We start from the raw sequence: 65,148 nt of genomic DNA on the forward strand, positions 1-65,148 counted from the left end.
ACAGGGCATCACACAATAGGGCCTGCCACTGTCAGAGTATGCCAGTGTGTTGTGTGTGCATCTCTCTCTCTCTCTCTCTCTCTCTCTCTCTCTCTCTCTCTCTCTCTCTCTCTCTCTCTCTCTCTCTCTCTCTCTCTCTCTCAGTCCTTTGTCTATTTCATTTAACCCCATATTGGTCCTATGGTTTGTCTTTAACCCCTTATGTGTAAATATGTAAAATAAAGCAGGCTTATTCATCATGTCTTGCATGACTCGTCATGATATGATATATATTTTTTGAATAGTTACCTATAGATAATATATTTATGTAGAATAATCGTTAAAAATTAAAAATATTATAAATAATTAGGGATGTCCGATATTATCGGCCGATATTGGCATTCAAATGTAATATCGGAAAATATCGGTATCGGTTTTAAAAGAAATTATTTTTATTTTTACATTTATTTAACCTTTATTTACACAGGCAAGCAAGTAAGAACAAATTCTTATTTAATTTATTGTCAAAAATATGCATAATGTTGTGTTAATTCCACAACAAGAGATATGTAATGTTAATTACCTGAAATTATTCAGTTTTTTTTGGGGTGGGGACCCTGCATATATCGGTATCGGTTGATATAGGTATCGGAAATTAAGAGTTGGACAATATCGGTATATCGGTTATCGGTAAAAAAGCCAATATCGAACATCCCTATATGAATAATACATTCACAGAGCTTTTAGAAAGGTGTGGAAAAAAAGTTATGCTTTCTCCTCTCCTTTCCTCCCTCAGATATCCATGTCTCTAAGCGGATCTCCGCCTGGATGACGACCAACCACCTCAAACGGAACCTAAGAAAAACAGAATTGCTCCACCTGCCGGACAAATCCTCCCCGCTGACCGACCTTTCCATCACAGTGGAGAATGTAGCCATGGCCGCATCCCCGACCGCCAAGAACCTTGGTGTAGTCCTTGACGACCGGCTGAACTTCTACACTCACATTGCCACAACAACTAGAACCGTAAGGTTATGTATATAACCAAGTTCTATGAATTCTGGTGACGCTCAGCGTCAGTCTGCACGCACTTCACTTCGTGCACGAGCACTGAATAAAAAATTCCACAATGTACCTTTACATCCCAACATTCGTCTGGCCACACCCCTATCCGCTTACCTTCATAAGCAGGTGTGTGGTCACCTACTCGCCTCCTTCCCAAACTTTCACCACAAGGTGAGATCAAGGGCCGCAGTGGCGTCCTGACGCTGAGCGTCACCAGAATTCATAGAACTTGGTTATATACATAAGTTCATAACCTTACGTTCTATTTCATTCTGGCTCCGCTCAGCGTCAGTCTGCACAAGAGGAGCTGAGTGGAAGCCAGAAGCTCGACAAATGTACCCCGCTGAGGCCCCCCACAACCATCAGACCGGGGAGGACCGAGCCCCCCGACCCTCCCTAATGGAGGATACCCTCCCTATTGGAGGACGGGAGGGAGACGGATCCGACCGTGCGAAGAGGAACTCAAGCAATTCAACGCACAGGGTGAGCAGATCGTGGCTTGACCCCAGGACTACGCACACGCACAACCCGCATGCCACCAGGGAACGAACGGAAGGAACAACCCTCGTTACTGCCCCCAAAATCACGGGGTCAAGAGCAAACTCAACCCCGTGGCAAGGCCGTAGCAGCGGAGCGCGAAGGAAGACCCAGACCCACTGAAGGGACTGGATCCCCTGGAAAAAGGGGGGCCCGGAGAGGTCAATGACGCCAGGCATCAAGACCCCACCAGGCGGTCACTTAGTGACACCGCCCCCCACATCGCCAGTGTATTCGGACAGGGCCCCTCCAAGAGCGGGCCCTTTCCCCCCATTAGTACACCGCCTGGCACACTGACCCTGCAACACAGGCAGTCAACATGGCCGTAAAGCTTTCAAAAGATTTACCAACGGAAGCAGGCAGCGCACCGGGGAAACCAGGCAGCAGGCTGTAGACCCGAGCCTGGAGCACTGCGGACGAGACAGGCGCCAAAGGGGTCAACTGAAAACAGCCCCCCCGGCGGAAGGGGCGTATGCTGGCGTTGTTGCGCACCATGACAAAGCCTCCATCAAAAACCCCCACCCAGAGGGGTCGAGGCAAAGAAGGCTGACACGATTGGCAGACGTCATGAACGTGCAGGGGCACACTCAACCGGGTAACCCGGGAGTTGACTCTGCTCCAACACACCAGAGAATCAACCACCCTCTTGGTACCACATACAGTGGTTGTTCCTATAACCCCTCAAGAAAAAAGGGTTATCCCAGGCCTACGGTTTCAACTAAACATTACTTCGGACCGGGCCCGGCGGCTCGGGAAGCACACAGGGTTACCAGAGGAGGTCCAGAAACCACCCCAACAGCCCCCTCTTCGCCATGCGTGAGAGAGGAGCGAAAGAAAGGAGAACCAGCCCCTTATAATAGTGCCAGGTACAATGTGTACCCAACAAGGGTCTCCATAACGCCTAACCCCGTGACACCCGGGCCGACCCGGCATTTTTTTCAAGAAGGTTGTCGTGCTTCATATTCTCCACTCTTTTTTATTAAAAAAGAAAGAAACACCGACTGACATGAATCCCACGTGACGCAGCCGAGGGTAAAAATTGTTTACATCTTTACATCCCGCCACCCTCACCACAGAGGAGAGACGGAACTCCTCAGAGAGACTTCCCACGTGAGTCGTAGATTGAAAAGTCACGGTAACATTGAGTCATGTGACCAACCGACTCAAGTTACACGTATATCGAGCGTAGTAGAACAGTAAGTTCCTACGCTCTGCCCCGACAACTTGACAACAACAGACCCTACATACGGGTCTAAACTCACGGAAGCCGTCGTCCAATAGAAACGTGCCTAGTGACGTTTGCTATGACGGGGGGAAACCCAAGACTCAATCGCCTGTGATAGGTGCGGAGTCTGGGAAACCCCCCCCCCCCCCCCGTGCCAAGCTGCCTAACAGCTTGACCCTGACCGAATGAAAAGAGAGTCCCAGAAACCCCCTGACCAATCAGAAGAGGGAAGGAGGGGTTTATCCGGTACCCCCTCGCAAGCCCAACCCTCGCATATGACAACAACAACAGCCATATGATACCTTCAGTAGCAATGCCAATGAATAGCGCAAGCTAATCCAATGCACGCTAGCCACAGACATATCTGTGAACAGGGTTTATAGCAAGGCCAAGTTGTGTGTGTGTGAACCCGACACCCGTATCTATGTTGTAAGACACAGAAAAATCTGATAGAGAGAGAGAGCGACTAAGCCGCGGTACGTTTTCATACGAGCATTACTGCAAACCAACACAATAGTGTTGCAGCTCAATATCACTGTTTAAGCAACAGAGCACACAACTAACCTCTACCTTTATGTGGAGATTCAGGTCGAGGCAGAAAAAACCCTTTTTCAACCGAGTGTAGGCTGCAGGCCTTGCTTAAGCTCTAACATGAAAGTAACGTCTAGCCCTCCTATCAAACCCATACTAGCGAAAGATTCACACGTTGCATCCCTATCATATGTTTGGTGAATAAACACACAGTTTGTTAACAAAAAATACAGTCCCCCTTTAGGAGGGACTCTTTATTTTCCAACAAAAATCATAGAGGGGCCGGAAAGGGAACAGGGGGGGGACCACAGAGGGAAAAAGTCAATGAAATTAGCGACGCCTGCCACAAGCCGCTCGGGGCTTTCCACCCCGTGGAGCCCCGGAGGGACGGTAAACGATCGGCGGGCTGGTCTCGACGATCCCTACGTCACCTCCGGGCGTAGATGGGCCGGCTGCAGTGGCGGAGGCGCCCTCTCTCCTCCTGGCCTTCTTCGCCAAAGGTCCAGCAGTGGCGGTGGTAGCAGCGGCGGCCACGGCGGAGGAACCTCGACAACGCGGCGGCCGTCTGACTCCACCGGCAACATCGGGCGGGGGGAAATGAGGTTGGAGCACGGAGCGCTCCTCCTGCATCTCCCTGCAGGTTGAGGTCATCAGCTGCAGTGCCGACCCGAATAGTCCAGCCTTGGAGAGGGGTGCCGTCAGAAGGGGAGTCCTCTTCTTCTCCGGCACACGCGCCTGCTCCAGCCAAAGGTGGCGCTGGATCAGAGTGGCCAGGGCGCGCACTTCTATAGCCTGCGGCTGAATCAGATGCAGGATGGCTCCTGCCGACTGGGCGAGCTGACCATGCTGTAAATCAGTCAGCTCCGTGCCCCCCGTCAATATCCCGGACATGAATCTCGCCAGCTGCGCGATGTTAGAAGTGGCAGCTAGAGATTGTGTTCCGGTGATAAATGACTGGTCGCTCCAAAATGCCAACCGCCTCGCAGATTTCCCTTGGGGAACCGGCTTCCGTAACGGCTCCCACACCACCTCAGGACAAAGGAGCGCCGCCATCGGCCTATCAAGCTGTGGCATGCCCTCCTTCATGCCGTCTACCAAACCCGCCACCCGCGTGACTTGCACGTAGGCGGGAGTAAGGCCATTTATAAGTGTCCAGTGATGCATTTTTCTATTATAAGTGAAGAAGTGCAGCCTATACTCAAAACATCACAAGAAGATCTAGAAGATCTTGATATCGTGACAACACTAATACCACACATTTTGGATTTGATACAATACCAAGTAATACCAGGGCCAATACCAATATCGATAACAATATGGACACATTTAATGATTAAAACGTACTAATGTAGTGTCATATAGGACAGGTGTTTTTCACAATTTATTAAAGGAGCAAAAAATAAAAAATAAAAGACAATGCTGATTTATTTTGCACATAATCTCACACACATCCAAAAACTCAGTTTTTCACATATTTATGAGTTTGAATGTGGCCACCAGTGATGTCATTCAGGACATGTAATCCTTGTGTTGTTATGGTTTGTAACCGACCTCAAATGCAACGGCACAGAGAGGAAGTTCAGAGTTAGCCAAAGCAAGGGCGTATTTATTTACAGAGTCACAAGATGGAATGAAGTACAGCAATCGAACAAACGGGGAATCTGGCATGTGAAGATGTTGCGGCTCTGCAGATACTCCCAGTAGGTAGTGGTGAGGAATTGGCTAGTGACGTTGAAGCGGCTCTGCAGATACTCCCAGCTTTCACTCCCGGTGGAAACGGAGAGAGAGAGAAATCAGAGTTAGCCCAACGAACACACAGAGGCAGGGAGGTGACTGATCCAGTATAAATCCAAGTGACTTGATCTTCGGTGTACCACACACAAGTTTAGCTGAGTCCAGAGAAAAAACAATACGGTATCTTCAGTGTTAATCTAACACAAAATTAGGTGAGTCCTGGTACAAACAAAAACGGGATCTCTTCGGTGTTCACCAAACACACAAAAAACTGATAATCCAAAAGACAGTTTCCAAAAACTCACCAGAGCGCAACGCGAGAAGCGGGCAGATAACGAGGCGTAGCTCCGAACGGGGAACCAGGTTCTCCACAGCAGTTCTCCACAAAAGATCCTGGAGAGCAAAAAGACAGGAACAGCGACGGGGAAGGCAGGTATATGCAGGTGTAATTCAGAACGACCCAACATCGATAGTAAGGGGGTCTGAGCATATAAAGCCTTCAGGGGCGCTAATTACAAGCTGTGACAGCTGCGGGATGAGATTGATACTTGCTCCAAAAGCGTGTGGCGGGGAAAGCACCAATCAAACACGGCACCTTAAGGGGAGACACTGCAGGTGAATAGGGTAAAAGAATTAACTAATAGATATCACAATGAAACTTCCCCAGTTGATTACTTATATTAAGACAATACTTTTTTGTATTACAAGTTTTCTGAAATTGTATGTTTAAATATGCAAATGAGGCATGATCTACTTAAATATGCACTAATTTGCATATAATTCCAGGACAGAAATCTGAACATTGGATAAAGCCATTTTCAAAATTATAGTTTCATTTTGTTGACATATTAGAGCCAAAGGTTATTACAGAGGGGATTTTGGATATCTCTTTTTATCACTCCATAAATCAGAAAATACTCCATTCAGTCCATTTTTATGGTAAAATTCCATATTTCGCCATGTTTTTAGGAATAAAATGTGATATAAATCAGGGTATGAATGCGATATCAACAAACCCTTCTGTAAATACCTTCAGAACATAGATATGAATAGAACTGGAAGGTTTGGTGTATGTGAGTGCTACCGAAGTGGAGATTTCTGGCTCAGAGTATGAGGAAAAACTCTTAAAACTCATTTTTGGGAAAACGCCTTCAAAGTTCTGTATTGTAAAATGCCATACTTTTTTTTTAAACAGATATTTACAAACACAATACCTAATCAAACCATTAGTAATAGACAACCTAAACACATGCCTGATAACTGAATAATAATAATAATGATGTTATTGAACTGAACAGAACTACACACAGGCTACAAACAGTGTAGTACCCCCTAATAGGCAAAAAATATTTGAATAGATATCACTATGAAACTTTCCCAATTTGTTATGTACATATAAACTAAGAAAAAATATATTGCAAGTTTTCTGAAATTTATGTTTATATATGCAAATGAGGCACTTCCCCATTAAATATGTGCACATTTATGGATGCAATAAGGCAAAATGATGTAAAATAAACAACTAAATGTGTGTTATTGACGTTTTATTGTCACTAGTTTCATAGAAGACATGTTTAGGAAGCAAAATATAACAAAATCTCAAAATCAACAAAAAAAGTATATTTGACTATTCACCTGCAGTGTCTCGCCTTAAAGGAACGGAGCGCGTGGCGGGGAATGCATTAATCACATAGTACCTTAAAGGAACGGAGCGTGTGGCAGGGAGCGGACCAAAACCTCACATGTGTTGTAAATAAATATGTGCAAAACTGTTTAGAGTTTTTGGATGTGTGTGAGATAATTTTTATATTACGTGTATCAGTGATAATCAAACCAAACAAAGAGGCCTATTATGATGTTAGATCCTAATATAAAAACGATGTGATTTAATGTTCTATGTCTTACCTCAGTGGCCTCGTGGGTAGAGTGTCCACCCTGAGTTCGGGAGGCTGGGAGTTCAAGCCCCGGCCGAGTCATACCAAAGACTATTTAAAAAAAATGGTACCCATAGCCTCCCTGCTTGACACTCAGCATCAAGGGTTGGTTTGGGGGGAAGTCCTTGCGACATACTAGCGTCATGTCCAAGGGGTGTACTTGTACATCAAGCTGCCTCACGCTACGGAAACAGGAGATAGGCTCCTGCCCCATGTGCCGTTACGGCTCGAGAACCATTGGTTCTCAAAGGCAAACTTCTTACCTTGACTTTGTCTATTTTGCTGCTGTCTATATTTCAGTCACCACTTTATACAATGCTCTTGATCTGCCAATTATGTGCTCATTTTATGCCTGTCTTTTTTTTTTTACTGCTGTGAATTATTGTATGAAAGGTGCTATACAAATTATAATATCAAAAAAGTGTATTATTATTATGTGCAAAATAAATCAGCATTGTTTTTTTGGTGAAGTGCCCCTTTAAGTGAATTGCCTGTGCAACATTAATAAAAGTAGCATCATGCACATTATCATAATCCAGTTGATAGAGCCATGCATGGGGGTTGTTTGCTTATAAGGTCAGTCTGCCAGTAATTCGTTTGCAAAGACAAATGTATTGGTTTTGTTGCTAAAATAAAACGAATGGAGGAGACATGCTGAATGAATGAATGAATGAATGAATGAATGAATGTAATGAATGAATGAATGAAAACTTTATTTAACAGATTGCAGAATGGGTACAATACAGTACGGCTCAATACACACAATTGTTTGTCTTGTTTACATCAGGGTCCCCCATTTTCAATTCATAGTGACATTTATGACATACACAACATACATAACATCATGTCATTTATGACATAGGGACATACATGACATACAGGTATATAGTACTGTTACATTTGTGACATATACGATATCCCCGGCCGCGTCCTAAAAGTCTGTGCTGACCAACTGGCCCCGGTATTCACTGACATATTTAACCTGTCCTTAGAACAGGCTGTCATCCCCACCTGTCTGAAGAAGTCCACCATTATCCCTGTACCCAAAAAATCCAAGCCCGCTTGCCTCAACGACTACCGCCCTGTAGCTCTCACCTCCATAGCCATGAAGTGGTTTGAGAAGCTAGTGAAGGGCTATCTGTTCCTCCCTCCCCATCAACCTGGACCCCCTGCAATTTGCATATCGCCCCAACAGGTCCACGGAGGACGCCATAGCCCATGTGCTGCACACAGGGGGCGACAGTGGCTCAGGAGGTAGAGCAGTCGTCTGGCAATCCGGAGGTTCCCGGTTTGATTCCCGCTCCTCCTGGGCAGCGTGTCGATGTGTCCTTGAGCAAGACACTTAACCCCTAATTGCTCCCGATGAGCAGGTTGGCACCTTGCATGGTTGCTTCCGCCGTCAGTGTGTGAATGGGTAATATGTAAGTAACAAATTGTAAAGCGCTTTGGATAAAAGCGCTATATAAAAAAGCAGCCATTTACCATTTACCATTTACAGCAGCATCACACCTGGACAAGAGGCAGGGGAACTATGTGAGAATGCTATTCATCGACTACAGCTCAGCATTCAATACCATAGTCCCCTCCAAACTCATAGCCAAACTCAGGGACCTGGGCTTGAACTATGACAACAACACAATCATCAAATTTGCTGACGACACAGTAGTGGTGGGCCTGATCTCTGCAAACGACGAGAGGGCCTACCTGGAAGAGGTAAAGGTTCTAGCGCAGGGGTCCCCAAACTTTTTCCTGTGAGGGCCACATAACTTTTCCCTTCTCTGGTGGGGGCCGGGGTCAGTTTGTAACAGAAAAAGTGTGACGATCGCAGGGGTGCCTAAACATAAACATTTATTGTTTTCCAGAAAGCCACACATAACCAAATATTAATAACCCTTTCCGGGATCTTCACAGAAAAAAAAGTCAGGAAATAAATAATAACACTATTAATGAAATAAATAACACTATTTATGAAATAAATATACAGTACCTACAGAACCACCTAGCTCTAGCTCTGTACTATTTAAAAGCACAGTAACTCAACTCACTGAGTAACTCAAAGGTTATCGCACCTCAGAGATGGCAGTGGACATGTATGACAGGACAAGGCCATAATGGCCTTGGGATTGAGGAACATACTACCAGCCAAAGGAGGAAGCAGAAAAGGATGGACGAGTATGTAGTTGAGTCATCTTGTGGCACAAGCTCAGACCTCAGCTCAGGAGATCAGCTGAGACAGAGACCGTTTTATCCAGTCCTCAACAGAATGCTGCAAGAGCTTGAGAGCAGGTTCTCATGATTTGGAGAACAACTTATGAGAGGCATACAGGCATGTTATCCAGCCTCAGACCAGTTTCTCTCAGTGGAATTGCTGCAACCCCTCGCCACACATTACAATATCCAACTACTGCCAGAGGAGATCACAGTTGCAAAGTGTTTCCTGGTCAGGACAGGCAGAGATACAGTCCCTACTATCCAAAGTGTCTTTTCCCTCCTGGATGATAATAATAATAATAATAATAATAATAATAATAATAATAATAATAATAATAATAATAATAATAATAATAATAATAATAATAATAATAATAATAATAATAATAATGCATTTTATTTATAAGGCGCCTTTAAGGACACTAAAAAAAAAGTCCACAAATCGATGAATGAAAAAATTATAGGATCAAATGAAATCTACTACTTACTAAAAATGGATGTTTAAAAGTAGTAAAGACCAACAAAAAATATCAAACACTAACAAACATTCAGCACAGACAATGGGGATGCTGCCATCTTTATAAAAAAAAAATAAATAAAAAAAAAAATATATATATATATATATATTTTTTTTTAAGCTCCGGGGCTCTAGGGGGCCGGGCCAAATGTGGAGGCGGGCCGGATCCGGCCTGCGGACCGTAGTTTGGGGACCACTGTTCTAGTGGGATGGTGTCAAGAGAACAGCCTCTCCCTGAACGTCAGCAAAACAAAGGAGATGATTGTGGACTTTAGGAGGTTGGGGGTCAGGGACTACAGCCCCCTCAGCATCGACGGGGCACCGGTTGAGAGAGTGAATAGTTTTAAGTACCTCGGAGTCCACATATCTGAGGACTTGACATGGACCACACACATTGACTGCGGTTACATGGTGACTGTGAATAAACTGTCCATGTAAACGCAGCCACTGACAGTGTTATCAAGAAGGCACGACAACGCCTCTACTTCCTTAGGCGCCTAAGGAAGTTCCAAGTGAGTCAGAAGATCCTCAAGAACTTCTACTCATGCACAATAGAGAGCACCCTGACTGGCAATATCACCTCCTGGTTTGGGAATAGCACTGCACAAGACCGTAGCAGACTACAGAGAGTGGCCCGTTCAGCCGAACGCACAATTGGAGGGGGGCTTCCCACTCTCCAAGACATTTACAACAAGCGCTGCATGGGTAAGGCTAAGAGAATAATCAAAGACCCCAGCCACCCAAACAACTGCCTCTTTGAACTGCTGCGGTCAGGCAAGCGATACCGGAGTCTCATGGCAAGCACAGAGAGACTCAGAAGGAGCTTCTGTCCCCAGGCCATCAGGATGCTCAATGAACAATAACAAACCATCAAATACACCCACAGCACACACATCCACACGCACACACTCACTTTAAATAAACAACACACTGTAGCACCCACTTTACCCACTTTAGACACTAACACACTTTATATTGATTGGTAAGGAGATTTGCACATCAATCTCATACCTCATTGCACCTCACCACCACAAGGTGGCACCACAAGCTAAGCTATACCTCACCATTTCTACACTGTACTGTATATTGCTGTAACTCAGTTACCTTCTCTACTCTGCATTGTATATACTGTACATATACTGTATATATGTATATTGAATTTTTTTGTTGTTTACACTTGTTTACATACTTGACTTTCTATTTTATACTTATATTATACTTATTTTATACTATATTTTTATTTTATATAGCACACTCTCAGGAGCAAAACAGAAAGAAGCATTTCATGCAAAAGTATTCTGTATTTCTGTATGACAACTAATAAAGAAACTTGAACTTGAACTATGAAAATACACAGTACTGTTACCCAGAGATCCTAACAGAAAATATATACATATGATGGGGAGGAGACTGTACATTAGGAGGGGGTGGGCGGGTGGGAGAAAATATATACATACGGTGGGGAGGAGACTGTCTATTAGGAGGGGGTGGGGGGTTGGCTTGCTCTGGTTGATACGCTCTAAACAAGAAGTATTGATATGCCCATTTCATTCTCTCTAAACACGTTTCGCAATTATGCCACAACAATGTGGAACGCCCTACCCACAGCCGTAAAATAATGTGAATCCCTACCCACCTTCAAAGACCACCTACGGGAGGCTGCAATTCTAAACTGGCCCCCGTAAATGTCCAACCCAACTCCCTCCCAATGTACAGTTTCCTCCCCCTCTAATGTATATATTTTCTGTTAGGATCTCTGTTTTAAACAGTACTGTATATTTGTATATCTTGTATGTCATAAATGTAACAGTATCTGTATGTCATGTGTGTGTCATAAATGTCATGATATATATCTGTATATCTGTATGTTGTGTATGTCATAAATGTCATTATGAATTGAAAATTGGGGACCCTGATGTAAACAAGATGAAAGTCTTTGGTCTGCATCCCCTTAACAATTGTGTGTATGTATTGTACCCATTCTGCAATCTGTTAATAATCAATCAATCAATCAATCAATCTCTCTCTCTCTCTCTCACTCTCTCTCTCTCTCTCTCTCTCTCTCTCTCACACACACACACACACACCTAGGCGCCTAGGGCGCCACCCAGAGGGGGGCGCCAAAAACTGCACACAAAAAGATAAAAATTTTATTTTTTTTTGCTTACTGTACACAGCTTTGCGCCCCCTCTATATCTGCAAGCAACCAATATTTTGACATTAAAAAAAATCGACCATAAGGGAAAATTTGCCAAAAATCTAAAACGGTCGGTCGGTCTTTAAGAGGTGCCACCTCGGCTTTAGGTGTTCACATAAGGCTATTTTTAGCAAAACATATCGCAAGTTCAGCAATTTGCGTAATTTTCGTTGTGTCATGAAATAGAAAATTTAGCAATAATAACAACGTTAGTTTTGGTGTAGCGAGCTAGCCAGTGTGGTGGAATGTTAGAGTTAGTTGGTAACGTTAGGTTAAGTTTACCTCAGAAAAAAATGATTGTTTTGTGGGGGCGCAGTGATGAAGCTTGCCTAGGCCCAGGCCCAGCCCCTAGGGCGCCAAATGTGCTAGGTCCGGCCCTGCTCCGGTGTATAGGTAGTGACACCATGTGCTAACCTGGGGCTTGCCAAGTTTCCGACTCCATTACCATAATTGATCTATGCTTAGTATTACATACCCCCCGTCGAGGCGGTGCGAACTTTCGCCATGATCCATTTGATATCGATCACATACGACCGCGAAGAACAATTGCAAAACAAAATGTCTCTTAAATATCAAACATCTATTCTATCTATCATATAATTGCACGTGATGGACGAGGACGTCCTCGCGAGGTCCCCAATAGTGGGTGTTGCCTATTGCATGTCGTCATTGAGCGGTCTTCAGAGTTTTGCCGACACGCATAACGCATTTCAGGAGGTCGATGATGTTTTTGAAGAAGACGATGGAGGCGTTTTAGTTCGAGAGGAGTTGCAAAGTTTCCGAGAGCTGAACTTTCACACCAAGAGTAAAACGCAAATTCGGTTTGCAGCCGCAGCATCACTGCTGTTTGGGGGAAGTTGGTTATCTTATTCAATGACTCCCACTGTCTCCGCTTGGATATGGAGTGAGAGCTTTTGGCTTCCTGGAAATGTTACTTGGGCGGACCTTGAGCATCCACCACCCGGAGTGGAGTACCCTAAAGTGGGTCAGATCCTCCACGCGTTACCTCTGGCCATAGCCGTCCTAGTTGTGCGACTCTTATTTGAAAGGTATGTGTTTTGCTGCTGCTTTCCACGGTACGAGCTCCCCCGCTGTGTTCGTACTGTAACAGAACACAGGCCTACCGTGTCGCTGCTGGGACATCTGTGCGTGGTACAAAGGGACAAGCCACTCTGCGTCAGAAGTCCTTACTGTATGTGCAGTGGATTATTATATTTAGGAACAGACGAAAGTGACTAAATAAATGACTAAAAAGGTCAAGACTTGATGTAACATAGCCACTCTGCGTCAGAAGTCCTTACTGTATGTGCAGTGGATTATTATATTTAGGAACAGACGAAAGTGACTAAATAAATGACTAAAAAGGTCAAGACTTGATGTAACATATAGAGACGCGGAGTTACTCCTCTAGTAGTGAATGGGAGACCAGCTTTGAGAACATTATTGAAGTTTAGGTTGATTCGTATTTATTTATTTTAAATATAGTTTGGATGTAAAAGTTCTAGTATTATTCATTCCGTTTTTTTGTTGCGTTAAATGACAAGATAACACAATTATTGTGAGAGTTGACTAAAGTGGACATTTACATTCCTGCTCAACTCACTTTCGAGACATAACAGTAACATTAGTTGTAGTACAGTAACAGTATTACTCTTGTTCACAAAATAGTGGTTTCCTTTTTGTAATTGATATTTCGAGGGTGTGTGTGTGTGTGTGTGGGGGGGGGGGGTCAGGAATGCACTGCACTAGCACATCAACACTGGTTCATTGTAAAGCCTATTCATACACTTGACTTTCTGGTAGGCTACTGTGACTTTATGGAAAAGTAGGCGATATTCATCAAGGGTTCATCGGTTACACATTAATCCAGGACCTGGACTTTTACTTTACTGGATTGTGTATTGCATGAATGTTGTTGCCGTGCTGTCGTTGAGATGTTTTTGTTTTTGTTGTTGTTGGTTTTGCTACTACAAGCTTAGCTACAATATGAATTGCCCCACGCGGGATCAATAAAGTTGTCTGAATCTGAATCTGACCTGTAGCACATACCATGTCACCACATCATGGAAGATAAGATGGAGATAATATTAAGATAAGATAAGATGAAGATAAAATAAGATATTCCTTTATTGATCCCCTCGGGGAAATTCAGCGGCATAGCAACATGGGGGAGGGGGGAGGTACAGGTACATGGTAATATAGAACGACATAAACATAGGCAATAAAATGAGATCTGAATATAAAAATATGAGAACAAATAAATAAACAGTGTAAACAATACAATTAACTTTGAATATAAAAATACGAGAAAAATAAACGGTGTAAACAAAGGTGCAGATGAGGGTTTGTATGCCCTCTCGTTTATATGATATGCTACAATAAATATAGGCAATAAATAATTTGAACCTGAATATTATGTGAATAAGAGTAAAATAAATACATCACTTCAAGCTGGGATATCACCTAGATATGAAAATACGACTGCTCGATTGAGAGGAAATGGACAGAGAGAGTGAAAGTAAAGGTCAGGATACTGGGCTTAACACAAGATATCATCATTGAAGAATTCTCTCTGTCCTAAAAATCAAATACCATAGTGTCATGTGTTGTAACATGTCAGAAATATAAGCCAAGCGACTTGATTGTTTTTTTTTGTATTTAATTTTTTTTATTATTTTTTAAACAAACATATAAACAAACATGACAACACACGATAAGATATACAAGCATTAATTAACCGTGCACATCCAATGAAATCACCAATTAGTTAAATGTCTTATACAGGATATACCCCTAATACCTGCTATCTAATACCCTACACACATTATGCTCTAGCTCGTACCCCCCCCTCCCGGACCCCCCATTGGATAATCCATCCATTATCCCTCGCTCCTAACCAGACACTACCATTATATGCTAGCTTTTATTCTCTCCACCACTTCTAACCACATTGTCATTTTGGATTCATTGAGACCCAAAATTCTTGCTGTAGATATTTCTTGATAAATCACATCGAGATATGTAATAATCCAGACCTTCCGGCAAATTTTTTCCGGTTGAAACCATCGCGACTTGATTGTTTTGCATTTCTGGCACATGGAAGCATGTCGGATATCTCTGATGAAGAAAAGTGGAAGTGGCTCCTAGCGTGGACATTGGCCAACTCATCAACACATCAGTTGTTCACCGAGAGACTGTGTGTCTGCGCGGTGCGCCGTGCCCGCATCTCCTCCCAGCCTCTCACATGACGGGCTCGTCATCCGCTGTTTTAGATGGAGTGCTACATTCCTCAGGATTCTCTTTTTCTAACATCTGCCCTCTCTCTCTTCTCTCTCTCTACATGACACGGAGACATGCCAACGTAACTATTGTGGGTAAACTGTGAAAGCTCTGCAGTGCTCGTCAGTGATGCAAGCCGCTGTAAAACTTGGCTAGCGGTCCATCTGTTCCCATAACCTGCATTACTTGGTTGATTTCTCTCCGACTCTGTGAATCTCTATTTACCACCATCTCCCTATGCCACCACCACCCCCCACCCCTCTGTGTGTGTGTGTCTAGGCTCGTGGCCAAGCCCTGTGCCCACATACTTCAGATTCAGGCAGGAGTGAGTCGGCAAGCCCAGCCCAACGCCGTCCTGGAGAGGGTGTTTACATCCACAACGGTACATAAGGCCTTTTAGATTCATGTTTGTTTTGTTGCCTAAAAAGGCGGCGAGATGGGATGTTTGTTAACATTAGCTTAAATGTTTTCAGCATGCAGTAGAACACTAATGCACTACATTTACATTTTGTCATTTAGCTGAACACTTTTATCCAAAGCGATTTACAGGTTCTGTACGACAAGTCAGCGGGAAGGGTACAACTCTTTCAGCTGAGTAACAATGTTCATCAAACAGCTTTGAAACTTGGGTGCTGCAGTGTTGAGTGGCAAGAAAAGAGGGCGAGCTTGAGAGAGATCAGTTGAATGCAGAGATCATAGAGAGCGAGTCGGTAACTCCTCTGTGCTGCTTCTCTTCCTCAGAGTCCAGATGCACGGCACCTGGAAGGTCTCACCAAGCAGCTGGACTGGGACACACGGAAAATACAACGATGGTTTCGCCTCAGACGGAACCAGGACAAGCCCAGTACTCACAAGAAGTTCTGCGAGAGCATGTAAAGTCTCAACCATAAGACATCAGCAGACGTTTCTCTTTCAGGCACACTTTGCAACACATTGTGACACGTTTCTTTGTGTTTCCACTTCAGGTGGAGGTTGACATTTTATCTGGGGATATTTGTCTACGCGATCCGCCATCTGTGGGTGGTGAGTTGAATTGACACAGACCGCTCTCTAGATCACTGAAGAATAGCTTGTTCAGTTTAATGCACTCTCAATATGTTTACATGTTTACTTATTAACACAAGTCATTTAATTGACCTATCAAGCCCCACCCTCTTTTCTAGATCCTCCAATCATAGCTGTTGCAAACCTTTGTCCGAGGGAAATAGATGACATAAGATATTCCTTTATTGAAGGGGAAATTCAGGCATCATAGCAGCATGGGGGGTATACAGGTATGGGCAGGGTAATAGTAGAAGACATAAATATAGGCAATACAATTATAGTACAGTAAAATAAGTAAAAGACAGAATTGCATAGGCCTTATCTTTCTTGATAAGTATTTCCCCTTGATAAGGATTTCCATTAAATGTTTTTATGCTACAACAGTCGTGATATACCTCATCATTTGCACATTATGTCCGCCTTTCTTTAGTCTCCCTGGATGTGGGACACCAGACACTGCTGGTACAACTACCCATTCCAGGTGAGTAAGTTCTGTACCAGCTGCATGATGTCATGTTTAACTCCGAGTCCCTATAGAGGCCAAGCCCCTCCCCTTCCACTAACCACCATGGGATGAATATAGAGGCCAAGCCCCTCCCCTTCCTCTAACAACCATGGGATGAATATAGAGACCAAGCCCCTCCCCTTCCACTAACAACCATGGGATGAATATAGAGGCCAAGCCCCTCCCCTTCCTCTAACAACCATGGGATGAATATAGACGCCAAGCCCCTCCCCTTCCACTAACAACCATAGACCACCGCAACACTTCGGAGCATCAACTACTAACAACAGAACAACAAGCAGCCATGCCTAAAAGTTGCTGTGTTGTGAATTGTTCGGTCAACAAAAAAGACAATCCGGAGATTCGCTTTTCTGTAATCCCTCACATTCTCACCACAAGACCCCCTCTAATGGAACATTCCAGGGCGGGTGTGCGTGGCGTCACAATCCGTGGGCAATCTGTGCATGTGCATGGGGAATAGGTGCTTAAAAATGGGCTTTTTCTCGGCCGATTTAGTTCTGATCGATTAGGAATGGGTCGCGCCGTGTTAAGGAGATTCAGGCGCATACAAGTCTATTCGATCATGTCTCTAGCACCCCCACAGCCGTAGCTGCAACCACTTACATCACGGCTCTCATCCACATTCATTAATTTGCTCCCCCCGCTATCTCCTCCCCGATTTCAATGTAACGCGGAAGTGTAGTGGTCTATGGGATGAATATAGAGGCCAAGCCCCTCCCCTTCCACTAACCACCATGGGATGAATATAGAGGGCAAGCCCCTCCCCTTCCACAAACCACCATGGGATGAATATAGAGGCCAAGCCCCTCCCCTTCCACTAACAACCATGGGACCCTATTTCAGAAACAAGATACGGCAGTCGAACCATGTTTTGATCCTGTTTGACTCGTGCCATGAATTAATTACACACACAACGTTTGTCAATTTAAAAGATAATTTTGCCAAGTCAAGAAAGTTGATTGACAAGTAAGTTAACTAATATTAGCTAACGATATCGATGGCTTTTGATGCTCGATAACGTTAGCTAGGTGACGATTACACTTTTAAATTGACAAACATCATATGTGTAATTCATTGGGGTGACAGTGGCTCAGGAGGTAGAGCGGTCGTCTGGTAATCAAATCAGACAACTTTATTGATCCCGTGTGGGGCAATTCATATTGTAGCTTGTAGTAACTTCCTGATGACTTGTCGTACAGAACTTGTAAGTCGCTTTGGATAAAAGCGTCAGCTAAATGACTAAATGTAAATGTAGTAACAAAACCAACAAAAACAAAAACATCTCAACGACAGCACGGCAACAACAACATTCCATGCAATACACAATCCAGTAAATGTCCAGGTGCTGGATTACTGTGTAACCGATGAACCCTTGATGAATATCGCCTATAGTAAAGAAAATACCCTAACCCTATCAAAACGGCAGTCAAAATATATATTTTCAGCACTACGCTATGTTTAGCAATGATTTTAAGTGTTACTAGCGAAATATGAATTTATAGAATTCTCCGTGCATTGCATAGGAAACCGGATGATATAGACACGAGGAAATTATGCTGTCAAACTACACTACCCAGCTCACACCAGCCCCTTTCTAAGTTGGAGGGGCTAACGTGACATTTTTTTTAAATGTTATTTTCATGATTATATCTCATGGGTCGAACAAACCTGAACGTTATTGCCATAAAATACAACATAATATTGTTTCTTTACCTTTCTGTGAACGTCTAGGGAAAAGAACGCGTTGCAACCTGGTGAAAAATGGCGGAGCTATGGACATTATAGAAAAGTAACTGTACTTACAGTAGATTTCATTCAGTCTTTGCTGCCCTGTAACGGGCGCCTGGTGGTGCTAAATCCAGATTTAACTCTGCCATTGGAAAGAGTAGATTTTGCCCGATCCAGAGATGTATGACTTGGCCACAATAAGGTCATTTATAGGCCTGATATTCTATATTCATATTTCAAATAGCATGTGTCCGGATGGCAAAATTCAGTACTGTATCTACAAGAACCCCGGTAAATCATCTGCCCTTTGTTAATTTGCTTAGATCTTTTGTAAACTTGATCTCAAGAAGGTGCTGAATGAGCTCAGTGGCAATTCTTCATATCTGGTCAATGTTAGCATGGTGTTATTCACCGTCAAAGATGGAAAAAAATTTATAATAATAATCCTTTGGTTAATTACAATTTACTCAAGCATAGTAACAGACACAATACTTCTCAAGAATCAAGAGGTTTCTTTGTCACATACATACCAGGGCATAAAGTGAAATGCGGGTGGTCATGCCTGCATTGATTGTGCAAAATACAATAATAAAAATAGGCATAGAAAAAATGAAATAGGTAAGACACAAGATATGCATGGTAAAAAAGACATGCTAAGTTCCTGATAAACTGGTTCCTATATACACGACTATACAATATACAATTATTAACTCTTAATGTATCTAAACTATACTATACAGTACCTCCTTCCTTTTAAAGTGACTCTATTTTTAAAGTGACATTTTGTTTAAAGTGATTGCTTTAGCGGTTGCTGCATGAGTGTTGTGTGTCTGTGTACAAGTGGAGAGTTCAGTGTCCAGTGTTCTGATGGCCTGGGGGGAGAAGCTGAGCCGGAGTCTCGGTCTTCTGACACTGGGAATACATTCCCTGAGGTGCATGATAGATGTCCCTAGATACCAAGAACATGCAAATGGACCTTGTAGAAGTGGAGCAATCTTCCATTTACTTGAGTATGTACTTTTAGGCACATTTTCTGAAAACATGACTAGGGCTTGAGGTTCCCCTAACTGCTCCCGATGAGCAGGTTGGCACCTTGCATGGGCGCCTCCGCCGTCAGTGTGTGAATGGGTCAATGTGAAGAACCAAATTGTAAAGCGCTTTGGATAAATAAATAAAAAACGCTATATAAATGCACCATTTATCATGATTGATTGATTGATCATTGATTGATTGATCATGGCACAACTCAAACGGGACCAAAAATGTCTCACCTTATTTACCAAAACAAGGTTCCTCTGTGGTCCAGCAGACGAGAAGGGGAGTTCACCTCAGTATCGATGTAAACTAGCTATACAAGTACACAGCATCACAATGTGGTCGGTTCAGTAGGGCTACATGTCTTCACTCATACGTCATTGTTGTTGTTCTCCCTGAAAGCCTCTCAGTCCCGGCCAGTACAACTACTACATGGCAGAGCTGGCCTTCTACTGCTCCCTCATGCTCTCCCAGTTCACAGACATCAAACGTAAGGTGAGTCACTCCAGAGACACGCTGATCACCACAGTTTATATATGCAATGTTGTCACAGTATCACAATAGGTTTGTGCAATGCGCCGTGTGTATTGTATTGTTGTGTATTGTAGCTGGTAGGCAATCCCTTCCATACCCTCGTCATTAAGTCATCCGTCCTGTTCCCCTTGTCTCTGTGACTTCATGCCGTTGTGTGAACCTGGTTTCCGGGATACTTTTAAATAACCACCTGCTGCTGGTATGTCAGAATTTGGCTGTGGTGGAACAGGTTAGACGGTGACTTAATGCATAAATGCAGGAGACAGGAACACAAGGAGGTGTCTTCAATCAATGCCTCAATAGTTTGAACTTTGCCTCCTTTTAAGCACAAAAAATCCCTGAGCAATGCAGACAGGATGCAACAGGGTCTATTGGCTCAAGACCAATAGTAGAGGGAGAGCGAGATAAAGAGAGAACAAGAACAAGTACCTTGTTAAATGTACAACCAGAGGTGGTGATAATTCTAGGAGATCATTAAACACATCTTAAAAGTAATGCATTCTTGGCAAAGTGCCATTGCTTTAAAGTATCTTTTACAAGTGTTTCTCTTTCCAGTTCAGGCCAGAACGACATGCTCATGTACCCACTCGCCTCACTCCTTCTCAGCCTTTTATTCCTCTCATCTTCTCTCCATTCCCCATCTGACAGGACTTCCTCATTATGCTTGTCCACCACCTGGCCACCATAACCCTCATCACCTTCTCCTATGCTAACAACATGCTCCGAGCGGGAACTCTGGTCATGTGTGTGCATGATGCGTCCGACATCCTGCTTGAGGTAAAAGGCTCAAGGAGTAAAAATTACAAAAAGAAAGACAACGTTCTACTTTAGACGTGGGCAGAAACTGTAGCACAAAATGAAGGTAGACGTTATGTAATTCATGCACGTGAAATGATCACGACAGTCGGTTTAATGGGGAAATATGTCTGTTGTTACCAAATATGGCAACAAGGTGTCTTGAGTGGAAAAGTATGGTGTTGTTTTGCTATTTTATTACACTGATTTATTCATTTCTGGTCTTTCTTCCCCAAGACTGCCAAGCTGGCCAACTACGCAAAGTACCAGAGGGTGTGTGACGTCCTGTTTGTCGTGTTCAGCATAATATTTTTCATCACTCGGCTCGTCATCTACCCATTTTGGTAAGAAGAGCAGTTCCATTTACAAGTGACACATTCATTGTTTTGGCTGGATGATCATGGGTCTTTTGTTTTTTTCCCACTATATATATATATATATATATATATATATATATATTTTTTAGAAACTTTTTAGAAGGGTGCAGAATAAAAGTATTGCCCCCCCCCCCCCAAAAAAGCATATTTATTAATTAGAAAAAAGAAGATTAAAAGAAAAGAAATTACATGCTGGTGCTCTAGTAGTGCGACATCTAGTTGCTGAATTTTATCTCTATAGCACATTTAAACATGAATAAAGACATTGAAAAGAAAAAAAAAGACGGCTGTCATCCAGCTACTTTTTCAAATACTCTTAACCACTGAGTCCAGCTAGTTCAAGATCCTGCATCACCTCTCTTAACCACTGAGTCCAGCTAGTTTAAGATGCTGCATCACCTCTCTTATTTATGATGAATTGAAAATGGGGGACCCTGATGTAAACAAGACGAAAGTCTTTCTCTGGTCTGCATCTCCTTAACAATTGTGTGTATTGAGCTGTACTGTACCCATTCTGCAATCTGTTAATAAAGTTTTCAATCAATCTTAACCACTGAGTCCAGCTAGTTCAAGATTAAGATGCTACATCACTTCTTTTAACCACTGAGTCCAGCTAGTTTACGATGCTACATCACTTCTTTTAACCACTGAGTCCAGCTACCGTAATTCCTCCAATAGTGACCCGGGCTTGTATTTGCTTAAACTGTAGCGGGTACCAGGCTTTTATTAGGAGGAGGCATGTATAAGAGAGAGGCCTATATTTCAAATTTTCAAACAGATCATAATGAATGAATCAACATTTTGTGTCAGTTTGAACCCAGTAAAATGTACTGGGTTCATTTATTGAAACCAAGTACTGTATGAAATAGTAAACAGTGCAATTACAGGTGGTCACTGGTCATTTCAACATTTTCTAAGTGAAATCAAGTAACTAGCTCAGTATGCAGCTCAGTATATTAGTAACCCGGCTTGTATTAGGAGGTCGGCTTATAATTGCTTAGCTCAAGAGCGCACCCGGCCATTAATAGAGACCCGGCTTGTATTTGAATACCGGTCACTATTAGAGGAATTACAGTAGTTTAAGATGCTACAGTACATCACTTCTTTTAACCACTGAGTCCAGCTAGTTTACGATGTTACATCACTTCTTTTAACCACTGAGTCCAGCTAGTTTAAAGGAAAACTCCAACATTTTGGGAAATTAGCTTTGCCATCTACCCTGGAGTTAGACAAGAAGATACATACCTTTTTCTTCTCTGTGCATGCAGTAGGAGTAGGAAGACGTTGGGAACTAGGCTAATGGAGGAACCTACTTCCAGTGACTGACGCTAAGCTAGGCTAACGGTGCGTGTCTTCCTACTCCTACTGCATGCACAGCGAAGAAAAAGGGTATGTATCTTCTTGTCTAACTCCAGGGTAGATGCCAAATAAGCTAATTTCCCAAAATGTTGGAGTTTTCCTTTTAAGATGCTGCATCACCTCTTAACCACTGAGTCCAGCTAGTTTAAGATGTTGCATCACCTCTTAACCACTGAGTCCAGCTAGTTTAAGATGCTACATCACTTCTTAACCACTGAGTCCAGCTAGTTTAAGATCCTGCATCACCTCCTAACCACTGAGTCCAGCTAGTTTAAGATGCTGCATCACCTCTTAACCACTGAGTCCAGCTAGTTTAAGATGCAGCATCACTTCTTAACCACTGAGTCCAGCTAGTTTAAGATGCTGCATCACCTCTTAACCACTGAGTCCAGCTAGTTTAAGATGCTGCATCACCTCTTAACCACTGAGTCCAGCTAGTTTAAGATGCTGCATCACCTCTTAACCACTGAGTACAGCTAGTATAAGATGCTGCATCACCCTCCTTAGCCATTTATCTGGAGGTTAAGTCCAGAGAGATTCTCACAAGTTACCCCCTTCTATGCCAAAAATAGCTATCATAGGATCTGGCTGAATTTCCATTTCAAAGACATCTGATGGTGTTTTGAAGATTGAACTCCAGTAAGTGGACAGGTTAGGACTAGGGATGGGTACCGAATTCGGTTCTTTTGAGGTACCGAACCGAAACACGTCGGTACTACCGAGTATCGATTCAAGTGAGATACCAAAAAAATTAAAAATTAAATAAATAAAAATTACTATTCTTTCTTTTTTTTTTACCTTTTTTCTTTTCATGTCAACGTTCACACGCACAATATATGCTTACCTAGGATTTGACTTGATTCAACAACAAAGCAGTTGGAGCAATGGCAAGCCGAAAACGGTCGAAATTGTAGTTATTTGAAGTTAGGATTTTTTTTTCGCGACTGAGGTAGGTAAATACATTTTTTTTAGACTAAAGTACCGAAAAAAGGTACCGTTGGGTACCGGTATCGATTCACAGGTACCGGTACCGTATCGGTTCAAATGTGAAAGGTACCCATCCCTAGTTAGGACACAGCCAAAATGAGTGTGATTGTCCAATTAACCTGTATGTGTGTGTGTTGTAGGGTGGTCAACAGTGTTCTGTTTGAAAGCTGGGAGATCATTGGACCGTACGGGTCCTGGTGGCTGCTAAACGGGTTGCTGCTGGTTCTGCAGGCTCTTCACATCATCTGGTTCTATCTCATCACTTGCATCGCCATCAAAGCAATATTCAAGGGAAAGGTGGGTCTGACTATATTAGTCCATGGGCCAGACCAGATATCGGTATCACTCAAGGTGACGAAACTTGCATATAATTTTTTTAAAGATCTATTGTCTGTAGATGATATTTTGGTATGATATCCCTTCCTGAGTGGTAGCTGTATCATGATCAAGTCATGAAGTATACCCACCCCCTCAGGAAATAGCATTTCAGATGCTGGTGCATATCCTGCTTTAGACTCATGTAGAGGACATCTGTCAATGTTTCACAATATTGTCTTTTGTATCATTTTAAAGGGGACTGTGTCATCTTTCATTCAAGCTAAGATGTGAATCTTTCTGACAAATATAGAGGTCACTGCTCTTTGAACAGTCAACAACACATATTTTTACACGATTTCCGCCTAAATGATATACTATCTTTTAGCCTTGTGTCATCTAGGAGCAACAGGGACACAAAATACAAAATCTACAACACTCTCAGGACCATAAGGATTCAGGAAATGTATAATATGCCTATACTATTTCTTGTCAGGGGTGATTGTGAGCCTTAAATTAGAAGAGCAGTACTAGGCTCCTATTAAACTATACAAAACAGCCACTAGGATAATGTCACAAAGTGGTCTGTCTTTATCATACATATACAGGACATAAAGGACAAAGAAGAGTTAATGCTGGTTTCTAATTGGGTTACTGAAAACAAGTTAAAGTAAAATGTTTCAAAAACAAAGACTATCATGCTGGCTATATGCGGATGATACAATATTAGCAAAGTGAGCATCATCTTTTTCACTCTTCCAAAAGATATAATTGTAGGTGTTGTGGTAGCATGACAAAATAATTACTGTATAATAACATTGAAATAACTTTTGTCAAGTCAAATTAATTTGAATAGCCCAATATCACGATACACGTCTCAATGGGCGTCACAAGTCCAGTGGAATAGCACCCCCTGACCTTGACTCAATGGAGATGAGAACTCTCACAAGATGGGGAAGAAACCTCGGAATGGGAATTTGTCATTATTTGGTAAATGACATTATGGACAACTGCTTTCTCATGGAGGTTTCTACGTTATTACACAGTGATTTCCCTGTACCCTTCATGTACCGTAATATGAAGATGCTACCGTAATTGTTAGTTGTTTTACATACCACTACTGCTTTGTACAGGTGGCAAAGGACGGCCGCAGTGACATCGAGAGCAGCTCAGAGGAGGAGACAGACGCTGACCACAGGACTAAGACAAATCACAGTCTGAAGTCAAAGGATGAGAATGGAACCAACGGACACCTCAGCGCTAATGGAGGAACTCATGACGACTGACCAGGAGAGAGGAATGTACTATTTATGGTATGGACTGAGGTCATGCCTTTCTCTGTAAGATAGTGAAAAGTAGGGATGCACCAAAACTGAGATTGGATATCAGGCCAATACTAGTTTAAAAATTATACTGGGATTGGATATCAGGCAAATACTAGGTTAAATATTATACTGGGATTGGATATCAGGCAAATACTAGGTTAAAAATTATACTTGGATTAGATATTGGGCCAATACCAGGTTAGAAGTGATACTGGGATCAAGTATCGGGCCAATACCAAGTTAGAAATTATACTGGGATCAAGTATCGGGCCAATACTAGGTTTAAAAACTGGTATCAGAGAATGTCCCCACTGTTCAATTCCAAGCAGCATGTGTAAAAGCAATGGACGGCAAGTTGCCTTTTTGGAGAGATTGGATTCTACGACCAGTGAGCCCAAGATAATGGTTTTATATCTGCGCTGGTCAGTATACCGTTAACTCATGGACCAGATCGGTACTTGGTGTTGGACGATACTTTAAAACAGTTTACTACTCAGAATTGTTGGTGGGAAAAAAGTGGTATTTGTGCATCCCAACTGGAAACATTTCAACTCCTCTCTCACTCTTAACGAGTCCTAGTCACTCAGAGAGCGAGCGTTGGAGACGCTGGCTTGAATTTTGCCTTTGAGGATGGCGGTCGATCACTGTGTTTGAATCAGGTTTACAGCCTATTCGCTTTTAGGGAATAGAGAAGGATTGTGTATTTGCAGTTTTACAGGTCAAATACTATTGTGTTAAATATTTACAGTGTTATCTTGATGAGTTGTGTTTTATACTTGGAGATAAAAGCTTTATCATTGAAATTGATAATAATATATTCGATTGTTGTGGGAGCTTTACTGTATTGTGTCTTACTGAATGTCACTTACCGGGGAGGGGGGGGGGGAGAAAAAAGACCAAATATGAATGATGTTTTCTCATTAAAACCTTTATTTAATCAATTACAGTTGTGCGTGTTTTATAAGAAATTTACAGTTGTGCATGTAATATAAGAAATTGACCACCTAAGGAGCTAGGCACTTTGTGTGGATCCAAAATTACAATTATTCATTGTGAATTTTTTTTATTTTTTTGGTAAGTTGTGAACGTTTGAATGCTTTCACTAAAAGGGTGGAACTTGATTGCAATGTACTGTAGTACCAAAGAGTCAGTCATAAGTCCATCTGTGCTAGTTGCTGCTTATTGAAAATCAGCTTTTTAATAAGACTTCCAAATTTTAAATCCTCAGTCATAAATTAAAGAGATTTTCTTCTAAAATCTAGACAATATGCCAGAATTTGGACTGACAACGTTTGCCACAGACTGGAGGAAGCAATAGTTTGAAATCTCATGCATTCCCCCGTTTACTATTCCCATAGACGAGGCGATTGGATCCAGCACTCCCAAGTGGTCAAGTTCAAGTACAATCGTGATATAGAGCATAGAAAATAGAGCATTTAATTGGATTGACAACTTGAATATAATCCATTATGGTAGAGCAAATGAATGATGGAAGCCTTCAGCGTCGACCCCATCTTTCTGGATACCTGGATGTACACAATTGAAGCAGTTTGGTGCAGTAGAAAGCAACATTTATTCCAGATAAGATGGAGATAAGACCAGGAGAATACATCCTGGTATATAGCAAGGACACTATAAAAGGAAGGGTCGTCATGTCAGAATACCAGCGTTCTATAACAAGGAAACTATAAAAGAAGAGTCATTACATCAGAATACAAGCGTTCTATGCTCTGCTTGGTGACAGACTTTGGTGCCAGTGCTATTGTATTAAAATTAAAAATATTCCAGCTATCTGAGGAAATATACATCAACCAATATATCAAACGTTAGCTAGTTAACTATGCAACAAATTGCTGATGATTCTGACATCCGAGGTAATAACCTGTTTAAATGTTATAAACGAGGAGATGGTGTTACCATTTAATTCAATGTTGGCCAGTTTCCCACACTTGGCACCAATGTGTGTTCACGCGCTACACAGTGACGTAATGACTCTTATTTGATAGTTTCCTTGGTATATAGCTGCAGTTAGTGTACATTAGGGCTGTCCCCGACTAAGGATTTGGATGGTCGACTATGATTGGCCAAAATTTGCCGTTAGTCGACTATTGGTCAAAAAAAAAATTATAATATTTAAAAAAAAACAAAGATAAATGTAATATATATATATATATTTGTATCATTCCATTTGGGCTGTGGGGGGTGCTTAATGTCTGAAGGAGTCGACTGAAGGCTTCTTGTCCTCTGCAAAAGCATGCAATTGGTCCACTGATGGATACATCTTGATATTTGTCTAGTCTAGTCTAGTGTGTTCATTACGTTGCCGATTGATGACCTCTGAGCAGGTCCTAAATTATTTATTATTATTCATTAGATGGGTGAAATCCTCTTTCAGTGCCTCTGTGCCTGTTTTCGTAGGCAGTTAGCGTTAGCCACGCTTCTAGGCCTCTTTTCTTTTGGAAAGAAAAATAATAATAATAATAATATTATACATTTTTTTTTCCGACTTAAGAGCTGGTCGACTACGGCTCCTTTCGACGATCGACTAATAGGGGTCAGCCCTAGTGTACATGTATGTGTTCTTGCCAATGAGCTACTGATTGAGGACTGTTCATGTTGGACGCAGTGCGTCTCTTACCACTAAGTGACAACAAGTGAACCTCTGTGACGGTGACCCTGTTCCGGTTGAAGGGTCGTAAGGGTGTAGCCATGGCTACAATAATGCAGCCAGCATGCAAATAATGAAACTTATCTCGCCTACCGCCATTCTGCTACATCTAAGATACTCTTGCTACACAAACATACAGGATGTAACAAACAAATGTATGTGCATTTTATTCATCGTCACTCTTGAGTGCCAGGGCATAGGCTGTGGCACTTTCATCGAGTCACTTTCAGCACTGACTGACTATAAATTCAGAGCTCTATGTTCATTGGCTAGCCATTGAGGCCGGTACTCAGCCACTGAACAACATTGAGAATAAGTCATCATGCATTAGCCACCGCCCGTTTCAAGCAGCAGGAAGAACAACATTTGTATTTATTTTGATCAGCAAGCAGTTTCTTAGCAATGCTTGAATGGATGTGTTACAGCAGCCAGCCCCGGGGAAAAGGCTATTATAAGACAAGAGTCAAAGAGGGGAACGGTTGATGGTACATCTTGGAAAGCAACTGCTCGATATAACTTTGATGCACTAACAAAACAAACATTTCAAACAATGTAAGCATCCTGCCAACCGCTATGAAAGGTCTCTGTTAGCTCTCGAGCCGCAGCTAAGAAGCTTGGCTTTTCATGGGCTTTTGTGACACTCAACATGCAGAGTGTCTTGAGTGTGAGAGTGACAGCTATGGGAGATTAACAGTGGCTAACATAACGTCTATTTGTCCTCCATGTTGGAAGAAACAATGGTTGCTATGTGTTGATATGAGAAATATCGACAAATATGTAATAATTCTGTGTCTTATTTCTGGATCATGTAAACAAGTTTCAGTGGAAAAGTAATAATGTGCTTTTATAGTGTTTAATCTACTCTACCACTGCACAGAAGTTAGGCTTTTTTTTTTTTTTTGAAGTGGTTGCAAATGGTTACAGGCAGCCATGTTGGAAGAAAGAGACAAACATTACTTGCAATGCCTCTATTGACTTGACTGAGGAAAGCAACAGTAGGGTCAGGAAAAGAGGGTGGAGCTTGAGAGTTTTTGAACCACTAAAATGAACTGAATTGTAGCAAACTAGCTTCATGACTCGTTTGTGGACTAGATAGTTCAGATACCGGTAGTATAGATGTTGAGATTTTTAATTTAGATTTTCTCTGTCAGGCTAATTGACTCCCAGTCATTCTAGCCTATAATAGGACGGCAGACATTGGTCATCCCTGGCAACTTCCACCATCAGCTCTGGAGAAATAAGCAGACCTAGGACTCTACAAAATGAATGGAGTGGGACATAAAATTGCTAATACAATAATTTACAATTTAGTCATTTAGCTGATTCTTTTATCCAAAGCAACTTACAGATTGTAAACATGTCACCAGGAGCACATTTCTGGCAGCTAAGGGTCAGTGGCATTGTTCGTCAAACTTGAAATGTCACTCAGCGGATCCTTTTTTACAAAAGTTACAAAATGTACAATATTGAAATTGATCTTCCTGACATTTATAAGCAGTTGATTGCTATTCCACATGTCAGTCCACATGTCAGTTTCATTAAGTATGTGGCGTTGAGTTTTCAGCGAGGACATCGCATCCCATTCACTTTCCCAGCTGATTTCCCTCTTCCTATACTCTAAGCTCTTTGAGAATACTTCCTCATAAATGCAAATAACTGTGGGATACATAGCAACCACTACCATCTCCGTCTAATGGTACTCCTAGATACAGACTAGCTCTGCTAGCTCTTGAGACACAGCTCAAAAGAATTGTCTCTGTATAATCCAAGTTTTATCAGTATCTAATTTTACCACACTGGTCCATTATCTCAAAGGCATCTTCACTGAAGTCATTGTACTGCAGGCTGAAAGAAGAGAATAGACAGGAACATGTTAGAAACTGTTGTCTACTTATAAATGTTTCAAGTTGTCTACTTATAAATGTTTCAACTTGTCTACTTATGTTTCAACTTGTCTACTTATAAATGTTTCAACTTGTCTACTTATGTTTCAACTTGTCTACTTATAAATGTTTCAACTTGTCTACTTATGTTTCAACTTGTTTACTTAGAAATGTTTCAATTTGTCTACTTATAAATGTTTCAACTTGTCTATTTATAAATGTTTCAACTTGCCTACAACTGTCTGCAACTGTGAAGATGTACTGATGAAAGTAGTTGCAAGTAGCATTATACATTTTCTATACAGAAACACACAAGGATGTGTTTGCAATTGCGCTTCACGTTGTATCGCAGTATATTTAACCAAGAAACGGTTCTCAAAGCTCATTATTCGTATTGGAACGGATTATGTGAATGTAAAAACAATCAGATGAATACAGACTAAGTACAACATGGCTTCTGCATACAGACACAGTCTCAAGAGACATGTGTTGAGGACATCGTCTTCGCTGGCCTATTGACCAAGGTTTGTCTGAGGGAAGCCTACAGTAGTGATTGGAGGAAAGGGGGGCGGGATAATTGCCTTCTAGGACCAGTAAGTTAAAGAGTAAACTATATGTCCTTAGCCTGTAGCTATGAATGTGTTGTAAAGCTCGGAATATGATTATGCTTTGTAAACAAAGTGGTCTTCTTTCTGGAGAGATGGTCTACATTCCAGTCTGCTCTCCAGAAATCTCATAAATGCCATTAACTGAGAACTGATGTCTGGAATCCTCCCACCCACCCTTATTCAGTTGATAAAAACATATGAGTGTCTCTGTCTCTTATTCAGCTGATAAAAACACATTAGTCTCTGTCTCTTATTCAGCTGATAATAACACATTAGTCTCTCTGTCTCTTATTTAGCTGATAAAAAAACACAGTGTCTCTTGTCTCGTATTCAGCTGATAAAAACACATTAGTGTCTCTTGTCTCTTATTCAGCTGATAAAACACATTAGTCTCTGTCTCTTATTCAGCTGATAAAACATTTGTCTGTCTTACTCATCTGATAAAAACACATTAGTCTCTCTGTCTCTTATTCAGCTAATACAAATATATTAGTCTCTTATTCATATTAGTGTCTCTGTCTCTTATTCAGCTGATAAAAAGACATTAGTGTCTCTTATTCAGTTGATAGAAACATATTAGTCTCTCTGTCTCTTATTCAGCTAATACAAATATATTAGTCTGCATTTTATTTAGCTGATAAAAACATTAGTTTCTTATTTAGCTGATAAAAACACATTAGTGTCTCTGGTCTCTTATTTAGCTAATAAAAACATATTCGTGACTTTGTATCTTATTCAGCTGATAAAACACATTAGTCTGTATCTTATTTAGCTGATAAAAACACATTAGTGTCTCTTGTCTCTTATTCAGCTGATAAAACACATTAGTCTCTGTCTCTTATTCAGCTGATAAAACATGTGTCTGTCTTACTCATCTGATAAAAACACATTAGTCTCTCTGTCTCTTATTCAGCTAATACAAATATATTAGTCTCTTATTCATATTAGTGTCTCTGTCTCTTATTCAGCTGATAAAAACACATTAGTGTCTCTTATTCAGTTGATAGAAACATATTAGTCTCTCTGTCTCTTATTCAGCTAATACAAATATATTAGTCTGCATTTTATTTAGCTGATAAAAACATTAGTTTCTTATTTAGCTGATAAAAACACATTAGTGTCTCTGGTCTCTTATTTAGCTAATAAAAACATATTTGTGACTTTGTATCTTATTCAGCTGATAAAACACATTAGTCTGTATCTTATTTAGCTGATAAAAACACATTTGTGTCTCTTGTCTCTTATTTAGCTGATAAAACACATTAGTCTGTCTCTTATTTAGCTGATAAAAACATATTATTCTCTTGTCTTATTCAGCTGATAAAAACACATTAGTCTGTTTATTATTGAACTGATAAAAACACATTTGTCTATTGTCTCTTATTCAGCTGATAAAAACATATTGGTGTCTCTTTTTCAGCTGATAAAAACACATTAGTGTCTCTTATTCAGCTGATAAAAACACATTAGTGTCTCTTATTCAGCTGATAACAACACATTAGTGTCTCTTATTCAGCTGATAGAAACATATTAGTGTCACTTCTCTTATTCAGCTGATAGAAACATATTAGTGTCTCTGTCTCTTATTCAGCTGATAACAACACATTAGTGTCTCTTATTCAGCTGATAGAAACATATTATTCTCTTATTCAGCTGATAAAAACACATTCGTCTGTTTATTATTGAACTGATAAAAACACATTTGTCTATTGTCTCTTATTCAGCTGATGAAGACACATTAGTGTCTCTTATTCAGCTGATAGAAACATATTAGTGTCTCTGTCTCTTTTTTAGCTGATAAAAACACATTTGTGTCTCTTATTCAGCTGATATAAACATATTAGTGTCACTTCTCTTATTCAGCTGATAAAAACACACTTGTCTATTGTCTCTTATTCATCTGATAAAAACACATTAGTGTATCTTATTCAGCTGATAGAAACATATTAGTATCTCTTATTCAGCTGATAGAAACATATTAGTGTCACTTCTCTTATTCAGCTGATAAAAACACATTAGTGTCTCTGTCTCTTATTCAGCTGATAAAAACACATGTGTCTATTGTCTCTTATTCATCTGATAAAAACACATTAGTGTATCTTATTCAGCTGATAGAAACATATTAGTGTCTCTGTCTCTTATTCAGCTGATAAAAACACATTAGTGTCTCTTATTCAGCTGATAGAAACATATTAGTGTCTCTGTCTCTTATTCATCTGATAAAAACACATTAGTGTCTCTTATTCAGCTGATAGAAACATATTAGTGTCTCTGTCTCTTATTCAGCTGATACAAATATATTAGTCTCTGTATTTTATTTAGCTGATAAAAACACATTAGTCTCTCTTGTCTCTTATTCAGTTGATAAAAACATTCGTGTCTTGTCTCTTATTTAGCTGATAAAAACACATTAGTCTCTTGTCTCTTATTCAGCTGATAAAAACATATTAGTATCCGTCTCTTATTCAGCTAATAAAAACATATTAGAGTCTCTTGTCTCTTATTCAGCTGATAAAAACATTAATCTCTGTATTTTATTTAGCTGATAAAAACACATTAGTGTCTCTTGTCTCTTATTTAGCTGATAAAACACATTTGTGACTTTGTCTCTTATTCAGCTGATAAAAACACGTTAGTCTGTATCTTATTTAGCTGATAAAAACCACATTAGTGTCTCTTGTCTCTTATTTAGCTGATAAAACACATTTGTGACTTTGTCTCTTATTCAGTTGATAAAAACACATTAGTCTGTGTCTTATTTAGCTGATAAAACACATTAGTCACTTTGTCTCTTATTCAGCTGATAAAAACACATTAGTCTGTGTCTTATTTAGCTGATAAAACACATTAGTCACTTTGTCTCTTATTCAGCTGATAAAAACACATTCGTCTCTCAGTGCTTCATACTGATTAAACACATTAGTCTCTCAGTGTTTCACACTGATGAGCCTACATACGTCCTCTCACCATATGGCGTCCCCCTCCCTACCAGCTCTCTCTCAAACGGCTATTGTAGTGGATCCTGGTGAATAATTTGTCCCGGTCACCTCAGACAGGTGGTGTCGTGACTCGTATCATTTACCTCCCATTCATAGTGTGTTAACCCTTTCACTACCACACTACAGAAGGTTAACATTTCACTACCACACTACAGACGGTTAACCTTTCACTACCACACCACAGACGGTTAACCTTTCACTACCACACTACAGACGGTTAACCTTTCACTACCACACTACAGACGGTTAACCTTTCACTACCACACTACAGACGGTTAACCTTTCACTACCACACTACAGACGGTTAACCTTTCACTACCACACTACATACGGTTAACCTTTCACTATCACACTGCTAACCCTTTGTCGTGTGGCAGTGAAAGGGTTAAGGTGTTTATCACCCGAGCCTCATGAAGGCTACTCACCCCATCCTCCGCATGGTGTGGCGGTTCTGCATGACTTGGACCAGTGCTGGGACTGAGGCGTCTGTTAGGCTGTTGTTCTTCAGCTCCAGGCACCTCAGAGAACCGCTGGCCTCCACAGCAGCACACAGGTCACCTACACAGGCATCTGTCAGCTGGGTCATTTCAACGCTAAAAAAAAACAGATGATTGTAATTATTATAATAAAAACACAAGATATTTGTGCCCTAAGGATAAGATGAAGAAACCCACTCCCATTGCCAAAAGAATGTCCAACACGCCTATAAATATTTATACTATGGAATTATACACTACAACTGTATTACGTGACTCATAATGGCCCCAAACAGCGTTGCCAAGGTCAACAGACCTGTGTAATGAAATACAGGTGATATATCAGACCAGGTACATCTGGGTACCTTTTCTTCTAAAACACTGACGCCGTTCCACTAGATTACGATTGGATTTGGCCTGTCTAAGAACTGTTGGCAGATCAGTTACATTGTTTCAAAGGTTTGTTTTGTTAGTGCGTCACATTATGTCAAGCAATTACTTTCCAACACTGGCCACCGTTGAGCGTTCGCGCTATTGTGACTCAGTCCTCTCCGGGGGGGGGGGGGGTCATCAAAGACAAGCAGGCTATTCTCTGTTCTCACTCCACAATGGAGGAACAAACGACCCACATACAGGACAGCTGAAACCATCACAGACAGGACAGCTGAAACCATCACAGACAGGACAGCTGAAACCATCACAGACAGGACAGCTGAAACCATCACAGACAGGACAGCTGAAACCATCACAGACAGGACAGCTGAAACCATCACAGACAGGACAGCTGAAACCATCACAGTCAAGACAGATGAAACCATCACTCAGGACAGCTGAAACCATCACAGTCAGGACAGCTGAAACCATCACAGCCCAATTTTTCGCTGTCAACTAAAAACACACTAATATGTCTACACTATTATCCACTCAAGACTGTAGCACTCAAGTTCAACACTGTTTGACAAACATTGTTACTGACCCTTAGCTGACTGGAGTTGTACCCTTCCTGCTGACTTGTTGTACAGAACTTGTAAGTCGCCTTGGATAAAAGCGTTCAGCTAATTGCCTAAATGTGAAATGTAAATGTTACATTTGATAGATTTTCAGGCATGCACCTTCAGTCCTCCATAGTGTATTTCCCTACCTGGATATTTAATATGCTTATGAATCTCCAGGTGAATCGATCATGATTTATATCTGTCCGTTTTATCATGATTTATATCTGTTAGCTTTGTCATGATTTATATCTGTTCGTTTTATTATGATTTATATCTGTTAGTTTTGTCATGATTTATATCTGTTAGTTTTACCATGATTTATATCTGTTAGCTTTGTCATGATTTATATCTGTTCGTTTTATCATGATTTATATCTGTTTTGTCATGATTTATATCTGTTCGTTTTATTATGATTTATATCTGAATATATATAGATGAGATGAGAATACTATGAATACAGGCTAATGTCTATTGTGCATCAAATTGATCAGTTAGAAAGCGGTGTCTGCCGATGTTTTGTGATCTTAAGAAGCGTGACTCACTCCAAGTCCTCCAGGAGGCAGCAGGGGTTTGCTACGGCACTCCATAGGTGTTTGACCGCTTGGTCTCCCACAGGATTACAGGCTACAGACAAGGACTTCAGTTGAGAAGACCCGCTGCTCAGCACCGATCCCAGCTCCTTGAACACCGGTTCGGTCAACTCGCACCGCACCAAGCTACGAAGGAGTAAAGGTCACACTCAGGCTTTCAGGCTTATATGACAAGATTACAGTAATCTGATTACAAAAATTGCTGATTAAACAATTACATTTACTGTAAAAAATAATCCTATAACATAACGGATACTCTTGGAAAAGCAGGTGATTACTTGTCTTAGTACATTGTCTTAGACAATGTACAAAGGTAAGCATCTCGTTTCACAATGGTGCAGATTATGCAGCTGACAAATGAGGCTACAGACTGGGACCCTATATAACTCTCTTACCATCCAAATGTCTATATATTGATTAAGAACAGACATTTCATCATACACTATCCTCTTTATAATATCCAACATTTACAAGAGCACCTCTTTTCTTGCTGGAGCACAGATGACTCTACTATATAATGTCAGTTTCACATACTGTAGGTTATAAATTGATACTAAAGTCAAAACTGAGTACAGCAAAACACCCATACCAGAGTTTTTCCAGTGGGCATCCGGGTTTCCCGAGGGCCTCACAGAGCACCAGCACCCCCTTCTGGCCCAATTCATTCACTGAAAGATCCAGGTCTCTCAAACAGCAGTTCTCTGACCGCAAGCCCTCAGCCAAACCAGCACAGCAACCTTCTGTCAAACCATTCTCAAACAATCTACACAGAGAAGAAGGAAATTACATACCACATGAAATATTATTACAGGTGTCTACATGTCTGGACAACAAGTCTTAGTATAAACTAAAATAGAAGTACAAGGTACGGTCAGTCTCATCCACCCTAACAAGTGCATTCAAATGTATGTCAACTGTTTCCTTAGAATATTTTTATTATTTTCTAAATGGAGTATTGTCATATGAGGAACATGATGTACAACAACAATGTGATCCTGTCAAGCCAGGACTTACATGAGGCTCTGCAGTTTACAAAGTGGGTCCTGTAGAGCCTTAGACAGATGATCCACTCCAGTATCCTCAACAGTGTTCCGTCTCAGGTCTAGTATTCTCAACTCTGATTGGCCAGAACTCAAGGCTCTTGACAAGGTTTCCATGGATCCTTCAGTCAACTTACAGCTGTCTAGCCTGGTCATGAAGGAAAACAGACACACAACAATACACAAAGGTAAAAGGTATTTGCTCAGAACTCGATAACTGGCAAAATCTAAAGCAAACAAAACAACGTTTTTCCGTAGCTGTATTGATGAGAGGAAGATCTTAAAATGTGTTTACGGTCCAGTCGACAGTTGGTACATACGTGAGCTCCTGTAGCTTGGAGTGAGGGCTCTGCAGTGCTCGGCACAGCTGTTTGAGGCCTTGGTCCCGGAGTGCATTAGCAAACAGATTCAACACACGCAGCTCACAGGTGCCTGAGGTCAGAGCAGACACCAGGGCTCCACAGCAAGCCTCCGTCAGCCTGCACGATGGAATTCTGACAACAAGAATGTTTAGTTGAACCGGTTAATTAAGTTGTTTGGCTTCAATAGCGGTTTTCCCACAAACATTAATGGCGCGTGTCAAGCTAGTCTCACTTTAACGTGTGTAACTTGCAGTCTCTCAGTCCACTGCAGAGAGTTTTGAGGCCTGCGTCACCCAGGTCACTCGTAGCCAGATCCAGCTCTGTGGTCCTTCCTTTGCTGAGAGCTGAGGCCAGATGAGAGATAGAACCAGCACAGAGGGAGCTCTGTGACAGTCTAGGGAGACAGGAGAGAATATGTTGGATATACAGATTATACAGATTATTCCAAAGTAAAGTTAGATATTTTCATGACTACACAGTACACATTGATTTTCAGATTTAGATTCTTGGTTTTCTAAATGGCTTACATGATCTTCTGAGAGAGGCACATGGCCGGGGCCAGGATCTCCGCTTGCTCCTCCGTCAAAGCCTTTGTGTTGTACAGATTCAACTGGTCCATCTCCCCGAGGCTCACCGCCACATAGTTGAGCGCAACATAGTCCTGCAAACTCAGACCTCCGTAGCTCATGCCGATCCGCGCTGAAGCGACAACGATCTCCTTCACCAGACTCTGGCTCTGACTCTGATGAAGCAGACGAAAGCAGCGGAGGTGTTTCTTCTTGTCGTATCCTTCTATTGCCCTCTGAGAAGAGCTTTTCAGCCAGCGTTTGAAATCTGTGATCCGATCAGAGTCAAACTCTCCCACCAGGGCTTCAAGTGGTTTCCGCTGAGTGGGTTCCGAGAGCCCCGACAGGTAAACATCTAGAAGGTCTACAGAGCCTTCATGCTTCTCCAACATCCCTTTCACACTCTCGGACGTTGACGTGTCCACGTAGAAAGACGCCGCCAAGAAAAACTCCTGCATGAGCCGGGTGTGGAATGAGTAGAGGCATCCCTCCGATTCGGGGTCTCCGTCCACTTGCAGGAGAGTGTCCAGTTTGGTTTGAGGGGTAAGGAACTGCTGTAGACCAAAGGAGGCCATTTCCTCTTTGGTGTATTTGGCGTCCTGGCTGAGAGAATTATGTGAAGCCATCCTACCCAGGGCAGACACCAGATCTCTGGAATGTGTCTCCTTCAACGAGAGTGCCTGAATCAGGTGGACCGTGACACTTTCACACAGCTGGGTTAAGGTTTGAGGAAGCCTCTCTCCGGCATCCAGCAAAGACTTGTAAATAGAACACACTGTCCAGCTAAATCTAGGGGAGGTACAGAAATCATAAAAGCCTAATGTAGTCTCCATGTTCAAGAGTGCTCTGTTGGCAACAGTTGGGTCAGTGAAGAACTGGCTGAAGTAGGCCTTCCTCTGGGGCTTCTGAAAACCCAGCAACTCCACCTTGTTGCAGTCCAGAGATGTCCCACAAGCCGCAGGCCTGGTGGCCAACAGAAAGACAGCTCCTTTCAGCAGTGACCCATGAAGCAAACTAGCCACTAAACTGGAGACTGAGGCAGACTGGCCGGGGTCAGAGCAGAGCATGTGCTTTGTAGGGTCCAGGCTGTGTACATACTCATCCAGTCCATCAAATATAAACAGAAGAGTCTCAGGCTTCTGAAGGACTAGAGACATGGACTCGGGAGAGAGATGACTGTGATGCTGCAACAGGAGAGTCTCCAGGGAGACCGGCCCGTCGCAAGCATTCAGCGCTCTGACCTGGAGATGGAACACGTAGGAGAAGTTCTGGAAACGTTCACCTTGGGCCCAGTCCACAACCAGCTTCTCCAAGGCGGTTGTTTTACCATATCCTGCCGGACCAACCACTATCACTGGTTTGATGTTCTCCCTCTCTTCAGACAGTGCAGTGTGGATGAAGAGGTCCAGAGACGGTGGGTTCTCCTGCATGTCTAACTCCAACACTTGAGCCCCATCAGCCAAGACGGATATGTACTGGTTGTTATGGATTACGTTGCTTGGCAACTGGCCGCCAAGAAGAGTTGATGTGCCCTTTGACCTCTGGGTATACGCTAGCAAAGCTTCTTTGTGCATCGTGTAGACTGTCGAGAGAAAACAAAAGATATTGATGGAAAACATTTGTAAAACAAATGCATGCACTAATAATTACATTGTTTTTGTATAGGATAAATGCTTTTCTGAGTACAATCAACTGCATTTCTCTATGTTGAAAAATCTAATTAACAGGACCCTGGCCCTATTTCCTACTGACCAATGATATTTTCAATTGGCAGAATCCTATATCAGCACAATCCATGCTGTTCCTCATAATAGCTCCGGCTAGTTAGCCAGTACCCCCACAAGCTAATGCAAAGTCAATGGGGTCAAGCTGCCGTCTGTGCAAACTGACTGAACTTACATTTACTCCACAGTGCACACAAAGTAGATTTCAGTTAGCTTCAGTTAACTTGGACAATGGACAGACAGTAGCTTGACCCCTTGACTTTGCATTTGTTTGTGGCCAACTAGCCAGAGCTAGTATAAGGAACAGCATGGGGTGCTGTTCGGTATATTTGCATATCGTATATGTCACAAATGTAACAGTACTATATACCTGTATGTCATGTATGTCCCTATGCCATAAATGTCATGATGTCATGTATGTTGTGTATGTCATAAATGTCACTATGAATTGAAAATGGGGGACCCTGATGTAAACAAGACAAACGTCTTTCTCTGGTCTGCATCCCCTTAACAATTGTGTGTATTGAGCCGTACTGTATTGTACCCATTCTGCAATCTGTTAAATAAAGTTTTCATTCATTCATTCATTTAATTCATTCTAGGATAGGACTCTACAGATCATCATGGATGGTAAGTAGGACTAGGGTTCCAAAAATCTGAACCTTAAAAGTGGAAATATCCTGATTGAATAGTAGTCTGTCAGACTGTCACATGTATGAATGGCATTGGGTTTGTGGTGCTCCAAGCACCAACACAAATAGTATATTTAAAAATCAACAGCAACATCTATTTCCAGAAATCACGAGGTTACTCAACATAACCCACAACAGCTTCATTTAAAATGGGCAGGTACACTTTAGTAGAACATTTTTCTCAATGAAACTGTTCACAACTTGTTTTGTTTAATCAACAGGATTACCTTGCTGTTGAGTTTTTCAAATGCTTTTTTTTTTTTAAAACCCAATATAGGCCTTGTACGGAATGTCTGTATAGTTGTCTCTCTTCCAACATGGCTGCATGTAACCATTGGCAACCACTTTAAAAAGAAAATGCCTAATTTCTGTGCAGTGATAGAGTAGCCTAAGTAAAACATTGGAAAACCATATGACTGTTCCATTGTGACTTGTTTACAAATTCACAAGTCATGACACCAAATTACAAACTACATTTGTGTTGGTATATTTGTCATTATTCAAAACGCTGTGTATTGTATACTTTACTTACTCATAGTATATATTCAGATTCTAAGTGTTATTATTTACCATATTTATTGTAATGTATAATATAACTGATAGGGCATACAGACCCTCATCTGCACCTTTGATTACACTGCCTACTTGCTCATAGTCAGAGTTAATTATATTGTTTACACTGCTTATTTTTAACTGTTTCTACTGTACTATAATTGTATAGCCTATTTAAGATAAGATTACACAAGATATTCCTTGATTGATACCCTTGGGGATGTATGTCTTCTAGGGGTGTAACGGTACACAAAATCCACGGTTCGGTACGTACCTCGGTTTTGAAGTCACGGTTCGGTATTTTTTCGGTACAGTGTATTTCCCAAAAGTTTTCAATTAACCTTTTTATTTTTTTTTACTAATATAATAATAGCATAATAATGCAAGGAAACCGTTTCAAAGTGCAATAAACCTTTATTTAACATTGGAAGACATTTTAAATATCCTAAATAAAAAAATGCTCAGTTTGATTGTTTATTATAAAACAAACTGAAACTGGAAACAAGCCCTCTGTCTGGCTTTTTGTGTCATCCTTTTAACATGTACATGTATTATTAATGTAGCTTGCGGACGGTACCATGTACAAAATGTTAGTATGAGGAAAAAACTGTGGAAAAGTAATAAATAAAAAGGCAGTGTTCCAAATAAACACCAAAATATATACTATCTCTATTGGAATGGAGACTTCAGCACAGGATAAACTAGGGATGGGCAAAAATAATCCAGATCGATTGATCACATGATGTACTCGAGTACTCGTGGAGGAAAACGCTGTACAAAATAAACGTCTTTTCCGGTGTTTTAGACTTTTATTTTGAAGCCCACCGACCGGAGCTTTTCCGGTGTTTTAGACCTTTATTTTGAAGCCCACCGACCGGAGCGGAAGTATTATTGTTATTATCCTAGCTGCCTAGCAGAACGTATATTGAGCCGACAATTGTCTCACGCGGCCCGGCGTTGCTGATTGGCCAAACTCACCAACCAATGTGTGGGGAAAAACGCATGTGTGTTTGATTACGGCCATACCTTCTTCAACTTACTTAGTCAAATGCTTTCGTGTAGAATGTCCCTGGAGTTTTCCCCACGGAAAAACAGAATGCTTTATTTTCTGTAGTGCACGGTATCAGAGAGGAGAGGCACCTCAGAATGAAAAGTTCGTCTCATTTCCTGTAATTCGTCACGTGAGCTACACAAGACCAAGGGAACTATAAAAGAAGGAAGGGTCAGGCGTCAGAATACCAGCGTTCTATTGATTGATTGATTGAAAACTTTATTAACAGATTGCAGAATGCGTACAATACAGTACAGCTCAATACACACAATTGTTAAGGGGATGCAGACCAGAGAAAGACTTTCATCTTGTTTACATCAGGGTCCCCCATTGTGCTTGGTGCCAGATTTCTGTAAACCGTATTACAACAATAACAAATATACAACCTATCTGACGGAATCAACCAATATAACAAACGATAGCTAGTTAACAATACAACCAGACTACTGCTTGACCTTACTCCTAGAACCCACCTCACCCCTGCCCACTTTGACAACCTAGGATGGCTTTTTTAGAGTAGACGACAGAGTACAGCAACTTGCAATGGGCCTGGTCTACGTCTACAAGATACACTACTACACGACTAAGGTACCCATGTACATGTCAAAATACTTCCCAAAGGTCAGTGAATACCACAATCACAACACCAGAGGGAGCTCCACAAATCATGTTAAACCCAGATTCGGCTCAAACAAGGGACTAAACACGTTTAGCAATTATGCCACATCAATGTGGAACGCCCTACCCAAAGCTGTAAAGGAATGTAAATATCATAAAGCCTTGTTCTAATAAAATCAACTACATGCGTAGTTATTACATATTATTATAACATTGAAACGGGTCGCTGGAGACCCTAACACCACATAAGGGTTAAATAAACAGGGAGAGTGCTGATCCCATTCAACTACTCTATGTCTGTCGAACTGAACATTTCCACACTTGGCAGTTGGCATCAATGTGCGTTCGCGCGATACTCAGTCACGTGTCGTATATATATTTATGTATAATAAGTTGCTGGATTTATACCATTAGTTACACAGCTTTGGTGCAATATCAGACCATTTTGACCACTTAAGAATTTTCTAAAATCTCAGAAGAGAGCATTAAGACCTCAAGAAGAACACGAAAAAGTCATACTGTGAGTATGAATAACTTTTGATATCTGAAGATTTCTGTCAGATTCTAGTTGTTGTTGCTAGTGTCTGGTCCAGCCTAAATAATTTATTCTTATTTATATGTATTTTTAGGGACCAGTTAGGGGCCCTTGGAATCTTCCTAATCCCCCTCCCTCCCACCAAAATATTCTGTCTCAACCTTCCTTTTGCTTCAGTAAACAGAACATGCTGTACTATTCTGAATCGACTGCTATCTTTCCATGTACCATTACAATCCACATTTGGAGGTGTGTTTAACCTTGATGGTGTCTTCTAATCAGAGTGAAACACAAAAACATGGAGAAGTATAACTTTAACTTGGAGAAGTATTCATACAGGAAGAAGTCAGGAAATGTAAAACAAGCATGCTACCTCAAAACTGCCAGTAGGCCTACAGTAAGTATTTCGTTATTTTCCATTCCTGCTAGGCGTACAGTAGTAATCTGTCAGTCTCCCTATGTGCCACATAGCCTCACTGCACCCTCTACATTTTCAAAGTATTAGAAAGTGGAATTACCTCAGATGCAATATTGTTGAATTATATAAGTGTGTCTATACCAAGTCAGTTCCTAGTGGAATGTAACAATGGAGTAGAATATGGAGTGTTAAGTCAATCTTTCGGTTTTGCAAAAGTTAGGAAACGCCCATTCAACTCACTACTTTCATAGAGCATGAACAAAACAACACGATCCAGTAATAAAGACGCTATATCTACCAATCAAGACAGAGTACAGTGAATCCAGGAAGTTCCAAATAATTGGTTGTAGTTCTCTAAATGAGCAGTAGGTGGCAGAAGTTACCTTTTATTATGTGGGATGAAGAGTTCTGCTCAGCTGAAGAGTATGTGGTCTATGCTGTGTTTAAACTTTTCACTGCAACAGATAATGTTATATTGAAAGTAACTGCCTGTTGTGTTGTATCACAGAGTTTAACTAACGTTAGCTGGTTTTAAATGCCTGTTCTCGCAGGTTGGTAATGTTACACCCGCTAAGTTCCTAGCTTTAAGAAAGACACAAGAGTGTAGGTTAATTTAACAATAGTATTTATTATATAAAGGGTGGACAAAAATACTATAAGCCCACTTCAACCTCATGTCAGGAACCCCAATCAGCCTTGACCGGGCAGGGTTTGATTCACGGCAACCTGGTGATACTTCACACAATGAAGGAGAATGATATCAAATGTCAATAAATAGCACTTCACACAATGAAGGAAACTTTATCACACATCAATAAATACCACTTCAAGAACTGTATAAAAAGAGATATCAAACTTCTCACAATGAAGTAAACAGATATCATACCACTCGGTGATTCAACTTTATCAAACATTGGCACACGTGTGCATAACCACGGCATCCATATAATAATGGCACACTAGGCCTGCCCGTATTCACGTCTGAGAGAGGTACCTGATACATGTGTAGCATCCTGAATATTCTGCTAAGTATTCAGAAGTGCTGACTAACTGTTACTTTCCCTGTGTGTGTATAAAGTGTGATAAACAGTGTTCCTTTTGATATCTCGCCCGGTCTAATAACGAGGTGAGGTGCTACTCTTCTCCGGCTTCATTATGGATCACTAACATAACATTGAAGCATCTTTCTCCCGTGCTGAAGTGGTCCTATAGTGGGATCAGTTGCGGTTGCCAGCAGGGGGCAGTGGTGGCAGGTGGAGCGGAGGAGAGAGGGAAGCAACGAGGAAGAGAGGATTACCTGGGAGCCAGAGCACCAGGAAGCTCTCTTCGGCAGTGAACTTGACCATGAACAGTCGCAACGGGCGTGTGCTCAGGAAGAGCCCCGTTGAAGGAGTGATGTTGAAGAGCCCCGTTGGAGAGTGATGGGTGATAAGAAGTACTTGCTAGTTGACGTGTTATCCTAGAAGTACCAGCGATAGTGTGTGAGTAAGCGATACAGAACAAAGGACTAACGTCCATAGTTAACGGGTTATAGTAGTAAGTGTGCGGTGTATTAGCATGCTGCTAACGGCTCCATCTGACTCCAGTAGACTACCGGGCGCGCGGCGCTGAAAACCGGTGGTACAGTCAGCCACGTTGCGTTAGTAGTACAACCGATAGCAGGAGGGTGCACTCAGACCCGCAGTTTAGCTGTGTTTAGGGTAGCCAAACAGTATTAGCTTGTGCGCCAGCATCAAACAACAGCCGCAGTGGACGTCTCCCCGACGCCGCAGAGGACACCTCTTCCCACCAGCAGAGGTCGCCACCACAGCACGCTCCTCCAGTTCACCACTGCCCATGCTGTTCATCCCAGCCCGCTGGCTGTGCTTGCGGGATCGCCCGATTGTCACCTGGACGAGAGGTGATAAGAGTGGGTCCGCCATCTTGGCTAAGTACGAACGGTACCTCGTGTGCCCACAGCAATGTCCATTCAAGCGAACGCTAACGACCAGTGTCTAAGGGGTACCCCAAACAATATAAGCCGGCTTTAGTGTAGGTTTTATTTGGTAACGTGGGCCCACATTTACTTGGTTTCTTTTGTATTTTTGTATTATTATTATTATTATTATTATTATTATTATTATTATTATTATTATTATTATTATTATTATTATTATTATTATTATTATTATTATTATTATTATTATTATTATTATTATTATTATTGTTATTTGAATTCCCAATTGTCACATACCAAAGTCTAATGACTATATAGAATATAAGCTGGAGCGGGCTGTATGTGAAAACCAGCCCCTCCAGTAGTGCATTAAGCACAGTGTGAGAACTGGGGTCTGGAGCACAGCCCAATTGCTGAATACACGAGAAGAGAAAGGAGCGGTTTCAAGGGTGTTTAATGGAAATTGAACAACACAGGAATTGGGGGGAAATAGAACGGGGTTATGTTCTGTCCTGTGGCTGCCATGGCGGCAGTGAGCGAGCAAGCGGTCCTGGTGCTTGTCGGGGGAGCTGCTGGGTGGCAGCGGGAGAATAGGTGTTCCTCTTCGGGAACGGTGACGTCCAGACAGGGACGCTGGAGCTGCTGGGTGGCAGCGGGAGAATAGGTGTTCCTCTTCGGGAACAGGTGACGTCCAGACAGGGACGCTGGAGCTGCTGGGTGGCAGCGGGAGAATAGGTGTTCCTCTTCGGGAACAGGTGATGTCCAGACAGGGACGGCGGTCCTTTGGGGCACAGGATAGAAACGGGTTAGAGTAAGCCAATACACGGAGGGTATCTAGCAGTAGAGCTTTTGGCAGAGACGTCGTACCTGGGCAGTGGTAATTAATACCACGACAGCTTCTGGTCAGCATCGAGGTGCAGATATAGTCCCCTCATCAGGGGAGGATAGGGTGCAGCTGGGGAGAGTGGGGTGCTTGCCCGTGTGTGAATTAGGGGGATGGAATACAGCTGGGTGAATGAGGGTGAAGGAAGGGGTGACTGAAGAAAGAGAGGATGATGAGGAGTGCGCAGTGGATAGAGAGGGGGATGAAGAGGAGCGTGTGGAGGACGTGAGGGGAAAAGGAGGGGGAGTGAAGTAGGCCCGTGCTGTGATTATGACACACAGTCCCGGGCAGGTAAGAAACGTACACAAGGCGCTTTTCCAAAATAGTCAATTATATTTATTGTATAGGGTAGGGATTCAAACCTCCACTGATTTATTATTCTAAGGAGGGGAAGTAATCCCACAAACATATAAACAAATAGGGAAAAAGGTATTTGGAGAACAGACAAGGTAAGGTATAGGAGAATACTAATAATATATATATAATACAATATGATATAATATAATATAATATATATATATATATATGGTATTATTATAGCACCAGAGCAATACAGATATATATATATATATATATATATATATATATATATATATATATATATATATATATATATATATATATATATATATATATATATATATATATATATATATATATATATATATATATATATACTTACTTCCAAGCAGGAAGGCATATGGCTCTAAGGCCCACAACAAGTTCAAGTTCAAGTTCTTTAATAGTCATACAGAAGTACAGAATACTTTCATACAAAATGCTTCTTACTGTTACGCTCCAGAGACTGTGCTAGACAAGATAGTATCAAATAACATAATATAGCATGTAATTTAGAAGAAGAAAAATGAGGTCACAGTGTTCGGTATAGACATATGTACAATGTTCTGAGTTACCATATAATATACAATACTATGCAGTGTACTAATGTACAGTACTATCTAGTGCAAAGCAGAAATGGGATGAGGTACAATTTTAGGTACAATTTACAGTAAGGTGTACGAGTTGTAGTGCAATCCTTCATCAATAAATATAAAGTGTGGGGAATGTGTGCTACAGTGTGTTTGTTTAAAGTGGGTGTGTGCTATAAAGTGTGTGGAGTGGGTGCTACAGTGTGTTTGTTTAAAGTGAGTGTGTGCGTGTGGATGTGTGTGCTATGTGCGTTTGGTGGTTGTTGTTGTGTAGTGTTCATTCATTGTTCGTTTAGCAGCCTGATGGCCTGGGGATAGAAGCTTCTTCTGAGTCTTTCTGTGCTCGCCTTGAGACTCCGGTATCGCTTGCCTGACCGCAGCAGTTCAAAGAGGCAGTTGTTCGGGTGACTGGAGTCTTTAATGATTCTCTTAGCCTTGCCCTTGCAACGCTTGTTGTAAATGTTCTGGAGGGGGGGAGCCCCCCTCCAATTGTGCGTTCGGCTGAACGTGTCACTCTTTGTAGTCTGCTTCGGTCTTGTGCAGTGCTATTCCCAAACCAGGAGGTGATGTTGCCGGTCAAGATGCTCTCTATTGTACATGAGTAGAAGTTCTTAAGGATCTTCTGACTGACTTGGAACTTCCTTAGGCGCCTGAGGAAGTAGAGGCGTTGTCGTGCGTTCTTCACAACACTGTCAATGTGTGTGGTCCATGTCAAGTCCTCGGATATGTAGGCTCCGAGGTACTTAAAGCTGTTGACTCTCTCAACCGGTGCCCCGTCGATGCTGAGGGGGCTGTAGTCCTTGACCCCCGACCTCCTGAAGTCCACAATCATCTCCTTTGTTTTGCTGACGTTCAGGGAGAGGCTGTTTTCCTGGCACCATCCCGCCAGGACCTTGACCTCTTCCAGGTAGGCCCTCTCGTCGTTGGCAGAGATCAGGCCCACCACCACTGTGTCGTCAGCAAATTTGATGATTGTATTGCTACTCCGCTGAGCCACACAGTCGTGTGTGTACAGGGAGTAGAGGAGGGGACTCAGAACACAGCCCTGGGGGGCCCCTATGTTGAGGGTGATGGATGAGGAGGTGCAGTTGCCTGCTCTCACCACCTGGGGTCTGCCAGTCAGGAAGTCCAAGACCCACTGGCAGAGGTCATAGCCCATGCCCAGGTCCCTGAGCTTGGCTATGAGTATGGAGGGGACTATGGTATTGAATGCCGAGCTGTAGTCGATGAATAGCATTCTCACATAGTTCCCCTGCCTCTTGTCCAGGTGTGATGCTGCTGTGTGCAGCACATGGGCTATGGCGTCCTCCGTGGACCTGTTGGGGCGGTATGCAAATTGCAGGGGGTCCATGTTGATGGGGAGGGAGGAGCAGATGTAGCCCTTTACTAGCTTCTCAAAGCACTTCATGGCTATGGAGGTGAGAGCTACAGGGCGGTAGTCGTTGAGGCAAGCAGGCTTGGATTTTTTGGGTACAGGGATAATAGTGGACTTCTTCAGGCAGGTGGGGATGACAGCCTGTTCTAAGGACAGGTTAAATATGTCAGTGAATACTGGGGCCAGTTGGTCGGCACAGACTTTTAGGACGCGGCCGGGGATGCCGTCCGGACCTGCTGCCTTCCTGATATTCACTTTTTTAAAGGTCCGCCTCACCTCATGCTCTGTTACCCTGAACACTGCGCCTCCATCAGCAGCCGACCCTCCCCCCCATTGCCGTGGCTTGTGAGCTGGTGTTGTTATTACCAGCATCAAACCTCGCATAGAAGGTATTGAGGTCATTTGCTAAGGAGATGTCACTGTTCAGTTTGAGGGAGGCGCCTTTGTAGTCTGTCATCGTTTTGAGCCCCTGCCACATAGCTCTAGAGTCAGCTTGTTCAAACTGGAGTTCAATTTTATCCCTGTAGCGCCGTTTGGCCTCTGACACTGTCCTCCTTACGTTGTATCGCGCCACCTTGTGGTCATTCATGTTGCCTGCCACTAGGCCGTCGTTGTATGCTTTGGTGCGCTCTCTCAGAGCTTCACGGACGGATTTGTCTACCCAGGGTTTTTGATTTGGGTAAACTCTCATTTTGGTAGTGGGGATTGTTTCTTCCACCCTAGTACAAACATAGTCCAGCACTGTCTCCGTGTAGACATTAATGTTATCTGTGTCGCGGAACACATTCCAGTCTGTGCAGTGAAACACAGACCGGAGCGTCTCCTCTGACGTCAAATCCCATTTCTGCACCTCTCGCGAGACTACAGGAGTACTTTTAATTCTCTGTTTGTACTTTGGTGAAAGAAAGATTGTATATATATATATCCTGCTACTGGTATGTCCACACACAGTGGCAAACAAAGCACAAGGTATCCACACACAGTGGTCAATCAATGGCAACCTCCCAATACTCTGATCACTGGCAACTGACAGAGAGAGGCGCCAGGATGTGTGTCATCTCCCACTCTATATCCACTCATCTCAACTGACTGTCTGAAGGTGCACCAACCAGGTGCAACCAATCCAATCAAGGAGATGAGTGGCATCTGCGAAACAGAAACAGGAGGTTAGGAGATGACACAACATCACACCAACAAAACAACACATTAAATACACTAACCTGATGTTACATGGTGTTAAAATATATGGCAATAATGATAATGAACAACCCACGTACGTGACACTTCCCCCCATAGAAGCGAACCCACCGGGTGAGCAAAACATTATTACCTATACAACCAACATCAGAGTAGTACCCCCAGACCTACCCTCTGGACAAGGCATCGGCCACAACATTGTCCACTGCCTTTTTGTGACGGATGACAATGTTGTAGCCCTGCACCAGTAGGGCCCAACGCATCAACCTCTGGTTGTGGTTGTACATGTGAGCCAAGAACACCAGGGGATTGTAGTCCGTGTAGACCAACACCGGAATAGAGCTGGACCCCATGTACACCTCAAACTGCTGGAGGGAGAGGAGCATCGCCAGCGTCTCCTTCTCGATGGTTGAATAGTTCAACTGATGTTGTTTGAACTTCACCGAGAAGTAGCAAACCGGGTGATGCCCCTCGCTCTCTCCCGCCTGCAACAGCACAACTCCAGCCCCAGCAGCACTTGCGTCGACCTCCAGCTGAAAAGGCAATGCAAAGTCAGGGGCTGCCAGAACAGGTGCACTGCATAAGAGAGATTTAGCAGCCTCGAAGGCGCACTGACACTCCATGGACCACACAAAAGGTACAACAGGACTACATAAAGAAGTGAGGGGAGCCACCACCACAGAAAAATGCCTACAAAAGCACCGATAATACCCAGCCATCCCCAGGAAGCGCCGTAGCTCGCGCCTCGTGGAAGGGGCCGGATACGCAAGGATCGCTGCCACCTTAGCATCCACCGAGCGGACCTGCCCGTGACCCACCTGCTTCCCCAAGTACGTCACCATGGCTTTCCTAAATTCACACTTAGCGAGGTTTAGGGTCAACGACGCCTCCGCTAAGCGTGCAAAAACCACCCGTAAATTAGCAATGTGCTCCGCCCAAGTATCGGAGTACACCACCACATCGTCCAAATATACATTACACCTAGGCACACCCCCCAACACCATGTGCATCAAACGTTGGAACGTGGCCGGTGCGTTCCTCATGCCGAAGGCCATGACGGTGTACTGCAAAAAATGGTCGGGTGTAACGAACGCCGAAATATCCGAGGCTCGCTCTGTCAGGGGGACTTGCCAGTACCCCTTCAAGAGATCGAGTTTCGTGATAAACACAGCGGGACCAATACTGTCTATGCAGTCATCCATCCTGGGTAACGGGAACGAGTCAGGCACCGTCACCGCATTCACCTTCCTGTAATCAGTACAGAACCGGGGAGACCCATCAGCCTTAGGAGCTAAAAGGCAAGGAGAGCTCCAGGGACTACGGCTAGCTTTAGCCATCCCATTATCCATCAGATACTCAGCCTCCTTCCTCATCACCTCCCTCTTCGCCACCGGACACCGATATGCGTGTTGTTTAATGGGGGTCGCACTCCCCACATCAATATCGTGCTCCAGGACGGTCGTTCTGGAAGGCACATTAGACAACAACACAGGATAGGACAACAACAGTTGTCGTACATCATCACCCTGTGACTCGGGCAGGTACAACAGATGAGCAGTGACGTCACTCATGAACTCTGAGTTAGTCAAACGCCCCGTCTGCTGACCCTCGGACAACACCTTCAAATCATCGTCCGGCAGGGGATCTACCTATGTTAACAAAACAGCTGGAACAGCTCCTGGGCTGCCAGACTGCACCTCCTGTATACTCCCACCAGCACGGGTGAGATACTTTTTCAACATGTTAATATGACACAACCGTGTCTTCCTGCGCCTCTCGGGCGTACATATAACATAATTGGTGTCTGACACTTTCCTCTCCACTTTATAGGGCCCTGCAAACCGGGCAGAGAGAGCTGACCCAGGCATGGGCAGCAAAACCAGCACTTCATCGCCAGCCTCGAACTGCCGCCCCACCGCCTTCTTGTCAAACCTCACCTTCATTTCCCCCTGGGCAGAGGCGAGGGCCTTCCTAGCCAACGAGGACGCACAGCGGAGACGCTCCTTACACCGGGAGACAAAATCAAACACAGTCGATTTAGGAGAAGAACCAGACAACATCTTCTCTTTGAGCAGTTTTAATGGACCACGCACACCGTGACCAAACACCAGCTCTGCAGGTCTAAACCCAAGTGACTCCTGTTTAGCATCCCTAATAGCAAACAGTACAAATGGCACACCCTCATCCCAACCACAACCCGTATCAACACAGTACTTTTTTAGCATCGCCTTCAGCGTCTGGTGCCAGCGCTCTAGCTCCCCCTGTGATTCAGGATGGTATGCGCTAGACACCGTGTGACTGATACCCAAAACCTGTAAGGATTGATTAAAGGTCTTAGACATGAAATTCGAGCCTTGATCACTTTGTACGGTTTTTGGTAGACCGAAAGTTGCGAAAAACTTGTTTAATGCCTTGGTAATGGCTGGGGCAGTAATTTTCCTCAGAGGTATTGCCTCTGGGAAATGGGTGGCAAGACACATAATAGTTAACATGTATTGGTTTCCTGCCTTTGTCCTAGGCAGGGGGCCAACACAGTCAATGATCACATGTTCAAAAGGTTCCCCTATTGCTGGAATGGGGTGCAGGGGAGCTAAAGGAACCCCCTGATTTGGCTTCCCTACTATTTGACATGTACTACTGGACTATTCAGTCCTTGCCCCACAATGGTGGAATGAACTACCCATCCCAGTTAGGACAGCCGAATCCCGTCCAATCTTTCGCCGTCGACTAAAGACTCACTTCTTCAACCATTATCTGAAATGATAAAAAAAAAAAAAAAAAAAAAAAAAAAAATCTAACCCCGACTAACCTTAATGTCATGCACTTGTCCTAATAAACTAACCTACACTGTAACACGCAACACTTTGATGAACATTGTTACTCAGCTGATAGAGTTATACCCTTCTTGCTGTCTTGTCGCACAGAACTTGTAAGTCGCTTTGGATAAAAGCGTCAGCTAAATGACTAAATGTAAATCTAAATGTAAATGTACTACAAGTACCACAAAATTTTACCACATCGGCCTTCAGACCGGGCCAAAAGAAATTTTGCAGGATTCTGTCATAAGTCTTTGAAATACCCAAATGACCAGACCAGATATGTTCATGTGCTAACATCAAAACGTGATGTCTACACTCTACTGGTAATACAACTTGGTGCACTATATTCCAGTCTTCTCCACACTTCAAGCCTGTCACACCTGGCCTAGCTACCCAAGTGCGCATCAACACCCCTTCTTCTATCAAGAAGGCGTGTTTCCTACTATTAGTAGTGCTGGCTACTGCCGCAAAACAACTTGATAGGGAGGAATCATGTTTCTGAGTGTCGATCAACGCTTGACGCGTTAGTGGTAATGGCACGTCAGAAAACTTGGGATTTACCAGTTTTCCCTGAACGCTACTCACACCTTTTTTCACCTCGCCACTAGATGGCCACCTGTCCTCAGCGAGAGCCTCGCCACAGATGGAGTCACCCAGCGTCACCGCCTGCCCTCGTTGTCTCTCCTGAGCCCTGGTCACAGCACAGATACGAAAAACATTTGGGTGACTTTTAATCAACGCATCGCACAAAAACTCAGACACTGGGGCGTCCACCACCTCCAGAACAGGGATCACCTTTCCCCCAGCTATATCGTTCCCCATGATAAAATCAATTCCGGCAACCGGAAAAGATGAACGAACCGCCACGGAAAAACAACCTGTGACTAGGTCTGATCTCACATGTATCCTATGTAAAGGAGCGGGTGTAAAACCCATCTCGATCCCCCTCACAATAGCACTCGACTTACAAGACGACTCCTCATTTAACGGCAACACATCCGCCAGAATAAAGGACTGCGAACCACCCGTATCACGAAGGATTCTCACCTCCCGTTGGTCACAGACTTTACCTGACAGTGACACAAAACCAGAAAAAATAAAAGGTGCAAAACAACTGTCTGGTTTCTCCTGCTCTGGGCGTGAGACAGTGCCAATCAACCCCACCCCCTTTGGTTTTTGAGCTGGCCTTTTAGTATCTTGCCGATCACGCAATGCATAACAGTCTGCCACCAAATGACCTGGCTTCTTACAGTAATTACATTGTCTCTTGTCAGACGGAGGCGAGCGTGGCCGGTACGCTCGCTCACCATTTTCCCGAAATGGTAACTCCCGAGAGGGAAACGAACCGCCTCTAACATACACAGTATCGTTACGCACAGAAACATGTTTGTGCGTTAACGCAAATTCATCTGCCAAAACAGCAGCGTCTTGGAGAGTAGACACTTTCTGTTCATTCAGATACACCACGGTTCGTTCGGGCATACAGGTCTTAAATTGGTCCATGAGCACCAACTCGCTCAAGGATGCAAGATCCGGCACTTTACTCGCCGCGCACCATCGTTCAAAAAGATTCCTCTGCTCACGGGATAAATCTGTATTGGTCTGAGAAGGGGACTTTCTGAGCGAGCGAAAACGCTGTCTATACAGTATGCTTCGGGAACCAACTCATACACCCGTAAGACAGCACCTTTCACTCGCTCATAAATCAAACTATCATCCATGGATAAGGACGCACACGCATCCTGGGCTTTGCCAGTGAGTTTGCACTGCAACAAAATCGCCCACATGTTTCCCGGCCAATGCAGAGCATGTGCAATCCGCTCAAAGGCAGAAAAATAAGCCTCTACCTCTGACTCTCGGAACATGGGCACTAGAGAAACGTGCTGGCTGATATTGAAGTGAGCCGGGGAGACTCCAGCGGGAATAGCACTACCACTACCACCACCAGCCTCCAACCTCAGTTTCTCTATGGCCAGTTGGAGTTCCCTGTCTTTCTCCTCCTTTCTCTCCAGCCTGTCTCTCTCCTTTTCTTGTACCTTTTCTCGCTCTTCCCTGTCTTCCTTCTCCTTTCTCTCCTCTCTATCTTCCTTCTCCCTTCTCTCCTCTCTATCTCGTACAGCCGCTTTGTCCTCTCTGTCTCTCTCTCTCTCTTCCCTGTCTCTCACCTCCCTGCGCAAAACCGCTCTCTCCTCCATCTGGAGACGGGCCCGTTTCGCTCAAGTAGCCCAGCCCCTGCATGCCCTGATGGGGAAAGAAAAAAAGGGGTTCGTTAAGGGACGAACCGAGGCATTCAAGTGGACTCCCCAGTGCCAAGAGGCTTTCGATCACCTGCGGGAGTGCCTCATGAAGCCCCCGGTGTTGGCCTACCCGGACCTCCGCCTTCCCTTCATCGTGACTACTGACAGTAGCTACTTGGGGCTGGGGGCAGTGTTCAGCCAGGAACAAGAGGGCATGGAGCGCGTCATTGCTTTCGCCAGCCGAGGCTTACGAGGGTCGGAGAGGAACGACCAGAACTACAGCGAGTTCAAGCTGGAGCTCCTCGCCCTGAAGTGGGCGATCACAGAGAAGTTCAGGGACCTCCTGCTGTACGCGCAGTTCACCGTGGTCACCGACCACAACCCGCTGAGGTATCTGGGCACGGCCAATCTGGGAGCAGTGGAACAGCGTTGGAACGCTCAGCTGGCTGAGTACGATTTCGTGGTCCACTACAAGCCCGGCCGGCTCAATCAGAACGCCGACGCCCTGTCACGCAGGCCGATGAGGCCAGAACCGGAAGTGGAGGACACCGAGAAGGACTTCCTCACGATCACGGCACCTATACCGTGCTCGACGGGCACTCCTACTCGGCTGGTCCCCGAGGAACGGGTCGTCCCCTTGAGGGCCCCCGCCCCACTCGCACGCAAAGGCTATGTGGTGATCCCAGCGGACGAAGTCCGGGCCCTCCTAAGTCCGGAGGGACGGACTGAACCAGGGGGGATTCCGACCGTCGTAGCGAGGCAGATCGTGACCCAGAAGGGGAACAGCGGATACAGCTGGGCGGAGTTACGGCAATTCCAGGCGGACGACCCCGAACTGGGACCGGTGTGGCGGGCGGTGACTGGGGGAGTCCAGCCCTCTAAGACCCAGTTACAAGAGATGGACGCAGGTCTCCGTAAAATATACGGACAGTGGGAGAGGTTCCGTCTGCACCAACAGGTGTTGTTCAGACGCGTCAGCGACCCCCGAGACGGAGAGGAGGTCCTGCAGCTGGTGGTGCCGGCAGTCCTGCGGCGGCGGATATATGAGACCCAGCATGAGGACGGGGGACACTTCGGTGGAAGGGGGACCGTGGAGCTGATGCGGCGGAGCTATTACTGGGTCGGGATGGCCGAAGAGGTGAAGAGCTGGGTGCAGCGGTGCAAGCGGTGTGCACTGGCCCGGGACGTATTCCCGAAGGCGCAGGCCCAGATGACCTGCACCAACGTAACGGCGCCCATGAAAGTCCTAGCCATGGACTTCATCCTACTAGAAATGTCGGCGGGCGGGTACGAGAACGTATTGGTGTTAACAGATATGTTCACTCGGTTCACCATCGCCATCCCGACCAAAGACCAGACCGCCAAGACCACCGCCGTCGCGATTATCAAACACTGGTTCGTCTATTACGGCTGCCCCGCCCGGCTCTATGCCGATCAGGGGCGAAACTTCGAGTCCGTCGTGATTAAGGAGCTCTGTAAGCTCTATGGGATCTCAAAGAGCCGCACCACGCCCTACCAACCCCAGGGGAATGGGCAGTGCGAACGATTCAACAGAACCATGCACGACATGCTACGTAGTCTGCCCGCCGACAAGAAGAGGGATTGGAAGGAACACTTGCCGGAGTTGGTACTCACGTACAACTGCCACATACACTCCTCCACGGGATACTCCCCCTTCTATCTGCTGTTCGGGAGGGATGCAAGGATGCCCCGAGACGTCCTGGGGGGCAGGGATGTCGTCGACGACGGTGCGGAGAACCTAGATGAATGGGTTCAGGGACACCACGAGCGACTGAAGGCCGCCGTGGAGGCCGCGAATGCCACCGCAAAGCATGCGTCGCACCGACGCAAGCGGATATACGACCGGAAGTCCAGGGGCGCACTCTTGAGAGCGGGAGATCGAGTCCTGATCTGCGACCACCGACCCAAGGGTCGCAACAAGATACAAGACAAGTGGGAGCCCACGCCCTACATGGTGGTTGAGCAGAGCCATGAAGGGACGGCAGTGTTCACGGTTCGCCCCGAAGGAGGGGGCCCCGAAAGAACCGTGCATAGAGATCAACTCAAGATCTGCTCCTTCCCGGCCTCCGACCCGGAAGAGCGGACGAGAGCTCCCCGAAGGATCCCGATGAGAGCACGGAGCTCATCCGAATCAGACGTGGGGGGTGCCTTCGTTTACTCTCGAGAACCGCACCCTAGGGCGTGTAACCCACCCAGGGTCCCGCGGGTTGTCGCGGAAGTAGCGCCGAACGAGGGAGGAGAGGTAGAGTCAGTTCCCTCCGACGAGGATGGAGAAGACGGCGGAGACAGGGGCGAGGAGGGCGCCGCGGGCGGCCCCTCAGAGGCCTCGGAGGGCGAAGCTGTGGCCGAGGGCCTGCCAACAGAGACAGACGAATCTGACACAGAATCAGACGCAGGGGGGGTTGAACGAACCCGGCCCCAGAGGAGCACCAGAGGTCGGCTACCCGCTCGGTATCGCCAGGACTACGTGCTGAAGAGTGTGTTTGTGGATGCCGTTTATGAATATGTGCTATCTGAATAATCTGAAGTACAACTTGTAACTGATAAACTGACCAGGCTTCATATAAAGTAGACAGAATTGGGAGCACTGTGTGTGTGTCTGTTTCTTCCATATGTGACTGGTATAACTATTTAACCCTTCCACCCCATTCGCAGCACATTAATTAAAGGGTCTATACAGGTGGTCAAGGAAGGGTACTTGAAACGGAGGGCTAGGGCCTCCACAGGGTGCGTTTGATGGAACTGGCGGACACTATGGGATTGTAACTCCCATTAAAGAATTACACAGAGGTGTGCTGCAGTTACTGGTTGTATTTGGGAGATTTCCATGTGTGGTTGTCTACAGAGGAATACAATACAGTATACATTAATAACACAGTAGTGATGTACATAAACAAGAATATCCATTAGTAGTATAGTGCAACTAGTAACTAGGGCATTCACTTAACCAGAGTTAGTATATATAACCTACATAACCTATGCAGGGAATTACTCCTTCAGTGCATGTAAACAGTATAGGTAGGTGGACTGTAAACCAGGTGTAAGATACATTCAATTCACTAGGGGTAATGAGTGGGTTATAGTTATAGCTTAGGCTAGCTAACGTGCGTCTAAGCTAGCCACGCAGCGCAGCAGCATATCATAGCAGGGGCAACGTAGGTTGGCTAACGTGTAGCTAAGCTAACGGCGCGGTGTTTCAATAACAGAGGGAATGACGTCAACAGGAATGGATCAGCGGGGACGCACTAAGTACAGAGTAAACTGAATGAACGAACTAAACGCAGGTACAGTACTCACGTTCATTGACGCACACGTTATCCCAAGGGGACAGGGGTAAACTACTACAGCACGTCGTTAGACGGTAACACGGAGACCAGCTTGCTCACGTTAAAGGGGAGGAACTCTTAAAGGGCCGGTACAGAACAAAGTAGTCGTCAGACAATAACACTGAGACCAGCTCGCTCACGTTAAAGGGGAGGAACTCTTAAAGGGCCGGTACAGAACAAAGTAGTCGTCAGACAATAACACTGAGACCAGCTCGCTCACGTTAAAGGGGAGGAACTCTTAAAGGGCCAGTACAGAACAAAGTAGTCTTATTAGCAGGGCTTTCCTACACAGCCGCACCCAAAAGTCTACTTAGACCTTTTGAACTAAAACGGGAAAGTCTCGGGGGTCCTCGGTATCCGGGAGGCTCGGGAGCTGCACCAACCGGGACACAGGGCGCAGGTATGTTCGGTCCTTCACTTGGACAGCGGCGGTGCGGATGCGCCCGTCAGCTCCAGGGTATGTCTGAGTGACCTTCCCGACAGGCCAGAGTGCCCGAGGGAGCTGTGGGTCAACGATTAGGGCCACCTGGCCGAGTGACAGTTCCTTGCCGTCCTTCCTCCACTTCTGCCTCTCCTGTAGACCCGGTAAGTAGTGGCGAATGAATGCAGACCAGAAGTGGTCGGCCAGCACTTGACTATGCCTCCAGCGACGTTTCCCAAGGAGGTCACTGGAGTCGTAAACTGCTTGAGGTAGAGACGAATCACGGCGTCCCATGATGAGGAGGTTCGGGGTAACGGGATCAGGGTCTGCAACGTCCGAGGAGAGGTAGCCCAATGGCTTTGCATTCATGATACCCTCCACTTCGATGAGGACTGTGTGGAGGACGGTCTCAGACACTATCTGATCTTTCAAGATGACTCTGAGGGCAGTCTTCACCGACTTCACCTCCCTCTCCCAAGTTCCACCAAAGTGCGGTGCGCTCGGCGGGTTGAAGCGGAACGTAATCTTCTGCTTAGCTAACTGTTCCTTCAGTCTGGGTTCCATCTCGGCAAAGGCTTCCTGCAGCTCTCTGTTTCCTCCGACAAAGTTTGTGCCATTATCACTGAGGAGCTCGAAAGGTGTGCCACGGCGTGAGATGAAACGCCTCAGGGACATCAAGAAGGCGTCAGAGTCCAAGCTTTCTAGGAGGTCAAGGTGTATGCAGCGTGTAGTCATACACTTGTACACAATCCCCCACCTCTTCTCATTCCGGCGCCCTATCTTGATGTGAAATGGCCCGAAACAGTCTACTCCTGTAGAATAGAATGGGGGCTTGTAGAGACGCAGGCGACAGGGCGGAAGGTCGGCCATTTTAGGCATGTCGGGCTTTGCTCGCCACAGATGACATTCTCGGCAGGTGTGCTGATGCTTGCGGATTGCTTCTCTTCCTCGTAGAACCCAGAATCGGGATCGAAGATCAGCGAATACCCTCTCAGGCCCGGGGTGGAGAAGAGTTTGATCATAATCTTGGATGATCAGCCTTGTCAGGGGGTGATGTGGGTCCAAGACGATTGGGTGAATGGCATCCATCTCCAAGTTCTCGGCTCTGCGCAGCCTACCGCCTACTCTGAGGAGACCTGTAGCCTTGTCGTACTCCGGAGATAGGGAGCTCAAACGACTGTCTGAGGGAAGAGGTCGGTCAGACTTGAGGGCCTTGATCTCCTCGGGGAATGAGTCCAGCTGGGCTTGTGTAAGGAGGACCTTCTCGGCATTGAGGAAGTCAGCTGCTTCATAGGGCTGATCTGTAGTCTGGGCGTCAGCTGCACCGTGAAGGGACCTGGCTGTTGCTTGGACGAGATCCTTCCATGAAGTGAAGTCTTCAACGGCAGGGAGCAGAGGACTGGGAGAGGTGGTTACATGACAGATTATGGCAGACTTCTTCATCTCGTGGCCGTCAGACTCGGGATGAGCAGAGGGCATAGTAGGCCACTGGTCTTCAGGTAGGTAGAGGAACTCTGGACCTTTGTGCCATCGATGTGGTCGTACCAGTTCCTCCAAGGTTAGGCCCAGAGTGATGTCATCTGCTGGGTTTGAGACAGAGTTCACGTATCTCCAGTTATCGGGCTCGGTCAGGTTCTGGATTTCCGCAACTCGTGTGCCCACGAAGACCTTATATCTACAGGACTCTGACTTGATCCAATGGAGAACTGTGGTGGAATCCGACCACAAGACGACCCGTTGGATGGGGACGGTGAGCTCGGCTTGAAGTACATCATTAAGCTGGGCACCTGTGAGGGCAGCGCTCAGCTCGAGTCGGGGCATCGACAGCTGCTTCCTGGGGGCCACCCGAGACCTAGCGAGCACAAAGGAAATGTGGACTTGCTGTTGGTCATCCATGGTCCGCATGTAGGCGACAGAGCCGTATGCACGCTCGGACGCGTCACAGAAGATGTGGAGGTCCCTGGTCGAAGTAGAGGTGTTCGCATGTGGTGGAGCGTAGGCTCGGTGGAACTCCAGGTGTATGAGGTGAGGGATCTCTTGCTCCCAGGTGCGCCATCTGTCGAGCAGGCTTTGGGGTCGGATTGGGTCGTCCCAGCCGACCTCCTCCTTCCAAAGGTCTTGTATGATGACCTTGGCTCTTGTGGTGAAAGGTACAATGTAGCCAAGGGGGTCGTACTGGCAGGCAAGTACTCTGTAGAGGTTCCTCATGGTAGGTGCTGAGGTCTCCACAGGGCGATGCTTATAGCCCAGGGAGTCATTGAGGCAGTTCCAGCGTAGGCCCAGTGTAGGCTCCTGAAGATCACTAATACTCTTGGAGAGCCACAGTTCGCTGCTTTCGGAGCGGGCTTCGGGCGGAAGGTGCTCGATGACCATAGGCACGTTGCTTGCCCACTGGCGGACCTCAAACCCTCCCGTCTGTAGGTGATGGCGGAGTTCATCGACGAGACGCTTGGCCTCTTCGGCGGAGTGTGTGCTATGCAGACAGTTGTCGACATAGAAGGACTGCTCGACTGTCTTTATCAAGTTGGAATTGCCCTCTGTGTCGTTTTGGATGTGTTGCTGGAGGGCATAAATGGCACAGCAGGGGCTACAGGTTGTCCCGAATGGAAGTACCTGCCACTCATAGATATCCGGCTCGAAGGACCATGAAACGGAGGGCTAGGGCCTCCACAGGGTGCGTTTGATGGAACTGGCGGACACTATGGGATTGTAACTCCCATTAAAGAATTACACAGAGGCGTGCTGCAGTTACTGGTTGTATTTGGGAGATTTCCATGTGTGGTTGTCTACAGAGGAATACAATACAGTATACATTAATAACACAGTAGTGATGTACATAAACAAGAATATCCATTAGTAGTATAGTGCAACTAGTAACTAGGGCATTCACTTAACCAGAGTTGGTATATATAACCTACATAACCTATGCAGGGAATTACTCCTTCAGTGCATGTAAACAGTATAGGTAGGTGGACTGTAAACCAGGTGTAAGATACATTCAATTCACTAGGGGTAATGAGTGGGTTATAGTTATAACTTAGGCTAGCTAACGTGCGTCTAAGCTAGCCACGCAGCGCAGCAGCATATCATAGCAGGGGCAACGTAGGTTGGCTAACGTGTAGCTAAGCTAACGGCGCAGTGTTTCAATAACAGAGGGAATGACGTCAACAGGAATGGATCAGCGGGGACGCACTAAGTACAGAGTAAACTGAATGAACGAACTAAACGCAGGTACAGTACTCACGTTCATTGACGCACACGTTATCCTAAGGGGACAGGGGTAAACTACTACAGCACGTCGTTAGACAGTAACACGGAGACCAGCTTGCTCACGTTAAAGGGGAGGAACTCTTAAAGGGCCGGTACAGAACAAAGTAGTCGTCAGACAATAACACTGAGACCAGCTCGCTCACGTTCAAGGGGAGGAACTCTTAAAGGGCCGGTACAGAACAAAGTAGTCGTCAGACAATAACACTGAGACCAGCTCGCTCACGTTAAAGGGGAGGAACTCTTAAAGGGCCAGTACAGAACAAAGTAGTCTTATTAGCAGGGCTTTCCTACAGTACTGCTTAAAGGGAAGCCCAATAACACTATTGAACTGACAGTCACCGGGTGTGGGACGGCTGTCGGAGGTACTGGGGGAAGTGAGAGTGTGTGGGGAGCTACTGCTGACCGCCTTGGAAGGCGAGGGAGACCAGAGTACCATCCCCCAGGTTAGTAAATCCTGGGCCCCATCCACTCCTGCTGCACGCCCTCCAGAACGACGTTCCGGGCCAAAGACGGGGGTACATATAGATCCAATTCTATAGTATCCTGCTACCAGGTGGCTGTGTACTACTACTCCCATAAGCAGGGATAATCCACCCTTCTACACATGGGTTGGTGTTATGGTGGGGGGGGAAACGGACACACAAATAAACAAACAAACGTAGATAAAGAAAACTAATCCGCCCCAAGGGCAAGACCCAATTCTTTTTGCCCGTCTACCGGCCCACTGGCCCGGGCGGATTAGACATAATTATAACTACCAAACAATAACTAAAAACGTGTTTCACGACAAGAGCAGCTGGACCACTGGTGCTCTGCCGGGAAACAAACACAACAGTATTAAAACACTTTATTATTAAAACAATAACACACATAATTATTAGACAACATTACATGCTAAAACAAAATGCTACATTAAAATACCTGGTCCGGGGGCGCCCTTGTGGCGCATACCATAGTGCCTCGCGCACCTACGCGGCCGACCCGGGTTGGATCCCAGCACCCGACGTTATTTGTTCCATGTCCTCCCCACCTCTCCTCCCGTTCGCCCTCTCCTCTGTCGGTCCTGCGTGACCAAGAAAAGCTGTAAAAATGCAAAAAAAAAAGAAAATACCTGGTCCGTCGGTGGTCCTATTATCCTACCGACTACCTTCAATCCCGCTGGGAACCAGGCAAGTGATCTGGAACAAACACTCCATGTCACACATATTGCCCAGCACATATTAAAACCCGCTATTCCTAAACTATAATACTACCAATGCCTACCTTGATTTGATTTGATTTTATTTTATTGATGGATTAAAAACACACAACAAGGATCCAAAGGATAACATGAGAAAGAGTAAAACCCTTATTTCCGTCATGGTCCCAGGGCTGTTAGGCCACAACAAAAACACGACAATAACACAACACTCATACATTTAAAACATTATAAGACTAACCTATCGCTAAAATTGTATACCCCACAATAACTAAAAACTGATTGGAAACCCATTCAAACTATAGGGGGCTATTCTTCTATTCTGTCCATGAGCCACTTCCTGACGCTTCTCTTGAAGCTGTGGAGGCTCAAGCTCTGCTTGATGGGGATAGGCAGCTTGTTCCAATCCTGGGCTCCAGAGAAAGTAAGGGAGAATTGGCCCAGTTTGGATCGGAAAGAAGCAGGCTTCAGGTTTGCTATGCTTGCTCTAGTTCTGTGGTTGTGGGATTTGTTGACCGGGGTGAAGTAGTTCTGGAGGTATCTAGGGGACCTTTGGTTTATAATATTGTGCACTATGTTCAGTCTGAGCTGGGTAACTCTGGCCTCCACAGGAAGCCAGTTTAGCTCCTGGAAGTGACTCCTCCCTATGTGGGTGCGAGGGCCAAGACCCATTACCACCCTTACTAGCTTATTTTGGGAAACCTGAAGCTTCTTTTTTATGTTCACTGTCAGGCCCTCGAACCACGATACGCTACCATAGTCAAAGTGGCAGAGTACTAGGCTATTTGCTAGTAGCCTGAGGCTATCTCTGCCAAGGAGGTTGGCTTTCCTAGCTAGGTACCTGGTGGGGGCGTTGACTTTGCCCAGTACTTGGGAGGCCATAGCCTCCCCATCTAGGCTCCCGTCTATCATACAGCCTAGATACTTCGCTTTTTTTTTGCTGTTTTAGGGTTACAGCTCCTAGCTGGATATTAAACTCCCGTGCTTTCCTGACCTTGGGCTTGGAGGCTAATAGTACTGCCTCTGTCTTACCTAGGTGAAGAGAAAGCCTGTTGTCCGAAAGCCACCTGCTGACCCCTGCAAGTTCTTCACCCATCTGTTCTAGTGTGTTCTGATCCTTGTGTGAGACTAGCAGGGCTGAGTCGTCTGCAAATAAAAACAAGTTACATGAGCATGCTGCTGACATGTCATTTATGTACAGTAAAAAAAAGGAGAGGTCCTAGCACGCTTCCTTGTGGGACCCCACATACAATGGGCTTGGCCTCTGACATAGTGCCACTGACCTCAACCCGCTGCACCCTATCAGCAAGGTAGGAAGAGAACCATCTGACCACTGTCTCAGACATACCCAAGGCCTTAAGCTTGGAGAGCAGTATGTCATGGTTCACTGTGTCGAAAGCCTTCTGTAGGTCTAGAAGAACTAGCCCACACAGCTTACCTGAATCTATTTCCCTCCTGATACTGTCTGTAAGATAAAGAAGACATGTTTCAGTAGAGTAAGACTTCCTAAAGCCGGATTGGAGGTCGTACAGGAGGTCATGGCTGCTTGCATATTCCTGGACTTGTTCATGGACTATCTTCTCTAGGACTTTGGATAACACACTTAAAATTGAGACTGGTCTATAATTGCTGGGGTCAGATTTGCTCCCTTTTTTATATATAGGGATGACTTTGGCATTCTTGAAGTCGGTGGGTACCTTGCCTAGGTCCAGGGAGAGGTTAATAATATGGGTTACTGGTGGAGCTATAACTCCGGCTGCATCCCTCAGAAACCTGGCACTGATGCCATCTACACCTGTGGCCTTCTTGATTTTGAGCTCACCCAGCATCGCAGCCACTTTGACTACTGACACCTTGCTTAAGGAGAACGAGTTTGCCTTAACCCCTCGTTGGCTATAGTAGTTGGAAACAAAGTCATCACCAAACTGCTCTGTCTTGGGAGGTAGGTTAGAGACAAGCTTACCTGCTACCGATGTAAAGAAGTTATTAAAGTGTGTAATGCTTGTTCCTGCATTCCGGAGTGAGGTGTGCACCTACCTCACTGCACCGGTCGCAACAAACAATTCAAACTAACGTTCCTCCCGCAGGTAGCCCCCTATAACGGAACCTGGCTCATTGAGGCCCCTCCTCCTTTCTCATTAATGCCACCCGCCACAGTAAATATAAAAAAAGGTCCTGGGTTCGATTCCCGTTTGGGGACCAGGTCACTGCATTGCCAGGTACCCAGGTGGGGTATCTCCCGTGCTTTGCATGTTCTCCCCGTGCTCGCAAGGGTTTCCCCTCCAGAAAAAGCGATAAACCCAATGGAAAAACATGCAGAACATGACGAAGACGGACAGCACTTGGATCGGTCCCCAGGGGGCGGCCCCACGCAGCCCATGTCTACTCCTGGCTGCCCTTGGGGAAGGACGACGGTATGGGTTAAGCGCAGACTCCGCAGAGAGGCATTTCATCGCGACCCAATGCATGTGTGTTCCTGTGTCACCCATCTCACATCCATGTGTGTGTTCATCTGCATGACAAAT

The 65,148-nt window shown here is 44.3% G+C and overlaps 2 protein-coding genes across 3 annotated transcripts; one reads left to right on the plus strand and one right to left on the minus strand.

Annotated features, from left to right (window-relative positions):
• The first annotated feature begins 12,617 nt into the window (after nucleotides 1-12,617).
• LOC311243701 (ceramide synthase 5-like) lies at nucleotides 12,618-26,101 on the plus strand. The gene is made up of 10 exons (XM_084333028.1): nucleotides 12,618-12,979; nucleotides 15,489-15,591; nucleotides 15,951-16,081; nucleotides 16,175-16,232; nucleotides 16,684-16,734; nucleotides 19,945-20,037; nucleotides 20,725-20,853; nucleotides 21,109-21,215; nucleotides 23,735-23,891; nucleotides 25,043-26,101. The coding sequence occupies exons 1-10, from the start codon at nucleotides 12,804-12,806 to the stop codon at nucleotides 25,193-25,195; spliced, it is 1,158 nt and encodes a 385-aa protein (XP_084189154.1). The 5' UTR covers nucleotides 12,618-12,803; the 3' UTR covers nucleotides 25,196-26,101.
• Nucleotides 26,102-27,358: 1,257 nt separating this feature from the next.
• Nucleotides 27,359-43,214, minus strand: LOC311243590 (NACHT, LRR and PYD domains-containing protein 3). Of its 2 annotated transcripts, XM_084332876.1 has the most exons (10): nucleotides 43,112-43,210; nucleotides 41,430-41,594; nucleotides 37,383-39,003; nucleotides 37,088-37,249; nucleotides 36,814-36,987; nucleotides 36,468-36,641; nucleotides 36,043-36,216; nucleotides 35,406-35,579; nucleotides 33,818-33,985; nucleotides 27,359-29,747 (listed from the first exon to the last, which is right to left on the minus strand). In XM_084332876.1, exons 3-10 carry the CDS (start codon nucleotides 38,993-38,995, stop codon nucleotides 29,678-29,680), a joined length of 2,709 nt encoding a protein of 902 aa, XP_084189002.1. In that variant the 5' UTR covers nucleotides 38,996-39,003; nucleotides 41,430-41,594; nucleotides 43,112-43,210; the 3' UTR covers nucleotides 27,359-29,677. The 2 variants fall into 2 exon arrangements, with proteins under 2 accessions (XP_084189002.1, XP_084189003.1); XM_084332877.1 differs by lacking the exon at nucleotides 41,430-41,594 and having other exon boundaries at nucleotides 43,112-43,214.
• Between the last annotated feature and the right edge of the window lie 21,934 nt (nucleotides 43,215-65,148).

The sequence above is a fragment of the Notolepis coatsorum genome (assembly GCF_963971535.1).
Source record: "Notolepis coatsorum genome assembly, chromosome: 17".
NCBI classification, from domain to species: domain Eukaryota; kingdom Metazoa; phylum Chordata; class Actinopteri; order Aulopiformes; family Paralepididae; genus Notolepis; species Notolepis coatsorum.

What these genes read in the sequence shown, in the direction of transcription:
- LOC311243590 (XM_084332877.1), bottom strand. Translation starts at nt 38,995, where the DNA reads ATGCACAAAGAAGCTTTGCTAGCGTATACCCAGAGGTCAAAGGGCACA. An exon ending in TCCAAGCTACAGGAGCTCAC is followed by an intron (nt 36,642 to 36,813) that starts GTATGTACCAAC and finishes CTTCATGACCAG; the next exon opens with GCTAGACAGCTGTAAGTTGA. An exon ending in TGTAAACTGCAGAGCCTCAT is followed by an intron (nt 36,217 to 36,467) that starts GTAAGTCCTGGC and finishes TTCTCTGTGTAG; the next exon opens with ATTGTTTGAGAATGGTTTGA.
- LOC311243701 (XM_084333028.1), top strand. Translation starts at nt 12,804, where the DNA reads ATGACTCCCACTGTCTCCGCTTGGATATGGAGTGAGAGCTTTTGGCTT. An exon ending in CGATCCGCCATCTGTGGGTG is followed by an intron (nt 16,233 to 16,683) that starts GTGAGTTGAATT and finishes GCCTTTCTTTAG; the next exon opens with TCTCCCTGGATGTGGGACAC. An exon ending in TCACAGACATCAAACGTAAG is followed by an intron (nt 20,038 to 20,724) that starts GTGAGTCACTCC and finishes CCCATCTGACAG; the next exon opens with GACTTCCTCATTATGCTTGT.